At 37.6% G+C, this 60,948-nt stretch overlaps 2 protein-coding genes and 2 long non-coding RNA genes across 5 annotated transcripts; 1 reads left to right on the forward strand and 3 right to left on the reverse strand.

Moving 5' to 3' along the window:
• The first annotated feature begins 9,656 nt into the window (after positions 1-9,656).
• Positions 9,657-11,118, forward strand: LOC121244408 (probable aquaporin TIP3-2). Its single transcript, XM_041142473.1, has 3 exons — positions 9,657-10,010; positions 10,124-10,374; positions 10,496-11,118. The coding sequence occupies exons 1-3, from the start codon at positions 9,881-9,883 to the stop codon at positions 10,880-10,882; spliced, it is 768 nt and encodes a 255-aa protein (XP_040998407.1). The 5' UTR covers positions 9,657-9,880; the 3' UTR covers positions 10,883-11,118.
• Positions 11,119-12,961: 1,843 nt separating this feature from the next.
• LOC121244409 lies at positions 12,962-27,679 on the reverse strand. Its single transcript, XR_005936416.1, has 3 exons — positions 27,268-27,679; positions 14,927-14,932; positions 12,962-12,972 (listed from the first exon to the last, which is right to left on the reverse strand). It is a non-coding gene; the product is annotated as an uncharacterized LOC121244409 (long non-coding RNA).
• Positions 27,680-43,148: 15,469 nt separating this feature from the next.
• LOC121244410 (acyl-carrier-protein phosphodiesterase PptH-like) lies at positions 43,149-56,664 on the reverse strand. Of its 2 annotated transcripts, XM_041142474.1 has the most exons (7): positions 56,497-56,664; positions 55,382-55,820; positions 54,497-54,616; positions 54,319-54,372; positions 52,804-52,967; positions 43,643-43,819; positions 43,149-43,498 (listed from the first exon to the last, which is right to left on the reverse strand). In XM_041142474.1, the coding sequence occupies exons 2-7, from the start codon at positions 55,778-55,780 to the stop codon at positions 43,288-43,290; spliced, it is 1,125 nt and encodes a 374-aa protein (XP_040998408.1). In that variant the 5' UTR covers positions 55,781-55,820; positions 56,497-56,664; the 3' UTR covers positions 43,149-43,287. The 2 variants fall into 2 exon arrangements, with proteins under 2 accessions (XP_040998408.1, XP_040998409.1); XM_041142475.1 differs by lacking the exon at positions 56,497-56,664 and having other exon boundaries at positions 54,497-54,572; positions 55,382-55,597.
• Positions 44,096-46,976, reverse strand: LOC121244411. The gene is made up of 2 exons (XR_005936417.1): positions 44,683-46,976; positions 44,096-44,619 (listed from the first exon to the last, which is right to left on the reverse strand). It is a non-coding gene; the product is annotated as an uncharacterized LOC121244411 (long non-coding RNA).
• Positions 56,665-60,948: the final 4,284 nt, after the last annotated feature.

Below are 60,948 nucleotides of genomic sequence, written 5' to 3' on the forward strand. Positions count from 1 at the left end.
TTAATATGTAAATATGCGTGTTTAATAGAAGGACAAAAATTACAAATCACATATTAGTATGTGTTTACTTATCATCCTCTTACACCACACACTAATATGTAATTTGTCATTTTTGTTATTTTATTTAAACACGTATATTAATGTGTAAATGTGTGTGTTTAAATAGTATACAAAAATACAAATCACATGTTAGTGTATGGTGTAAGAATGATAAATAGTGTTTTACTTTTCAAAAAGATGCATCATCAAAGTAGACTTGTTGCAAAAGCAAGTTACATATTAACGTGATACTACCATTAGTTTAGGAAGAATAAAACTAAAAAAAATTAAAAAATTAAAATAAGTGCGATGTGTTATGTGTTAGGATGATAAGTAGCAAAACTATTATCTAATAGTGTACTAGTTATTTAAATGCACACGTAATGAGCTTCGTCTCAATTCGAGCAAGCCTGGTAATACTGAGCTATATAAAATTTCAAGATTTGAGTTTACAAGCATTTTTTATACGAGCATTGTAGCTACACATAGTGATTACTGAGAAGTTTCCCCTTGGTTTCCTAACATACAACAGATCCGAGCGATATGGTCTGTTTCAGTGCAACTTCCGAAAAAGGTCGTTACTACCAAGCAAATCAAGAAGGTTGGAATCACAGGAAAAAACCTTCTCACAATCATCAAGGAGGAAAGAAAATAAGCTCTTGCTCGAGATTACTGAGTAACGCCAATTCTTAACTCGCGATCAACAAGTAGGAAAGAAAATAAGCCATTGTTTGGGACCATCAAGCTAGGCTAATTCCTAGCTCTTGATCAACAAGCAAGAAAGAATATACATCATTGCTTGGGCCAATTCCTAGCTCATGATCAACGAGCAGGAAAAATTAAGCCCTTTCTTGAAACCAAAGAGCAAGGCATATCTCCACCAGCCTCCTTGATTACGTAGGAGGAAAGGAAATAAGCTCTTGCTTGGGACGTTCAAGTAAGGCCACTTCCTAACTCACGATCAACAAATAGGAAAAATTAAGTCCTTGCTCTATACCTGAGCAAGGTCAGTTCCTAGCTTGCAATCAACGAACAAGAAAAATCAAGCCCTTGCATAGGACTATTGAGTAAGGCCGATCTCTACAAGCCTTCTCGCTATTACCGAGGAGGAAGGAAAAATTAAGTCTTTGCTTGGGATCATCGAGCAAGGCCAATTCCTAGCTCATGATCAATGAGCAGGAAAAATTAAGCCCTTTCTTGAAACCAAAGAGCAAGGCATATCTCCACAAGCCTCCTTGATTACGTAGGAGGAAAGAAAATAAGCTCTTGCTTGGGACCTTCAGGTAAGGCCACTTCCTAACTCATGGTCAACAAATAGGAAAAATTAAGTCCTTGCTCTATACCTGAGCAAGGTCAGTTCCTAAGTTGCGATCAACGAACAAGAAAAATCAAGCCCTTGCATAGGACTATTGAGTAAGGCCGATCTCTACAAGCCTTCTTGCTATTACCGAGGAGGAAGGAAAAATTAAGTCTTTGCTTGGGATCACCGAGCAAGGCCAATTCCTAGCTCATGATCAACGAGCATGAAAGAAAATAAGTCATTGCTAGGGACCATCGAGCAAGACCAATTCCTAGTTCGTGAGTACCAAGCAGGAAATAAAATAAGCTCTTACTCAGGATCATCAAGCAAGGATAATTTCTAGCTTACAATTACCAAGTATGAAGAAAATAGCTCATGCCCAGAGTCATCGATTAAGGCCAATCTCTTCAATCAACGAGCATAAATAAAACAAGTCAATGCTTAGGACCATCGAGCAAGGCCCATCTCTACATACTACTACTTGGTGTCATAGAGCAAGGCAATTTCTACAAGATGCTAAATGTGAAAGCATGAATGAAAACGGCGCTTGCTCATAATCATTGATTAAGGCCGATCTCTACAAGAAAAAAATAACCTACACTAGAGCACCAAAAAAGATCTCAACGAAGGCAACAAAAATACCTCCTCAAAGGCATCATATAAGACCTCATTTGGGTTGGTAATGAAAAGAAAGTCGCAATGGAATGAGTAAAGGTGATTAGTCGGAGACTAATCTAGTAGTACTAGAGAAGTGCACAAATGCACCTTCATTAATAATAATAATATCTGTATGTCACTATTCCTTCATCCCAAACATAATTACATACCATCATAAGTTCGTCACTCACATCAAAATACAAAGAGCCATATATTGCTCGTCACCTAACTACAATAAATATCTTAAAACTTATAGAAATATTAAAGCTAAATGGAGATAGGCCCTTGTGAGTATTCCTCAGGCTGGGTTACTCTTTCTTCCTCGAGATAGTTTTCCTAGTCTATATCTACATCAAAGTTTACAGTACCGAGGAGTGAAACTATAATTGGCCTTAGGGCTGTGCAAAATTCTGAAATTTTCGACTCCGCCCGACATCTGCTCTGACTCCGACTTCAACGGAGTCGGAGGAGTCAGAATTCGGAGTAGCTCCGAATAGATAATCGGAGTCGGAGTCGGAATCGGAGCTCCTTGGAGCTCTGATTTTCTACAGCACGTCTCTTATGAATTGGTATTTTGTTGTGATTCTTGTGAATTGGTTTTGTAAATTTGTAGTAAGGAAATTTGTTTGATGAATTGTATTTTGTATTTGTAAGTTGTGTTGTATACATGCAGTGTGTTTGATAAAATGTGCAAGTGTTGTGTATGTTGTGTTGGCATATTTTTGTGAAAACTTGTGTAAAATTGAGTTGTAACAAGTGTTGAAGCGATGTAACATGAAAAAGATTGAAGTGTGCTTAACATGGCTCAACTAGCGCTCGACTGGCGCTCGAGCGAAACCTTCAAAAGAGGTTCGCTCGATGTGCGCTCGATGTGGCGCTCGAGCGGAACCTTCCAGAGAGGTTCGCTCGACTTGCGCTCGACGTGGCACTCGAACGGAACCCATACAGAGAAGTTCGCTCGATGTGCGCTTGACATGGCTCTCGAGCAGAACTCTTGCAGACTTCCAGAGATGTTTGCTAGATGTGCGCTCGACGTAGCGCTCGAGCAGAACCCATACAGAGAGATTCGCTCTACTTGCACTCGACACTTCGCTCGAGTCAATGTTCAAGACAAAGTGTGCTCGACTTGCGCTCGACACTTTGCTCGAGCCAATGTTCAAGACAACTTAAAATTCAGGATTTTGAGCGCCGTGATTTGTTAGGGCTATAAGTTCATCATGAGTATTACTTTATTGTTCTAAAAGGAATAACTTTATCTTTAGATAACTCATAGGAAAATATAGCAAAATTCACTGCTTTTATTATTTTGCCACATATGCTTAAATTAGTAATGTTTTGGAATACTTTATGATACAATAATACATGTCCTATATCTTTGCATTGATTTAAAATTTTAATATAGCCTAGTTTATTTTTAAACTAATTTTTTGCTTCTAATTTATTTTTTCAGCTTCATTGATTGTGATATGGATCCTAGACGTAGTGGAGATGATCATCCACAAGGGGATGTGGTGGATGCCAATGCTACAACTCTTACACCGGTGGGTACTTCCACCCCTAGACCCACATTTAGGCCAGCTACATTTAGAGCAACTACATCTTGTGCGAGTAGTCGACTCCCACTCCCAGTTGATATAGAAGATGATGATATGTTCAACGAAGAGGAGGAGATGTCCATTGAACAAGATCAACCATCACGACCTTCTAAAAAGAGGTCGTGGACATGAGAGCATTTCACCAATATTCCTGGTGATATTGCGAACCCGGTAGCAAGATGCCATTATTGTGGATCACTTTGTGGATGCCATTCGAAGAAGCAAGGTACCAGTGTGTTAATAGCACATCTAAATGGTTGCCAACGATATAAGATAGCGAAGGGATTGCAAGCCACTGATCACATCAACCTCAGTTACCAAACTTCTACAGCCACTGATGGTACACAGACTAAGAAATTGGTCATACCTCAATACAGTGAGAAGATGTTGAGAGACAGGCTTGCAGAGATGATAATTACTGATGAGATGCTCTTTACCACAGTCGAGAAAAGAGGCTTTCAAAAGTTTCTAAATTTTGTTGAGCCACGATTTCTCATTCCATCACGGTATACGGTGATGCGAGATTGTATGAAGAGGCATGCGAAAGACAAGGCGGAGATGAGGAATATGTTTATTACTAGTGGCCAGAGAGTGTCGTTTACGACTGACGCATGGACTTCCATACAGAATGTCTGTTACATGTGTATCACAACACACTACATTGACAGTGAGTGGATTTTGCAGAAAAAAATTATTGATTTTAAAGATATTGTGGATCATAAAGGTGCATCCATTGGGGCGAAGATGGACGATTGTTTAAAGGACTGGGGAATTCGAAAAGTGCTGTGTATTATAGTTGACAATGCCAGTGCCAATGAAACAGCAATTGATTGATTTAAGCGGAACACGACGGTGAGAGATGATGTCATTCGGGCCCACGAGTTTATTTACGTTCGATGCTGTACTCATATCATCAACCTCATAGTTGTTGAGGGGTTAAAAGAGGTTGATGATTCCATTACCCGAGTTCGCAGCATTGTACTATATGTGAGGGGTTCCCCTCAAAGGTCTGCCAAATTTAAGGCAATAGCAGAAGATCTTAAGATTGAATGTTCTAGTATATTGTGCCTGGACGTTCCGACTCGATGGAACTCTACATTCATGATGTTGGATGTGGCACAAAAATACCAAAAAGCATTCGAGCGGATGGAGGTCGAGGATGGGGGCTTAAGGTATACTTTGTTGGAGCCAGCAGGACAGAGGCTCGGTGCGCCGGACGCACATGATTGGACCAGTGTGAGCTATTTTGTTGAATTTTTAAGAATTTTTTATGACATAACCATGCGGCTATCTGGATCCAAATATATGACTGCGAACTCATTCTTCAACGAGCTCTCAGAGCTTCACTTCCACTTAAAAAATAGTTGTACTGACTCTGATGGATTGTTATCTACTATGGCTACGAGGATGAAGACCAAATATGATAAATATTGGGGGGATATTGAAAAGATAAATAGATTGCTATTTATGGCTGTGATCCTTGACCCCCGATATAAGCTGGCCGTTCTAGAATTTTGGGTAAATTCCGTTCTCGGGACAGTGAAGGCTGCGGAGTTTATTAGAGTGCTAAAAAGTGATATTGATGACCTATATAATCACTACAACAATAGTGATCAGCCTTCATCAGCAGCTGGTAGCTCATCACATTCGAGGCCGACGGGGTCGATAGCTTCCTCAGGTGCTTCTGACCCATCTGTAGGGGTCAGAAGCAATCGTATTATCCAGCAGTATCATCAACTCATGTCAACAAGGAATATTATGCATTGTACATCTGAGGTTGAACGATATTTTATGGAAGCTGTCGAGGCACCTGAGGATGTATTTCAGCTATTAACTTGGTGGAAAGTTAATTCCACCAAGTATCCAGTCCTTTCCCATATAGCTCGAGATGTACTAGCCATTCATGTCACTACGGTTGCCTCAGAGTCGACATTTAGTACTAGAGGTCGCGTGTTGGATGCTTATCGGAGTTCATTGTCACCGTCAACCGTGGAGGCCCTCGTTTGCACACAAAATTGGATAAGTGAAATGCCTATTGGACTATATATCGTTGGTGTTGATGCCGAGAGCTATAGGCTTGAATCGGGTAAGTTTTTATGCTTTTAAATGATTATTTAATTATTTTTAATGTTTCTAACTTCTACTTTTTATAATTTTATAGATATAATTATAAACCCTAACATAATTGCTGATGACTGAGAATCTGAGATGGACGCCCTTTGAGAGTTGGGATGGAGTTGAGAGAACTCCATTTCTTTGTAAGAATGTAATTCTACTTTTACCGTTTTCAGTTATTTTTGTCAATTTTTTTTCATTTATTGATTGTAACTTTCTATCTTCATTTCAGGTATGATCAAATTATCAATGAACCATTGAGATTTGAGTGACATGAGCATTTAATATTTATGTCAATGTTGTTATTACGTTATAAATGTGACTGTTATAACTTATGGTTACATCATACATATTATTTAGTTTTTAAATTATTGTATTTAAGCTTTTTTTTCGCTGCTTTTTTTTTTTTTTTTTTTTTTTTTTTTTTTTTTATCTTTTCAGTATTTTTTTTTTATAGGTTTGGACTTGGTTAAATTATTAGTCTTAATGTCTTATATTTATTTTTAGATTAAGTCATAGACACACCTACCTCTGTTAATAGTGCTATGTCATGTAATGGATTAAATTTCTTTTTGCATATAATTTATTTAACAAAAGAAATTGACCAAGTACTATTATTTTTTTTTAGTCCAATAGACGATCGGAGCTCCGATAGGATATCGGAGTCGGAGCTCCGACTTCCGATCGGAGTCGGAGTCAGAGCAAAAAAGCCACTCCGAATCCTATCGGAGTTGGAGCTCGGAAACGGCTACTCCGACTCCGTCGGAGTCGGAGCTCAGCCTTAGTTGGCCTACTGGTGAGATGTCAATGAAATCTCATTAAGTTAAAACTTCTAACAATACTAAAAATGAAAGACAATAGCAATGAAAATGCATGCAACAAGTTTATGTAAGTAAAGTCCAAGATAGATATATCTTGAGCATGATGAGGAATCAACCTCTGATAAAATCATATCTATATATATATACACACACATATATATATATATATATATATATTCATAAATATGGCAATGAATCACTCTCTGCTTAAATCAAATACATTCAGGAAAGCATCATGATTTCTCACCAAGTATGAAGAATCACTCTACCCATCTGACACAGGAAATCTCTCTACTTGATCAACATGTAGAATAGCTCCACCAAAACAACATGGGGAATCACTCCACCCGCTCAGCATGAGAAATTTCTACCTAACCAATAGGTGGGACACATCCACCAAAACATCACAAAGAACGCTCCATCTGATCAACATGGGAAGTCTCTCTACCCGAGTTATCATGTGAAGCCATACGGAAATGCTCCACCACGATTATCATGGAGAGTTCCTTTATTGTATGAAACTTGTGGTGACCTGCCGCCCAAGAATGGTATGAGGAATCCTTAATCTGATCCCATAAGTACAGAGCACATTGATTGCACATCACTTAAAATTACATCGTCTTGAAATTACATTGTCAAAGTAAATATGGTGAGAAAAGTATGCACTTTCATGAGAGAAAGAGATGAGAAGCAGAATATGCAATACTTGAACATAGTCATAAACATTTACTCTACATTTCTAGTATCGTTGTAGGAGTGAACCTACCTGGACAACAACTAAATGATAATGATTGTGCTCGAAATCATCGGTCTCCTCATTGATGAAAACTCTAAGCTCCTGGCCTTCTCGAAGTCTTCAAATACTAGAAAGAAATAGTTTTCCAGTAAGATTTTGTCTTTTGTCCAAAGTCTTATATATGGTAGGACGGTCAATTAAGGTCTTGACGTTTTCTGACCTCTGTTTTACTTGAATGAGAGACCTTTAATCTTGATCGTCCATGTGTCCTCTAGACTTGAAGAATGGTAGAGACCTAATGATTGATAGGATAAGGCATGCACGTCTCTGTAGCTTGCATTGGGACCAAACCCATAGTGTTTCTCTTTATGAGAGTCTCCCATGTGGCGTTAGGCCTTACTTCTGAGTTGAGATGATATGCCCTTCAGGTTCATATTCCTCCTTTCTTATGGTACTTCTGTTGTGACATATCTGATGGAGTAAGGGCCTTAGGTGATACACATGCTGCCCTATAAGCTCCTTCGTGTTACCTCGAAGTGCTCCTAGTTTTGCACCAGGCTTGTTCTCATCCGTTGCTTGCCTTTCATATGGTCAACACGTCCTTTGCTCGCCTTTCATACAGTCAGCATGTCCTACGTTGTCTCACATCTGCCAAACTCTCTATAATGTGTTGCTTGCCGTTTTTCACCATGACTGCACGTTGCTCACCTGATTGCCTCCTTATCATCAGCGTTTTGCCTGCGTGGGGGGATTCCTTCCCTAGATTCGGCGTAGTCCTCACAATGATAACCGTATAAATCCACTTCATAGATAATGGCAATGGGTCCTATTCTTAGGAATAACCACCCACTCCCAACTATCTAACCAATCCAAAGTTCACACATGGTAAGTATTCGTAGGCTCATTACAAGAAAACTGCTTATTTGCGACCAGTTAATTCCAGCGAAATGACTATTTGCAATTAAAATTGGTTGCGAATAGTCTTTTAGTCGCAATAAATTAGTCACAAAAGTCTATTTTTCTTGTAGTGTCTCTGAAAATTCTATAAAAGGCTAAGATGAAAAGTGATGAGTAAAAAAAAATGAAAGAAAATACTCTCACTCTCTCTATTGAATATCTCCAGATAGGACAAAAAGACTAATTTAATCAATGGAGTGTCCCTGTTCCTTGAGGGATTAATTGGCGAAGTCCGGCGAAAATCTTCTTTTTTTACAAGAGTTCAAATTACTACGAGAAAGGAGAGGGTCATCAACCATCCAACAAAATATATTGTTTAACATGTTTCTATGAGCATGCATGATTATATGTCTCATGTTTTTTGCTGCAATGGGTTACATGTAACATCATATTTAGTAGAACTCAATAAATGTAGTAAAATATTTTAGAACAACACGTTTTTGTAGGAATCATTAATAGCAAATGATATCATGAACTCAAGTTTTTGTACAACGCATTGCCTACACTTTTGGGTTACCAAGTCATGTATTCCTCGTATTTAGTCGATGGCTTTTGGTCAAGATATTGCTCCCAGACACCTGGCCACTAGGTTTGTTAAACATATCATGTCCCCATGTATGTATTGTGTTTTTGTCAAGTGTTTGTACTCACTTAACTACTTGATTTGCTAATATTGCATCATCTTTGCTTAATTGAGGATTATTATTGTTGATACATTTTTCTAACTGGATCGGAGCTCAACACTACAATTGAATGGCCAATGATGATAGCTTGGATGTTGATACGGTACTCGGATGTTCTGGTTCATTTATGAAAATAAATAGTAAATAAAGTGTCAAAAATGTAAATGAGAGGATGATCATTTACGCGTTTTGACATAAAAACCTATACTCACGGGTTCTTTGAGAGCAAAATCCACTACTTGTGGTCATTTTTATGTAAGTCCTTATTTTAAAACATTAAATGGCCATATATTTAGAAAATGATATTACTTTTATAATTTATTTTACAAAAATACCTCATTTAAAATATATTTACAATTATAAAAAGGTTATGTATCTGTAATTTTCCTTTCGAGACTTCAATCTTCACAATAATTAGGTCTAAAGTACATACAACACACCATGACCCAGAACCCAACAAGAGACATAACTCGAATCCCTATTCAGTCAAGAATGAAGTGAACCCTGTATCAAAACGTACTATTTCTGACGATAAGTCGAGTTTTTGCGAATACTTTCGAGTGAAGAAATACATAAGAGACTGTTCCATTTCGAATTTGGGAAATCAAAGTGAAAACGCATATGCACACGTACGTGTCAGCCATCTTGCGCTATAAATCCAAGTGTCCGTACACTATCAACCCCTATTTGGCTGATTTAAGCAAAAAACTCCACCTTTCAGCCATGCAAAGACCCTCATCCACCTACCAGCTTCCTCATATTGATCTACTCTTTCGCCCATCCTTTACCATTTTCATTTGGTAAACATGCTCGCTCGCTGACAAAGGATAGAAGTTAGAACAGATTACATCAGCAGGAAATAAAAGAGATTATTGCAGCAGAAAGTGGGATTGCTCGCGGGCTGATATCAGTAACTGAAGAAACAAGATTTCTAAAACTGCAAAAGATTAAGAAACAGAGTATAATTCCTTGCTACCATGCCTCGAAGATATGCGTTTAGGAGGGCAGAAGAGGCCACTCACCCGGACTCCATCAGAGCAACTTTGGCAGAATTCATTTCCACTTTCATCTTTGTCTTTGCTGCCGAAGGCTCTTTACTAGCTCTTGGTATCTGTCTGGGACCAAGAGAACAACCACCACCGTCATCATCTAATCTTCAATTTCCTTTTCATGGTATCTATCTATGTGCAAGTTTGGAATAATGCCTTCTGTTTTGGCAGGCAAAATCTACAAGGAATCAGGCACAACTGCGTCCGAGCTGGTGGCCATCGCACTTGCGCATGCACTCTCCTTCTTTGCAGCCGTGTCAGCCAGTATAAACATATCCGGCGGCCATGTGAATCCTGCGGTCACCTTCGGCACACTCCTTGGTGGGAGGATCTCAGTTCTCCTTGCTGTCTACTACTGGGTCGCCCAGCTCCTGGGTGCAGTTGTGGCAACTCTCTTGCTAAGGCTTGCAACCAATAACATGGTAAACCATTTCCTTCAAATCCCATTAACAAAATACATTCTCTTGATCTTTTTTTATCACTTTCATGATGTGTGTGTATGCATATATATATATATATATATATATACTGTTATCATGTCAGAGACCAGTGGGGTTGTACGTAGCATCAGGGGTTGGGGAGTGGAATGGGCTGATATTGGAGATCGTGATGACATTCAGCCTGGTTTACACAGTTTATGCGACTGCCATTGATCCCAAACGTGGTAGCTTGGGGACGATTGCGCCTCTGGCAATTGGGTTCATCCTTGGGGCTAACATCCTGGTGGGGGCGCCGTTTGATGGAGCATGCATGAACCCTGCAAGAGCATTTGGACCAGCTTTGGTTGGATGGAGATGGAGGATTCATTGGATCTATTGGGTTGGTCCATTTTTAGGTGGGGGTCTGGCTGGACTTGTGTATGAGTACATGGTTATACCCACAGAGATTCCTCATCACACCCACCAGCCCTTGGCTCCTGAGGATTACTAGTTATAAATATTGCTTGCTGCTTGTAATAAGGAATTGCATGATGTTTGGTCCTTTTGCTTTTGTTTCTCAATCTTACACACGCACATCTATCTGCTTTGCCTTTTCAGATGTGTTTTTTCTCCTAATTTTTCTTTTTTGTTTTTGGGTTGGACACCACCTCATGAGTTTGTCTATATATTAATGTCAGCAATTGTTGTACTTAAGTCAGTTGTTAATAAGAATGCCAACCTTGTTCCCAGACACTTCATTTGTTTCAGATTGTGCAGGCTAGCTGCTCCTTTTGATGGAACAACCTATGTATTGTTACATTTTACATGAGTTTAAGTATATATACAAAGCAATGCAGCAGGAGTGAGCTTAGATATATTTATAGAAAGTTTGAAAAGTATTATAAGTTTTACGTGTAAAAAAGTGTTGAGTTGAAAAATATTGTAGGTCTCATATCATGTAAAGATATTTTGAATTGAGTGATGTCTAGTGATTTGAGAATTAAGTGTTTAGATGTTAAACTTAACTAAAAATTATATTGAACTGACTACTGAATTGATCTCAGTACGTTCTAACGAGTGATCTATTAGACGATCTTCTCCAAGTGAAGGAAGGAGAAAAAATGGAGAGGACGTTCAAGCCAGCTGGCTAATTTTAGATTTTGAAAACTTGAGTTTTTTATGTCATTTATTATTACTATTATATAATATCATCGTTATCTTTTTTCCAATCCCAGACTGATTATCGTGATCTTGATATGACCATGCGAGTAAGAGGACCATTGTAACTTGTCTCCCTAAGAAATATATCCAGATCAGAATGCTGAGCATGGAATAAAATTCTTTGTTAGAATTTTGGTTTCAAAGCAAAAAAGATAGAAGGGGGCGACAAGACTTTTTGATCTGGACCGGATCATAGAAGTACTTTAATTACTCGCACTACAAGAGATTTGATCTTGAAATTTTTTAGGGACAAATTAAATTTCATCCCTAAAAGTATTTATTTGGAATGAGTTTGGATGTGGTTTTTTATGCATTCGTATTTGTTTGAACTAGACTTTCTGTGACAAAATATATCGTCTCAAAAACAGAAAATAGTTCGAACATAAACAGAACTATTCAAACAGAATTTTAATTGCCATTTGAATGGTTACATAACTGTTTGAATAATATTCGTGACGGAAAAGTATATACAATTGTGCAGGAGAAAGTTTGAAACCATTCGAACGTGATATTTAATCATTCGACTTGAAGTTTTGGTGAGAAGTTATAAATAAATCTTGCGGGAATGTTGCTATAATGTTCGAATGCTCCAGTACAAGTTGAAATTGTATTTTAGAACTGGCTGGAATGTTGATATAACTGTTCGAATAATAGTCATGGCAGGGACATATATTTTAGAACTCGTTCAAACGCCACATTTATTCATTTAAACTAATTTTTTGGTGGGAAGTTATAAATAAATCTGGCAGGGATGGTTACAATACAGTTCAACGGTACTTTTATTTTTGAATGAATATATTAAACATTCGAATGCTCATAATAGTCGTTCGAACGATACCATTTAATTATAAAAATTTATTATAGAAATTTATTGAAAGACATTCAAATATTTTAAAAATAAATATTATTTGAGTTTATTAGTTATCATTTTCAAAAGATAAAAAATCTAGCTATATGAATTTATTATTATTTATGGTAAATTAAAATATTTTATATTCCTAAGAACTTTATATAAATAATTTAAAAAAATAATTAATTAGTTTTATTATGGTAAATAAGAATTTGCAATTAAAAAAAATTACCTTTTAGGGAGTGTCATTTTTTATATTATTATGAATGGTAAGTAAAATAAAGAAAATGATTTTTGACAATAAACAAGCTAGCTATATATAACAATTAAAAACGATACAGTAATTAAATCAACAACGTTTGATACAATACAAAAAGTCAAATAAAAAAATAAAACTACTGGGTAAGATTATCCAGGTCCTCCTACATGACAGAAATGCGTCCCTCAATCTCTTGCAGTTGAACCATAATGGATGCAGTGATCCTCTCCACCATCCTCTCCATCTCCTGGATCAAAAGTATGTGATGGTCCTCGAGCAGGGATCGTATTTATGTGATAGTAGCCCCTGCAGCCTGTCTATCAACAACGACATCAGTAGAACCTGGATCACGCTCCGTGCCTCTATCTTGTGCCGCTGGAACATTAATTTGAGCCTTCGCAAGTGGCCCTTGCTTTTGCTGAAGGTGATCTTGTTAAGGAGCCCAATCTGTGGTTGCCTTCGCTCGTTTATCAGCACATTAACCCCCAGTTGCACTAGGAGGTTAGAGATCATCAATGCAAATGGTAGACTGCTTCCACTCGAATACTGTGAATCAGATTGGATGTGGAGGAGGAAATATAAAGGCAGATCAATTGGCTCTCCTCGTGCTATCCGTAACATAAATCGAGCTCATTCGATGCTAAAGTCAGTCTTGTGTTTCCTTGGATCAATATTATGGGAAACAATTAAATTTAATATTCGAAAAAATGCAATACAATCTACTTGTTTGATCACCTTGTTGCTATCATATGGAGGAGCTGAATCGTGATGCATCAACTGACGAATCTCATCGTGTGTGGGACCATCATCTGCTAGAGCCTCATCCTCGATGGCATCTCCACCATTTGTCTCTGCAACAGGTTGTTGTGCAGGGTATGCACCAATCTCGCAGGGGATCCCAAAAAAATAGCAATACTGTCTGTTAAGATAGTGATACTCACTCCCCGAATGGTAAACATGAAGGACTCCTCATTAGCCTCCATCTGACCCACGGCCCAGTAAAACTCACTGATCATGTTTGGATAGGCCACACCCATTTGCTGACAAATCGAGGCCCATCCTCTATCACTGATAATAAAAAAGAGGCTCCGTCCATCTCACACAAAATCGCGGAATCCATCTATAATGATCTCCCGCTCTACTAGTATCAGGCTCCTCATCTCACTAGCTTCATCGCTAGCTTGGCCCTCTCTCCCATGTTTTCTTCCCATGTTTTCCATTAGTTCACTGTTCATAAAACCACAACGAATATATACTATTATGTTCAAATAAAAACAACCTCATTCGAATAGGAACTAATTTGTTTGAACGAACAAGCATTTAATCCGAATGTAAATAATATTGTTCGAATAGTAGCTCTAAGTGTTCGGATGGTTTATAACCATTCGAACAAAAACTTAACCTGTTTGAACACCAACTAACCGTTCAAACGAAAAAATATGTTGTTCGAACAATATAAATAAAATGACCTTCGAACATAATAAATGTTAAGTTTGAACAAAGAGCCAACATTTTTGAACGTATCGGCATCTCAATTTTTAAAGTTTGAATGGGGTTCTTTCACGTTCGAACACTAAAATGGATGTTTGGCGAATAAGCGTCCAAACATTTTTTAATCCATTCGAACACTAGCTTGCCAAACAAACCATGGTTTCGTCGACTCCAAATTAAGATGGACTTCACCCCATCATTCCTATGGCCAAACGCCGTGTGTGACGGTCGAAAAACACCAAAAAGGGTCACATTGGATGATATTTGACCCTTTAACAAAGAGCGCCCACTTCATACCCATCAAGAGTACCGATTCCTTGGAGAGATTGGCAAGGATTTATGTGTCAGAGATTGTCAAACTATACGGAGTACCAAGGACGATTGTATCAGACAGAGACATTCATTTCATGTCTTGATTTTGGCAAAGTTTGCAGAGTTTCATGGGCAACAGTCTAAATTTCAGTGGTATCTATCATCCTTAGACAGAAGGATAGACCGAGAGGACGATTCACACTTTGGAAGACATGGTTAAGGCCTTTTTCCTGGAGCATCAAGGTAATTGGGAGAAGCAGCTACCTTTGGTAGATTTTGCTTACAACAAGAGTTTCCAAGCCACCATTTAGATGACACCCTATGAAGCTTTGTATGGCAAAAAGTGTAGATCCCTGTCATATTGTGACAAAGTTGGGAACAATAAGGTGATTGGACCGGAAGTCCTGTAGGAGATAAAGGACCAAAACCTAGTGATCAGAGAAAGAATGAAGATGGAGCAGAGTCAATAGAAGAGCTACGTCGACAACAAAAAAATGAATCTAGATTTTGAAGTCGGAGATTGGGTTTATGTGAAAGTATCTCCTGAGTCCTGAGAGGAGTGACCTAGTTTGGTGTTAAGGAAAAGTTGACTTTGAGATACGTGGGACCTTACGAGATCGTGGGAAAAGTGAGAGCAGTTGCGTATCGTTTGGGTTTACCAATTGAGTTCCATGGAATCCATAATATATTCCTCGTGTCCTCGCTGAAAAAGAGTTTTAGGGATCAGAAACCAATAGTCATAGACCCCGAGAGTATACCTCTACAACCAAACCTAACCTATTAGGAAAAACCAGTGCAGATTGTTGAATGGAAAGAGAAGAAATTGCGCAAACGCAAGATTCCACTAGTCAAAGTACTTTGGCAGAATCATAATGTTCAGGAAGCAATTTGAGAGAAATAAGTTGATATGAAAGCCATCTGTTTGGATCAATAGTATAGTTTTGTTTTATCTGTGATCAGGACTCAATTGATTTTTGTATTCACTTTTATACGAGGTTGCGTTGGATTAGTCAATCCTTGTACTTTATTTGTTTGGATATCAAATAAAGTATATGCTTTGTCTCAAATCTATTATAGACCCATGTTGGGTTGTGCTGTGAGTTTTGTTTTATGTCATTGACTTTATCTTTTTTAGTTTCTAAGGCATGCGAATGAAAGACTGCAAGGAAGTTGACACTTTCCTTACATCAAGTGCGGGAGATGAGAGAAGAATGTCGTAGGAGGCGACTCATCAAGCTTGATAGATAGACCACTGTCTCAGTTGCATATTTAGAATTTTACGGTATATTGTTATATTTTCCATGTCTTGAGTGAATAGTATCCGAAAGTGCCTTTTTATTTAATTGAGGCACTTAGGAGTTGAATTTTGAAAAACGAATTGCACCACTAGACTCATATGATTATTTAAGATTTTATAATGCAATAATAATTTTCACAATTTTTTGGATAAATAGTAACACACGTGATAGCGCCATAGAGCACTTGGTTCAAACAATTGTCAAATCGATATGTGAAATGTCCAAATCTTCCTAATCTACTTAGAATTACTTGAATTATTTCATGGATAGACACTTGGCACATTTCTAGCCACTCATTGGAATAGTAATAGGACACTTAGCACTTAGTGAGTTAAGTGCGATGGAATGGAGGCAATTCAAACCATGTGATCGTGCCACCTATGCAAACACTATTCCGACCACTCGAAATATGTTTTGATGAACTAAAGAGGATTTCAACCTTAGTGATACCCCAAATAATTGGATTTCCTTGAAACCCTAAAACCCTCATGAAGGCTGAAACCCTAAAATTTCAACCTTATGTGGCCTGTTTTTTTTATTAGTGTTTAATAGGGCTGTGCAAATGACCCGTAAACCCGATCGAGCCACTTAAAGTGGCTTGAAATGACCAAGATTTGGCGAGTTATTATATGATCGAGTCTGCGACTCAACTAGTTAACAGGTTTATATGTTGATTTCAACCCGTCCGTACATAAAACCATTCTTATCTTTAGCTCTTGAACCCTAGCCGCCCAAAGTTTAAAACATAGATATAAGCTCTTTATGTGTCTTTCTCTCTCTCTAAGGCCCAGTTTGTATTCGCAAGTCATCTCAACTCATCTCAACTCATCTCACTACTATTCATTATTATTCATCAACTTTAACTCACAAATCTCACTACTATTCATAACTCATCTCACTACTATTCACAACCCATCTCAACTCATTTTCGAATCCAAACGATACCTAACTCTCTCCTCAATTAATGAAGGAGAAGGCAACGAGGAAAGAAGCGGCGGCCCAGAGGAAGGCAACGAGGGCAACGACGTGGGCACGGTTGTGGTGGGTTACCAAGTAGGCAACGACTGGGTAGTAAGCAGACTGTACGATGGACCTGAAAAGAGTGAGGGAGCTGAGACTCGTGGGATCAGTGTGCAAAGCCACACCCACCTCTCTATGCACACCTGATAGCAAAGACTCATTGGCCCTCTCCATGATCCCCGCCAGATTCACAAGAATCAGAGTCCACGTCTCCGCCTTAATCTCTTCCTCTCTTCTAGGTTAGCACTTACAACAACATGTTTGTTTCCTTCCACTATTCCTATATCGAGTTTATGTTGTACTAGGATGTCTTCTACGGGTTTTTACGAGACAACTATGAGGAAGGAGTCAAGGTTGGGGCACTTAGACAAGTGGCTTGGATTCAAAGGGGATGGGCCTTTCTAAGCAAGCAAGGTCGCGCTTGGTACGTGTTTGATGGGTGGGGGTGTGCCGTGTGGATGGCGTAATGTGGTGGGCTTGACTTTGAATCGAAACTTCCAACATTTTGTTTACATCAATGGTTGTAGCTGCTGTGATTGAATATATGGGTACAAGGGTAGTGAAATCATCTAGATCCACATGTAGAGACAACCAAAGAGAGAAGAGAGAGTGAGAGTGAGAGTTTGTAACACAATTGCCGAGAACCACCTTGAAAGTAAGAGGAGCAGCGGGAGGGAAGGAGCATCTCGAAGGGTCGGCTGGAAGAAGAATAAAACCTAAGTCAAATGTTTTGTTTAAAGTGGGGAGCCGATTTTGAAGAAGGAAGCTTCGGTCAATCCACGTGTAGGGATCCGAATTGGGCTTGGGCCTTGTTACGTGTTGATGAAGGCCAGCAAAGGGCAACAACTTTAGGTCATTTGGTCTTGGATTCATCTCCAGACGCTTCCATTAAGTCCCCCTCTTCCATCATTTGGCTCTTCCATCATTTGGCTCCTATTCCATGATGCAAAACTTGGTCGGGTCATACGGATCCGACCCAATTTTATTTTGATCAGGTCGGATTGGGTTGGCTCCTTACATGGAAGTGTTTCAGGTCAGGCCAAGTATAAACCCGACTGCTCCAGGTTGGATTGTAGGCCTAGTGTTTAATCTCCTAAACATGTTTTGATGAACTAAAAAGAGTTTCAACGTTAGTGAAACCCCAAATATTGGATTTCACTTGAAACCCTAAAACCCTTATGAAGGTCGAAACCTTAAATCATGATTTCAACCATATGTGGCATGCTTTTTATTAGTGTTTAATCACTTGGATTAATTACTTCTACATATTATTAATCACTCAAATTTTCATTTATACACCCTTAATTATGGGTGAATTCGGTTCAATCTGGTCGGTTCGTAGGAGGTTTTGCAGACCGGACCGGACCTATTTGGTCCAGGATTTTTTTAGCTTTGACCAGACCGAATAGACATTGGGACTAGTCTAGTCCGGTCCTGTCCAGTCTCGGTCATTCCATTCAGTCCCCCCCAGTACCAAATGGGCCAATAGCCCAATTCAAAATCCTATAATTTTCAGCTTAACAATCATTTAAACTTTTCAGCCCACTAACATTTTATCCAATTTTAAGTCAAAAATACCAAAAAAAGAACTTGAAAGGAAAATAAAAATAATTATAAAAAGAAAATTGCCGATATACAATAAATTTGAATAAAAGAATTTACTACAAAAGAATATAAATTTTCTATATCCATTTAAACAATTGAAACAAGATTATCAATCATAGTAATAAAATTAAAAAAATAGAGGTAAAGAAATTTAAAATAATCCCTAATCAGTAAAATCCATAATAAGTAATAACTAATAAGTAATCATCCAATTTATCCAAATTTCAAACTCCGAATAAAAAAAAAAGAAAAAAAGTAAAGGCATATTTACATGATTACATCAATATACAGTTCTCACTATCTCAACCTCTCATATTTACATCAATACAAAACACAAATATATATAAACCGAAAAGTCATATTAGTACAAATATAAAAAACATTAGTTAAACATTACTACATTAGTGATATTAAAGAAACAATGCACTACAGTCTGCAGCCCTACTCCATCACTGTAAGAGCACAATTGCACAATTCCAACCTACTCCAAGTCTCCATCACTTAAGTCTTCAACAATTACGGTTTACCAACAAAAAAAACAAGAGGCTAAAGCTGTTATGAACTTATGCATGTAAAAACTGGGCTATTATGAACATATGGAAAAAATACAGCCTTTTATTAATTATGGTTCTATACAAAATAAAAAAGTAAAAAGCCAACTTTTGTAATCTTCCGAAGTAAGGATGGGCCAATGCTTCCTCAATTGTCTAGAGGCAACATATTAATATCAGACAAAATTGCATCTAAGGGAAATTTGATATTAAACTACATGTCTTCTGCACTTCAATTTAATTCCACATGACAACATAAGGACCAAAGACAACCAAAGAGCCCTCTGCCTATAGAGGATTACTTGATAAATGGTATGTGCTTTAAATTGTGTCAAACATTAATTGTGTCAAGCACTAAATTCTCCTAGATCCAAAGATGAAAGCATGACTTAGAAAGACAATGCAAGCCATTAATTGCTATACAATGGTATGGATTCAAACAAGTCTAACTGAAAAATCTGCTTAAACAATCACAATTTCCTAATCAAGTTTCAGACCAACCTTTATTTTTCTACTAGTCAACAATTAATCATGATTAAAAAACTATAACCAACAATATTCTCATATCTTTAGTCTTTAATCAGCATTGAATGTAAGGCCGATAGGTATTAAATTTGATGCATCCATAGAATCAACAAAGTCCCCAACAAGTTTTATCCATAAAAATTTAAAACAAAATAAGTTAAATAAATTTACATAACATAGAAGATAAAACAAATAAACCACAAAAGATATCAAAAGTAAATTTATTACATCCCCATATCTAGCTGCTTCTCAAATTCCTCCACTTCATCCATTAAAGTCCTAAGACTTATTGGAGTACAAGAAGAATGAAGCCAGTTTTGTGCACATATGAGACCCATAACACTCATCGAGTTTAAACTAGTTCGGAAAGGGGTCAAGGACATGACCCGCAATGCTAAATGTAGATTCAGAGGCCATAGTAGATATCGGTATTGCAAGTACATCGTGTGCACCCTTTGAATGTACGCAATATTTAACTGAATTCACTTCCCACCAATTTAGAAGGTTAAAACTATCATCTTGATCCTTACATATTTTAGCTAGGTATCTATCAACCTTTGACTTGCTTTCTAAATTGTCTTCTGGCTGCAACTGTTGTTTAAATTGGGCCATCAAATATGTCTTTCTACTCGCAATCTTGTTAGTTGAATAACTTACATCTTCATGTGGGGAACTTGCGCATTGAGGAGAACTTCTTTCTTCATTTTCCGTGTATGCCTCATACATGCAGATAAATGCATTTTTTACCTTCCAATGAAATCAATTTTTTTTGTATGATCAAGTGCATACATTTGCCTTAACCCAAACTCAAGATATCGTATCTTGTAGCGAGGATTAAGAAGAATCCCAATATACAACAACATATTTTGATTATCCAAGTTCTCCCAATATTTTTCAATTTTCTCTTCATATTTGTGGTCATTAATCTCACCATGAGACTTCGTTCTTCACACTCTATGTTAATGGCATCTTTAATAGTAACCAACTCCGGAAAAAAAAAATATTGCAAATTATATTTTTACCACCCGAGAAGTGTAAAGTTGCATCATAAAATAATTGAAGAAACCTTGCAAATAACTTTACCTTCTCCCAATCTGATGCATTGGGAGGCCCTAATTTATTTGACTTTCTCCTATTCACCACATCTTCATCATCGTCATCTCCAATACTACCAAGAAAGCCCGGATATTCTTCCTCCAACTAATCAAAGGCCCTTCTAAATTTTAAAGCCCTCTCCAACATAAGATAGGTTGAGTTCCACCTAGTCGGTACATCTAGGCAAACATGGCTTTTGGATTGAATCTCTTCCAACTCCACACATTTTTTAAATGTACTCCACCATTAAGGAGAGAATTTAACATACTTCACAACACCCCTTACCTTCGCTATAGATTCATCATATTCTTTCGACCCCTCATGGATGATTAAGTTCAAAATATGGGCACAACATTGAACATGCAAGAATCATGTTCCAAGACCGTGTCCCTCCTATACTTGATTTTTTTTTCAAATAAGAAACGACGCTATTATTAGGACTTGCATTATTAAGAGTGAGTGCAAGTATTTTCGGTTGCCCCCAATCATGTAAACACATCTCTATGCCCTTACCAAGTGTATCACCCTTGTGATTTTCAGCCAAAGAAAAGGAAAGAATCCTCTTATGTAACTTCTAGTCATCATTAATAAATTGTGTTGTAAGACACATATAGTTTAGGTCTTGTACGGATGTCCATGTATCCGTGGTGAGGAAAACTTGTCGCCCTCGAAGAGCATTTCTCAAGTTCTTTTTTTTCCCTCATAAACAAACTAAAGCAATTCTTGGCAACTGTCATACGGGATGAAATCCCTACCCACTTAGGGTAAACAACAAGCATAAACTTCCTGAAACCTTCCCCTTCAACATGTCTAAAGGGCAAATCATAAAAAATAATCATCTCTATTAAGGCTTGTTGGCAAGCCTCAACACTAAATGCAATGGGTACAAGTCCCCCACTACCACTTCCTCCCTCCACCTTCCAACCTAGAGTCGTCTGGGACTTATTTGTCTTCTTAAACGGACATTTCTTACATTGCTTCTCAATGTGATACCTCATGGACTTCGTACCGTTAGTTTTCGTATTAATGCATACGAAGCAACACAATAATTACAAGTAGTCCTAGGTTTAGTGGGATCACCTTTTGGTATTTTTGTAAAGTGATCCCAAACCATTGACCTAACTCTACCACTTTGTGACCCATCAACCAATTTATTACTTACATTGGATGGGGGTGTGGGTGGAGGCATATCTTGTGTTGACTATTGCACATCATTTGTTGAAGACTCTATCTTCTACTTGCAATTAAAAGAAATAATCAAATGCTTGCAATTAAAATAAATAATGCATACGAAGTAATGTACCGTTGATCTTCGTATCACATGCATACGAAGTAATACTATACTATCAATTACAGAAAATAGAATTATCCAATTAATTATAGAATATATAGTTGGTTTCAGCCACAACATTGGTAGACATGATATAAGTTGAGCAAGTTGAAACTCTTTAAAGTTGCACTCTTTTATTGTGGGATTGTGTATGGGGGATTATTATTATATTATATTAATTGGTTTTAGCCACAACATGAGTGAGGAAGATCATATCTCTTTCATGATAGACATGGTATAAGTTGAGCACTTGAAAGAGATATGATCAATTTCAGAACTGGCCATGGTCTTTTCTTCCCAGCTACCAACATAAGTGGTTTCAGCAATGAAGATGTCTCATTCATCACAATTAAAAGAGATTTCACAAATTCTAATGACTCCACCAAAAGCATAGTATCAATTATAACCTTGGGAGATCAGAAAATTGACCAAATTAGAAGTATCTACTAATTATAAATGTCGAAGTACTTAACTCTCAAGTCATAGAAAACCCGTCATGGATCTTTATGGGCACATGTAAAACATACATATTTAATCAAAAGTATTGATATTTTCTTTTAACATATTGCACTGTTAGTGATACATCCAAATCAATGTATAACAATTAAACCAAATCAGTGTTTAACAATTAAACCAAATGAGCAACTCAGAAATTTAAAATCACCCAAACAAAAACCAAACAAACGATTCAACAAACAACACCCAAACGGAATCACCCAAATGAGCAACTCAAAATCACCTAAATTTTAATTTTAATTGACCTAAACGGAGCAACTCAAAATCACCCAAACAAAACTAGAGCATCAACGGAGAACGATTCAACACCATCAAAACCAGAGAGAGAGAGAGAGAGAGAGAGAGAGAGAGAGAGTACCAATTGACAATTAGCTAAATAGAGACATGACGGAGGTGCTGCGAGCCTGCGACCTTGCGACAGAAGGGCTGGAGAGGGGGGATGAGCGACACTAGGGTTTCTTGCGAGAGGGGGCAATTGGGAAAATGGAAATGAGTGAACTAATTAGGGTGGGGGGGGGGGGGGGGGGGGGGGGAGGGATACAAAGTTTGGGGGTGGAACGAAACAGTGGTTTGGATTGAAATTGAATCCAAATGGCGCCGTTTTAGGGACGTTAAATTAAAAAAAAGTAACTGGGTTGCATGAAACGATGCCGTTTCACGCAACCTAGTTTTAGAATTCATCCACAGTGACCTAAACGATGTCATTTAGGTCCAATTTTGTACCAAACGAAGCCGTTTCTTTAATGACATAAAATGTTTGTTTTTCACTAGTGATTCTTTTATCTTTTTGGCATATAAATTAATTAAAATAACTATTTAAATTAGTAAAATTAAAATAAAGTAAATTATTTAATGTGGATTATTTAATTAACTTGTTAAAAAAATAATTAATGATAATTATATTTATGATGTTAAATGTTAATTACTAATTTGTTACTAACTTAGAGTATGTCAATGTATTATAATTTATGGTTCTATGAATCTATGATTATTGTCAATATATTAAACTTTTAAGTTTTTACATTTTGTATATGATTAATAAATCATTGTATTAGGTATATATAGTTATAGTGATATTAATACTATACTATTATACATATATTATGCTATAAGCCTATAACTCTTATAATATATTAATTTATAATAATACTATATATTATACTATTATAGTGTTACTACTACATATAGTGTGTATATATATATATATATATATTATACTGATATATCATATAGTGATACTAATACTATACATTATATAATAATACATTGATACTAAATTATTACTAATACTATATACTATACTAATAGTGATATTAATACTATATAATAATATATGGTCATAGTCTCATAGAATAATAGTGAAATGGTCATTAGTCATAGACTCATAGTGATATTAATACTATATATAGACAGTAGACTTATAGTGAGTTAGTTATAAAATATAATTATAGTTATAGTGATTTAGTTTAGTTATAATTATATTGATGATATTAATTATTACTTTGTTACTAACTTAGAGTATGTCAATGTATTATGATAGCTCCAAGTTAATGCATAATGAGCCATATACAACTTTTTACATTTTGTATATGAAGCAATAAGTATAAATAATTTAATTATCTATACATATTACATCCATAATTGAGAAAGAAACATACTTAACATACTATTATAAATAAGCATAAATTATTTAATTATCCATACTATTATAAATTTATAAATTATACATATGTTATAATTTATACTATAACTCTTAATATCATATAATATGTTAATATATTAATATATACTAGTAGTCTAGTACTATATATTATAGTTATACATTAAAGAATATAATAATACATTGATACTAAATTTATATATAGTAATAGACTTACAGTGATTTAGTTATTATGATTAGTATAACTATATAATAATATTAGTATTAGACTATTAGTAATATAGTATAGCTATATATTAGTAATATTAGTTATAGTGATTTAGTATAACTAGGGTCTATATTAGACTATTAGTATTTTTTTTATACCATATTGGAGTCTAGACTATTAGTGTTAGTATAAATATTAGTATTAGTATAAAATTATAAATATTAGCATTAGTTAATAATTACATAATGGTGAGTTAGTGATAGGATTACGTTAGATGAAAATTATATAATTAATTATATACAATTATTATATAATTAATTATTAATAACCCCTGGACCGGGTATCGGACCAAAAACGTTCGGTCCTATGAAATTTGGACCGAGACCAATCGGACCCAGTCCCGGGTTGGTCCGATCCGAAAAGGCTGGTCTGGTTGATTTTTCCAGTTTAGACTAGTCGAATCTCACCCATACCCTTAACCACTCTATTACATCTTGGTAATCACATTGGGCCATTAAAAATTGAATTTGAGCTTGATCCCAATCGAAATCACTTGTATAAAGTATGTGACGAAAAATATTTTTCAAGTTAGTAGTCTTTTATTTTTATCACGATACCAAGTGTTAGGATGTGGTGTTATCCTAGTGAAACTCCATTGTCCACACTGGAGGGTTTAAACTGGTGTAAAATTCTCTAGGTTGACAAAATACCATAAACAAACAAAATTCTCTGGGTTAAACATGAGTAACTGGTTATCGAAGGGAAATCAGGCACCCAATGCCAGTGGTGTCAACAACATGTTTATCAGCTTTATTTCAGTTATATTGGCATACTCACAAATGGTGCAGATGCCTGTGATGTGATGCGGTACCGGCAGGGGCACATGGTTCAAGGGGGCCTGTTTTGCATCCTTATGTTCATTTTAGTCAGCCATATATATGTTGAACAAGTTTTCAAGTTCATGTCACGTTCATGTCAAGTTCAATTCATGTTAAGTTTAGTTCATGTCATTTTCAGTTCAAGTCTAGCCACGTCATGTCCAAGTTTCAGTCAAGTTATTTTTAGTCCAACACATATCATGCTATTTTATAAGTCATGTCACACATATTCATATTTATGTCACGATGCATTCATGTCATCATACTGTCATGCATGCATACGTATATTGTTAGTAGCTTGATAGTTTAATTGCTCAAAGTTGTAACAAATCTCACTTGGTGGTCCCAATTACCATTTCCCCCGTAATGGTAGACTATGTGTCAGGATATCAAGAACCCACGTGTAACCCCCTTCTTGTAGGCTAGGAGTGTCACGTACTTTTCATAAAAATAAAATCCGGCAAGAGATCTCAAATTTTCTAAATAAAATCAGCAATTTATTTTGTAGAAAAGGTCTAATAAAAAGTCTTCCAAAAACATTAAATGAAATAAACTGAACGAAACTCATGTCATAAAAATATGTTTTATTTGAGAAAGTCTGAACAAAAATTTAATGCTCCTTCTACTCCTGGCCTGCCTGCTCGTATTCATCATCATCGCCTGGGTGGTTTAAAACATGAAAATAAACAAAAAAGAGTCGAAAACTCAGCAAGGAATCCATCACAATGTAAACATACTAAATATAAGGTTTTCATAAAAACTTTCATGCTGAGAGTTTAAAATCATGACTATTCATACTGATGCTTGTGCTATGCATGATTGTTTAACTAAATTAACTGACTGATCTGACTGATTAATCCGACTGATCTGATTTATCTGACTGGCCAATACACTTAACCTTGTGTGCTAGGTTGTGCACTGGCCCTACATCCCGCGGCAGCAAGGGGAGCCGCTGATAGTATTCTGGTATACTATGGTGGACCACGACTGAGTTCGTGGCTTGCACATCCACCCTGAAACTGAACTGCATTGGTACCATGCATCTGAATGGCCATCTTATTAACTGATCTGATCTTATCTTTCACTTGAATTTAAGATGGCTTACGTGTCTTATACACATGAGATGCATGACATATTACATACATAATCATAATTTCTGAATTTAAACATGATGCGAAATGACAAAATAGTATGCTATGTTGGATGACACGTTTGCATATGACATGAGTGGTGCATAAATAATTGGTTGGAAATGAACTGGCTTGAATACTAATTATCTATAAACTGAACTATGATGATCTTAAACTTGTGATCAAATTACTTACCTCGCCGCGTGTCTTCTTGAATAACACTTCGTAACTTGAAACCTATATGAAATAATAACTATCACTAAATTAGTTTGGAATCACATAAGTAATAATATCCTACTTAATTAAATCTACAATCTAAAAGATAGTGTTAAACAATTCAATAAATCCTGATATCTAAATTACTTAAAATACTTATTTATAATTTAGATGAATACTCAACTATTTTAAAATAATTCATAAAACTTAAATTCTTAAACTAAGTTTCAGTTCTTAACATAATTATTAAATCTTATAAGAAACCTAATAAACTTTATTAAATATTCTTAACATCGTAATTTTATTAAATTCTTAACATAATAATTTTATTAAATTCTACTACATAGACAAATGAATGTTAACAAAATACTCGCAAAACATCTTTATAAAATAACCTTTGACTACTATATTTATTTAAGAAAAACTGACTTTTAAAAATGTAAAGCCCAATAAAATTAATAAAATGCTAATAGAATAAAATCAAATACAGATTAAAATACAAGTTCATTTAAAGTAATTAGGATAGTTTCTATAAAAACAACCTGGCCCTATAACATATTATTATTACTTCCAGAGCCCAACAAAACAAACTCGAACACACGCGCATAAGGGCCTAAGGCCCAAGGGCCCATCAAAAGAACCCACGGGTTCAACAAGAACCGAAACACACGGCTTAATCACAAGGAAACAGAGAGGGAGAGAGAGGGAGAGAGGTTCTGGGAAAGAAAGACTCACCGAGAGAGGGCTGAGTGTGACGGCGGCTCTGGGTGGCTGGGAGTGACCGGCGACGCGACTGGGAGTTCCTATGGTGGTGCGGCACCGCGTGAGGGAGAGAGAAAGAGAGTTTAGAGAGAGAAACTGTAGGATCGAAACAAAAGAGAGGGAAAAAGAGGAGGCTGGCGGCGGTCGGCTTATCGAAAAGGAGTGGCTGAGCTGGGGCTGGGCTGGTCGGCACCTTCTGTGACGCTAGAGAGGGGGTTCGGCACCTCTGAGCAGTGTGGAGTTGCTGTGAAAAGAAGTGGGTGGCTCACGGTTTACTCTTCTCGTACGAGGTAAGCGATATTTATAATGGTAGACGATAGAGAACAAAATAAAATAAAAGGAAAACTTGAGTAGTGACGTGCATGTGACTGAGAGTGTAGACGTGCGTAGTTGAAATCGTTACTCACTAACAGAGTCGATTTCTACTAGAATTTGAATTTACCAAGCTAGGGATGAGGCTGAAAATAAGGTTAGAATTTCAAATTCGACAGAAAGTGGGATGAAACTTACGGATTTGTGGTTTAAAGTGTGCAAAAATAGAGGCTAAAAACAAGAGATAAGGTTCAGTGGAGGTAGAGAAAAATATAAATTTTAAATTTCAAACCAACTCTAGTGAACGTAGTTTGATACAATTTAGTAATCATTATTAAAAAAAACTCTAAAAATTTTCAAATAAAATTATAATAGTAATTCTTAAAATAAAATAAATATAAATTCTGATAAAACTATAATAAAATAAAAATTTCCCAGAAAATTTACTGATGTACCCTAAAACCAAAACTAGTATGTTACACCACGCCTGGAGGATTGGATGAGGCTGACTAGTCCATAGAGAGATGATGAAGAACTGATAACTACGGTTATCTATTTCCTAGACCCGATTTTGGAGATAATAGCTAAGATGCATGAGCACCTCAACAATTTAGTATAATAGATTTCATTTTTAGACTATATTTATGGAGCATTGTCTCCAGAACTTATGTTGTCACAAACCTATTGTATAAGTTCAGTAACTTTTGGATATCTGTTTTCATATGAATTATGAAGTAGGCCTACATAGGCTTCGACTCTGACCATTTTTCCAATATGAACTTCGACTATTTGACTCTATCAGAGTTAGAATCGGAGCAGGTGGTAGGCCAAAGTCGGAGTTACAAAGGAATTGCAAAGCCCTAGGCAATAACGCTCTCGGGGTCGAAGTCGTTGCCTCTTTGTTGGTGGTGGCTATAGCACGTTGTGGAGAAGGACGGGTGTGCGAAGCCAAGCATTGCTTGTAACAAAGTTATATGCATAGTCGTTACGTACGATATGACGAACGGAGCTAGGGTGTGGGCTTGGCCATTATAGGGGAGGCTGTGGTGAATACGTTAAAAATGAGGTAAGTTTTAAGATGATTTTGGTTAATGGAGGTGCTTGGGGTCCTTCAGATGTTGGATTATGGAAAGACCTAGGGTCTCCAGATGAATTTGGGTAATGGAGGGCTTGGGGTTCTCAGATTGATCTTGTGTTAATTGAGAACCTGGAATTTTCAGACTCATGAGCTTTGGATTTGATGTTTGAGCATTGGGTGCTCAAAAAAGTTTACTACATTGAATAAATTTTATTTATGTTGCCCGAGGAGAGTTTCCAATTGTTTAAAGGATTTAAGATCGTGTATATCTATTGCTTGGCTACTTTTTCTATTTTAAATCTCAGTGCATATACATCGTTTAAATAGTGTTGCTCGATGGCGCTGCATACCCCCAGAAGCCAAATATCATTTGCTTGAGTTATGTTATCTCTATAAGTATGCACTATTGTTTGTATTCCTTATGTTTCTCTTTTGCATTTTTCACTATCATTACATATATTATATACTTTGTCATGGTTTTAACTTAACATTTCTCAAAATCTTACTGTAGTAGTCCTACTATTGGTTCACTCCTCAAAACCATAGACATTGATAAAAATTTAGGCAATGAGGGCAAGTATGAGAAGGAAGACCCATCGCAACCTAAGGAGTGACACGGAGGCTTGCCCCCATAGGGATACTTTTCCATTAATGATTAATTTGCTATGTTTTAAGTGATTTGATGAATAGAAGTATGAATTGTAATAACTTTAGCTAATTTAGAGTTTGCGACATGGTGACTTATGGATGTTTACGATACCTGGTTTGGTGCTTTTAATGTTATCTCCATTACTAAAATTTATATTTTCATTACATGACCTAAATATTTTTCCATTGTGAGTCTTTTGACATGCATGAGCGAGCACACAACTTTTCACACAACGTGAGGGAGTGCCATGTTTGGTGCACATCTCAACTCCACGACATCCTTGCCAAAACACAAGTGGGGTCTGGGGGTGTCATAGCCTTTGGTGGTATTAGAACTTATGGCTCTGGATAAATTTATAAGTCACGCAGGAAAATTTTAGAGATTAGGCATTAATCTTAATATGGTAGGCTTAAATTTTTGGAAGTCTCAAGGCAAGCAAAAGTGGTTTAATTGAGTCGTATGGCAAGAGCGTCATCTTGGTGCGACCTAGCCTACCCCGAAGTTAGCAACCCAAGGAGACGTATGAAATGGAATATCCATGCAGAGATGGGAGTGACGTCATTAATTAGGCCATCAGTTGCATGAACAATATGCTGCAATGGCAACAAGAACTCTTCCAGCAACAACGGGCACACACGAAACAATGGCAGCAAGCCCAACATCAACGTGCTAAGTAGAGGAGCTGTCCCTACGAATTGTTCCTAGCCTACCGATACCCTAGGTTTAGCTGGAACGAAGGACCCATGAAGTCTGGGAGGTTGATCATTAATCTTGATTGGAGTTTTGAGATTTATGGACATACTGAGGAACAGAAGGTGCAGTATGCTGGACTCTAAGTGACAATTGCTTATTATGGAGCTGGGTTCGTTGGAGGCCATGAATTGACAGTGAACTCTAAGAGTGATATGATGGTCGAATAGTACGCTGCCAAGTACATGGAGCTATGGAGGTTTGTTCCACATCTCATTTCCATAGAAAAGATGCGAGCCAAACGCTTCCAAGATGGGTTGCTGCCATAAATAGGATTTCAAGTTTCCTGCCTACAGATATTGAGTTTCTAGAGGCTAGTGGAAGTAGCCTTTATCACGGATCGTGAACAATGCAATCTGGCAGCCCTGGCAACTAGACAAAAGAGAACTTATATTGTGAAAGGGAGTAGTTCATGATCCCCCTAGAAGTTTGTGTCCAGATTAAGGGCGTGTGCCCACAAGCAACTTTGTAAGGCTGGACCCTTGTGTGCCATTGGTACAATAGGTCTCACGAGGGAGAATGCTGATAGGGCATGACCAAGAGCTTCAAGTGAGGGCAAACCGGATAATTGGCCAAGGAATTCCCTATGATAGTCCAAGGAAGCAAGTATGGTGCAGCTAAAGGAAGATCGGGTCAGAGACAAGTAGTGTAGGCATAAGTCTACGCTTTGACGTCTAGAGAAGTGGACGAGGAGGCCACGAAAACTCGAGAGGCCGTTAGCATTATAGGTATGAGCTTTCTTGGTTAAGTTACTTGCATTTTGGATAATAAATTTAGACACTATGAGCAATAGTGTTTGATTGAGTATATCAAGAAGAATCAAACTGTTTGGGTACTATACATTTACCTTGTTCGACTCGGGTGTATCCCAATTTACGGATGGAGTCAATGCAACAAATTGTGGTAGTGGCTCTACCAACAGACAAAGTGGTAGTATGCACATGAGTGGTGTTACGTTGCCCTTTAGAATTAGAAGGAAGAGTGCTAAAAGCTGATCTTATAGTGTTTAACCTACTTGGGTTTGGCAGTATATTGAGAATGTGTTGATTGTTCCAACACTACACTAGAATCAATTGCCAAAGTCGGGTTTTTAGTTTCTAAGAACTAGGAGGAGAAGAAGAGGAATTCGCTGGCAACAAAGTAAGGACGATGCGAAGGGTGATTTCGGCCTTACAAGCTAAGAGGGACTTGGCCAACAGAGCAAAGCATACCTTGTACAAGTATTGCTTAAAGCAAAGGAACTAAAGACATTAAAGGGAATACCTATCGTCGAAGAGTTTTCGAAAGTGTTTGCCGATGATCTCCCTGGATTACCCCTAGTTTGGGAGGTGGAGTTTACTATTGACTTAGAGCTATGGAAAACTTTTGTGCACAATGCATCTTACTGTGTGGCATCGTTGGAGTTAAAAGAATTGAAGACCCAGTTGCAGGAGCTACTGGACAAGGGATTCATCAGACCCAATTCATCACCATATACCTTGTTCGACTCGGGTGCATCCCAGTCATTCATGACTACCACATTCTCTAGAATGTGCAGTTTATGAATTGAGTCAATGCAACAAAGTGTGGCAGTAACTCTGCCGGCTGGGGAAGTGGTAGTATGCATGCAAGTTGCATTGAGTTGCCTCTTAGAACTCAAATGGTGAGTGTTGGAAGCAAATCTTGTAGTATTTAATCTGCTCGGGTTTGAAATTATATTGGGGATCGACTGATTGTTCCAGGCTCAGCACTGTGCTACTATTAATTGCCGAACTTTGGTTGTTAGTTTTCAATCCTCTAGTGGAGAAGAGATGGAGTTCGTAGGTAGTAGACTAAGCACAATGCCAAGAGATATCTTGGCATTGCAAGAAGAGACATTTGGCCAATGGAAACCGAAGGAACACATATCGGTAAGGGGAATTCCTATTGTTGAGGAGTTTTCAAAAGTGTTTGTAGATGATATCCCAAGACTACCCCAAATCTGAGAGATTGAATTTACAATCGAATTGGAGTTGGGAATAAGCCCTATGCATAAGGCACCTTACCATATGATGCCATCGAAGTTAAGGGAGTTAAAGGCACAGCTGCAGGAGTTACCAGACAACGGGTTCATTAGACCCAATTTGTCACCATTGGGAGCACTGGTATTATTTGTTAAGAAGAAGGATGTAATGCTCAGAATATGCATAGACTACTAGGATTTGAATAAGATGACAATAAAGTATGATAACTGTCTAAATCTCATTTATATCATTTCATATTGGGCATTATTGCATCACTTTTGAATGTAAATTCACTTATATGTAGAATTGTATGTCACTCTCTTCACTATTGCATAGGATACAAGTTTTAATAATGAAGTAGTGTGTGCCATGAGGTTCAAATGCAAATATTTTTAGAGATATTGATGCAGTTATTTTCTTGTGTAGAAATTTGATGAAAAATATAATCAATAACCCTAGCAATTAAAGATATTCAAAGGCCAAGATTGAAGGGGGGAAAAAGAAAAAGCTAACTTGAAGGTCCAAATTTCAGGTGAATAGGCCAGACATAGAAAATCTTCAATTGAGACAAATTTGGAAAGACCCGTAGTCTAGAAGGAAACTGACAGTAGATTGGTATTTCGGTCATAACTTTCTCATATGATCTCCGATTGATACTATTTTGGTTTGTTCGAAACTTCACTTCAAGATCGAAAAAGTTCTGTCTAATGGAATTTTCCAAATGGGGAAGTTTAGAGGGTCAAATGGAGGTTTGAAGTTAGGGCAACAGGAGGGACACGGTCCAGTTTTTCGGTTAAGCCTTCTCTCCACCTTTGCTCTCTTTTGAAGGTTGTGTTCTTTTGTTGGGTTTTGTGCTTTATTTTAGTTTTCTTATGGAGAATATTTTCTCGAATTCCATGGCTATTGTGATGAAGTTGGTTGGCTAAATTTTCGAACTAAGGTTAAAGGTGAAGTCTAATGATTTAGATATTGTTTCGGATCAACAATAGAGTTTATATTGTGAGTTTGATTGATTGAATGGTTTTATTATTGGATTCTTTGATTATCTGCATATTTATCTTGATTCATTGTGATTTTCAAATACATTGGATGCTTGAAAAATCCTTGTGATATTTAAATGAGTTTGTGAATGTTTTAATCATCAATTTTTCATACTTAATCTTTAGTGATTGGTTTTCTTGGCCTTAACTGCTAAATTTTCCAGTTGGACAGAATCATTATTCTAGTTTAACTGAGGTAAATTGATTGGAGACAATATTCTAAATTATTAGACAAATCCTTGAAACCTTAGTCGTTCTCCATATTGATTTATTTTATCATTTTAGTTATATTCTGTTACTTTAAAAATCTTCATCTCAGTAATTCCCTCATCTATTTGATTGCATGTTCCTTTTAATAATTTTTTTTTCATTGTTTAAGTTTATTTTCTTTGTCATATAAGTCAATTTTTGTGGATTCGACCCTGTTAGGTATTACAACACCTGCATACTTGCAGGTAAAATTGCTTTGAATTTTTGGTTCACTACTTTGAGTCAAAGTTTAGGCGTAACAAAGTACAAGTACCTCTTGCCTAGGATTGACGATTTATTCGATCAACTACAAGGCGCGACTGTAGGCTCTAAGATTAACCTTAGATCGGGGTATCACCAGTTGAGGATTGAGAGTGATATACCCGAGACCATTTTGAGGACAAGGTAGGGGCACTACGAGTTCATGTTGATGCCATTTGGACTAGCCAATGCACCTACAACATTCATGGACATTATGAACCAAGTGTTAGGCCCTTTTTGGATGTCTTTGTAGTAGTTTTTATCGATAACATTTTGGTATACTCCAAGGACCTGGAATACCATATAAACCACCTACAATAGGTGCTTGGAAAGCCAAGTGAGCACCGTTTTTTTTTTTTTTTTTTTTTTTTTTTGCAAAGCTTTGTAGGTGTAGGTTTTGGCTAGAAGAATTCAAGTTCCTTGATCATGTGGTATCCAAGGATGGAGTTGTAGTGGACCTTAGCAAGATTGAAGTAGTAGTAGACTGGCAATAGCCCACGAAAATCCACAAGATCAGAAGTTTCTAAGAGATTCATGGAAGGTTTGTCCAGACACCTTACTATATAAGAACCAAACAGTGATCCCTGCGGATCTAGAGGTCAAGGAAAAGATCCTCGGTGAGGCCCATGCCACACCATACTCAGTACATCCTGGAAGCAAGAAGATGTACCAAAATCTAAAGAAAGGTTTTTGGTTGGAAGGAATGAAAAGGGACATAGCGATGTTTGTTGAAATGTTCTCCACTCAACAAATGAATGCAAAACACCAAAGACTCGTTGGGAACCCACAACTCCTGTCGATCCCTGAATGGAAATGGGACGACTCAACAATGGAATTTGTGATTGGATTGCTGAGGATGCCAAATGGGAAGAATTTGGTATGAGTGATAGTGGACAGATTGACCAAGAGTGCCTATTTTCTTTTGATTACTAACATGGAGACCTTGGGAAAGCTGACTTGAATATATGTCAAGGAAATAGTCAAGCTACATGGGGTGCCCAAGACCAAAGGTCCACTTCCAACTTCTAGAAGAGCTTACAAGTTGTAATGGGCATAAGATTGAGATTCAGTAGCACCTATCACCCTCAGATGAACCGTCAATGGAAACAGACCATATAAACCTTGGAGGACATGTTGAGGGTGTTTGCCCAATAAGTCAGGAAAAGTTGGGAGAATCATTTATCCCTCATCGAGTTCCCCTACAATAATAGTAACCAAGTGACCATCCAAATGGTGCCTTATGAGGCCCTTTACGGGAGGAAGTGTAGGTTAACCCTGTACTAGGATGAAATTGGGGAAAGCAAGCTCATTGGGCCAGAATTAATTCAAAAGATGAAGGCTCAAGTCAAGATTATAAGAGGTAAGAGATGGCGGCAATGCATAATCGACAAAAGAGTTATGCTGACACATGGAGAAAAGACTTGATCTTCAAGGAAGGCGATTGGGTGTACATCAAGGTGTCATTCATGAAGGGAGTAAGATGCTTTGGGAAGAAGGAAAAGTCAAGTCCGAGGTATGTCGAACCCTTAGAAGTGGTCGAAAGGATAGGCCCAGTGGCCTATAGGGTTGCGCTATTGGCTGATTTTGGAGATGTGCATGATGTACTCCTGTCTCCACCTTGGGGAAGCCCTGAATAGTCATCCTCATGACATTCAACTTCAGCCCAACCTAACGTATGAAGAAATACCAATCTAAATTGTGGCTGGAAGGAACAAAGGCTAAGGTTAAAGACAATATCCTTAGTATAAGGTATTGTGGCAAAATCCAAAAGCTTAAAAAATCAAATGGGAACAAGAAGAAAATTTGGGGGAGCAATACTCTTACTTGTTCGGGTTTTTGTGATTCAACAAATATACGTGTAACAAATATGGAACTCTATTGCAATTTTTTAATGTTTAGATGGATGAAACTAATTATGTTTTTTGGATCAACTGATTTTCCCTATGGTGCATGATTGAATATTTTGGTGCTAATGTCTTTTAATGACTTGCAATAATTGTAGCAAGAACAAGGTGAACCACGTGCAAGTCTGTTCTTCTGCCAGAGGTTGTCAACTGCATTATTCAAGAGAGATGCGAAGTGGCTAGGCAATTAAAAGAGCAGCAAGAAGCCGAGGAAGAGCACCAATGAGCTATGGCCATAATTGCAAGGCATCGGAATGAGATTCTGGACTACCACAGTGGAGTAATATTCACTAGACCAATCTAGTCCCACAAGGAGAGGCTCAGAACACATGAACGAGAGTTCCTAGATGAGAACAAGGCAAGATGCGTGGCTGAGTCCAGTAGCCTAGTTGAGGCCCATGGAAGACGGGCCAGATCTCAGCCTCATTTGCTAGAATCATGAACGACTTCAAGTCAAAGGGAGAACACTGGTGGAGGGCCTCCAAACCCACTGGTAGAGGTTGGATTTGATCCAAACGAGTTCGTCAACGCCTACTTCGACTTGGATGACGAGTAGTTCCACTACTACCTGTAGAGCAACATGTCTGAAGAGTCAAAACTTCCCCCATTGTCATCCTTTGAGCCAGTTACTAGCAATGAGGACAACAATTGAGGTAAATTTCTTAACCTCTCTTTGATTAATTGTGGTCGTACTAGCACTGCCCAATTTCGAGGACGAAATTCTCTTTTAAAGGGGGGGGGGAGGAGGATGTAAGAACCATACCCAACAACATATCTCGGGCATAAGGAATAGTCTTGCTAGGAAAACAAAGGCAGATGGGCAAAGCCTAGGATGAGCAAAGCCTTAAGCAAACGCAATGCTTGGCGAGTAAAATAAGTGTGCATAGCATTGGGCAAGCAATGAAAAAGGCGAGCAATAACAAAGGCAAGGAAAGGATACGTAGGCATGATAGTTTGCCTTAACTTTGTCCGTGTTAACAAACAATTTGAAATGCCTAGACTTTTTTAGAATATGTCTGAGTCAAATAGCAATGATTCGAAGGTACATGATTGGACCGTTGGAAAGCCAACCCGCCAACAATTGAGCTTAGTAAACCCTCACTATTCAAGGTACATGTCTTCCTTGATGATGCTTACAATGTGCGTTGATGGTCGTGGAACATGTGGTAGAAATTTAGTTCAAGTATAAAGCTTACGTATTGATTTGCTAGAAAAAATGTCATTATCTCATGCCTCATTATCGTGTTATTTTGCTTTGCATGCTGTTTTGCATTTTCAATACTTGTACTTATTCATCCGATTTCACGGCTCTACCCCATATTATATTTTGGGATGGTTTTTCTCCTATACATTGTAGGTGGATTTTGTACATTTGTATAGTATTATATTGCGGCTTTTAGATGATGATTTTAATGGAGTGTTGACTGTTTTAATGAAAAGGGGTGTGTGTCTCACAACCCGAAGTTGAGATGGGTATTATCTTGGTAGAACTCTTTTGGTCACTTAGGAGTGTGTAATAATAGAGTGACATCCCTTGAGTTGACGATGGGTTATCAATGGGCTCAGGTGATACGGTAATGCTCTCAGGTCGAAGTCATTGCCTCTATGTTGGTGAAAGCTAGAGGACCCTGTGGTAAAGGACGGGTGCGTGAAGCCAAGCATTGCTTGTAACAAAGTCATATGACTGGTCATTACCCATAGTGTGGTAAGGGGAGTCAATGTGTGTGAATGACCATTATGGGGGAGGCTGAGGTGCATACATTAAAAATGAGGTAAGGTTTAAGATGATTTTAGTTAATGGGAGGCCCTAGGTCCTCGGTTGAATTTGGTTAATGTAGAGCGTGGGATTCTCGGATTGATCTTGTGGTATATATATATATTGCTCGCTTGCTTTACTATTTTAAATGTAAGTGCATATACATCGTTTACATTGTGTTGCTTGGTGATGGTGTTGCATACCCTCAAAAACCAAATATCGTTTGCTCAGGTTATGTTATCTCTGTAAGTATGCATCATTGCTTGGGATTCTTTGTGTTTCTCTTTTGCATTTTTCACTGTCATCACATACATTATACGCTTTGTCATGATTTTTAATTTACTGAGATTTCTCAAAATCTCACATAGTAAACAATAGATTTGCTCATCAAAACTGTAAACATTGATGCAAATTTAGGCAATGAAGGCGTGTACGAGGAAGAAGACCCATGGCAGCCTGAGGAGTGAGACAAGGACATGTCCATTGGGCTACTTTTTGTTAATGATTAAGTTGCTATGTTTTAAGCAATTTGATGAACAAGATTATGAGTTGTAATAAATTTAGCTGATTTAGAGTTTGAGACATGGAATTTTACAACACCAAGTTTGGTGTTTCTAATGTTATCTTTGCAACTCAAATTTGTAGTTTCATTACATGACCTTAATATATTTCCATTGTGAATCTTTTTACACCTATGTGCTAAGCATGTGAGCACACAAAATTTCACGCAATGCGAGGGAGTGACCGTGTGATACACATCCCAACACCGTAGCTTCCCTGCCAAAACACAAGTGGGGGCTGAGTGTGTCACATTGAGGTCTCTCTCTAGTTGGCTGGAGGACAGCCATGTGCCGCCAAATGGTGGTGGTCTGTAAGTTCCTTTTAACTTTTGGAAGTTCAATTATAAGATGTTTTTGTCGATTCAACTTTTCTTTGACACACCAAAAATGTTTAATGTATATAGCAATTTGATCCATTCTTTTTTTTTTTGATAAGTAAACAAATTTTATTGATCAATGAATGGGCATAGCCCAGTACAGTACACAGGAGGAAAACAATTGTATGCCCTAACTAAGAAGACGAAATAGAGACAAGAAAATCATGTAGATCCATGCCATTGGAATCAATAACAATGGCCCAAGTACATAGAGTTCTATAAAATAAAGCTTTAAGCTCCTCCAACGATCTTTCCTTGTTTTCAAACGTCCACTTATTGCGCTCCTACCACAAATACCACATGATACATATAGAGATCATCTTCCAAACCGCTTTAATCTGTTGCATGCGTCTTATATTTGTCTAGCTGGCCAATGCTGCCACCACAGTCTTCGACATAACCCAATCCATCTTTAATCTATTAAACACCTCATTCCATAATACCATTGCTATCTCGCAATGTAGTAGAAGATGGTCCACCGACTTGCCCCCTCCTCTACACATGCAACACCAATCTGCTATGATTGTCCTTCATTTCCTCAAGTCGTCAGTTGTGAGGATCTTACCCAACGATGTTGTCCACATGAAAAATGAAGCTTTGGGGCGCCTTGTGTCTTCAAAGTTGTTTCCAAGGAAACTGACTATTGGGCTCTTGTGAGAGAGCCTTATAAAAAGAGCGAACCAAGAATACACCTTTCCCTCCAGGTATCTACCACAACCTATCTTCTTGCTGATTGCTTGGTCTTATGGAGTATAAAAGGTTGTAAAAATCAGCAAAGCTGCTCATTTCCCAATCTTGTGCCGTCCGACTAAAATTGATATTCCAATGGATTTGCCCACCCGAAATCCCCCACTGAAACATCTATGGCACTTACGATTTGGAATAGTGAAGGAAACAAATCTTGTAGAGTATTGTCACCACACAAAATATCTTTCCAGAATATAATCTGGGAACCCTCACCCCAAAAGAAGTCAAGTACGTCGAGTAAAGACCCACCATCCTCTTCTTATGTGTTTCCACAACTCCACTTCATAGGCTCCTCTAACTTTTTAGAACACCATCCCCCCATAAGTCTACATATTTTGCACTCAATCACCAACTTCCACAGAACTTCTGGTTCCTTATTGTATCTTTAGAACCATTTTCCAAGTAATACCCGATTAAAAGTCTTCATATTTCTAATACCCAAACCACCGTTAGAGATAGGATGGCATACCGTCTCCCACTTTACTAGATGAAATTTGAACTCCTCCCCCACTCTGGCCCACAAGAAGTCACATTGGAGTTTCCCAATTCAAAATGTCACACTTGCAGGTATAGGGAAGAGGGATAAAAAATATGTAGGTAGATTAGATAGTGTACTCTTAATCAAGGTAATCCTACAACCTTTCGACAAGTACATTCTCTTCCATTCCGCCAGTCTCTGCTTTATTTTCTCAATCACTGAATCCCATAAAGAGGACGTTCACATGGCTACCCCCAACGGAAGTCCTAGGTAAGTCAAACGAAGGGAGGTTATCTTGCACCCCAACGTGCTAGCCAGCTGTTGTATCTTAAGAACATCTCCAACTGGTACCATCTTTGATTTGTCGAAGTTCACTTTCAACCTAGATGCTGATTCAAAACAAAGAAGCAAGACCTTCGGTGCTTGAACCTGATTTTGATCGAACTTACAAAAAATAAGTATATCATCTGCAAATAACAAATGAGAAATATTAATGATTCCCCTATTCGGGATTCCAATCGAAAGTCCATCATTAATAACCAAGGCCAAGGTCATCCTGCTTAGCGCCTCCATAACAATAACAAACAACAATGGCGACAATGAATCTCCTTATCTTAGGTCTCGTGAGCTATGGAAGAAACCAACTGGGGCTACCATTTATCAACATAGAGAATTTTACCATTGATATGCACCAACAGATCCACAACTGTCACCTCTCTCCAAGACCTCACCTCTCAAGAAGGTAGAAAAGGAAGTCCCAGTTAACATGATCGTATGCCTTCTTTATGTCTAGCTTGCAAATGATCCATGCTATGCCAGCCATCAATCTACTGCCAAGACATTCATTAGCAATAAGAATCGTATCAAGAATTTGCCTATCTTTTACAAAAGCATTTTGGGGTTTTGTAATGATCTTCCCCACGACATCACTTAAACGGTTCGCAAGCACTTTGGATATTATCTTGTTTGCCCCATTCACTAAGCTAATGGGCTACGAAAAACCTCTAAGTTTGGTCCATACACACGCTTGAAAGAGCAAGCAACTGAGTACATCCTAATGAATTCCTCCATTTTCTCCACTACCCGTCTACACCATATCACCACTACCCCTCCTTACGCCCCATTAGAAGTCATATACACCCAATCCACATGTACACAACACCATAAATTTCGCACAATTCTCCTATTAATCAATTTCATTTTGGTCTCCTGTAAACAAACAATGTCCGCCTTCCACTCACGAAGCAAGTTTCTTATCTGAAGACATTTCTTGGCTTCATTGAACCCGTGAACATTCCACGACACTATTTTGGGTTTTATTGGGGGATGGCTAGCCCTTCCCTTTCGACCTGCCTCTGCTGGAACTGCCCTCAGAATTCATCGGCCACGTGAACCTTTTAAGCTCACATTATTTTTTAATCCAGCCTTTCTTTGTTATTGGTGCTCCACTTCAATGGCTGTAAGCAAAGCCATAATTTGTTCCTCGAAGCCTTCACACTACAACCCCACACATTTTTGCACTTCCTTGACCTTATTAAAAACCCAATCTAAAACCTCAGGATGAACAGGGAACATAAAATTCAGGGGGATAGGTTCACCCACTCTATAGTCTATCGATGAACCTTGTGTCTCCTCCACCAAAGAAATTTCATCCAAACCAATATGCTCACTTATAGCCTGGACAAGTCTCTGGGATTTGTCTTCATCAGAGGTCAACAATTCCTCACTATCAGAGTGCAAAAGATCCGCTAAACTCACCCCATCCTTCATATCCGGCTCAGAGTCCTCAAGGAACTGAACTGGAAGATTCGTCGGAGGCACACCTACACCCTTGCACCTCATCAGCACTGTCTGGCCACCATACGACGAAGAAACCCAACCTAGAGGTGTTGGAGAGCCTTTCATGTGTTCTACCATCGATTTCTGCGCACCTACCATGTACGGGTCATCATCGAAGAGCTCCACCGTCATCGTCAATGTTTTCTGCATGCCCGCAAGCAATTCCACCTCCATCCATGAGCATCGCGGTGTGGTCTTTGGTGGATGAGCACGAGAGCCGCCGCTGGAAAAAGCCCAAGGGCATTCTTTCCACTTATGTCGGGCCTTGGGTTGAAGCCCATCATCCTTGGGTTGCTTGCCAACATTCATTCCCATTTGACCCGTGGGCTGAGGCCCAACCAAACAACCCAAGTGATCTGCCTTCATTCCTTTTACCTTTCTCCATTGAAGCACATTCCCTTTGCTGAGCCCACCCTTTGATCCCTCACCCCTGAGCTTACGAAAATGCACAGGAAGGGCCGAAATGGTCCTTTGCTCTAAGCCCAGCCCCTTTCCTTTAAACTCCTTAACCCTGTCTTCTTCCTTTTTACGCCCAACGCAGCAGAGGATTTTTGCCACCTCCAACTGCAATTTTCGTAATTGGCCCTGCATCTCCACCAACACCTTGCACACGTCCCACTTAGCCTGCTCGACAGCCTCCCTACCAGAGCCCACGTTTCGTACACCAAGAGGGCTTGATGCATGTTTCTTTCAGTGCCCCAGCCACCACCGTCACCTCCACTCAGATCATGGTGGTCCATCGCCGGAATGAGGCCTCTTTATATGATATGACCGCACATACGACCTCTCCACCTCCTTCTGCGACCTTAACTGGGCTCCTCCGAGAGAACCTACCCTGTTTCTCCCTCCATCCCCTTCCTCCTCCCCTTCAGGTATGAAAATAAAGCTTATTTTTCCTCCTTCACAATATTCTACAACCACCATGTAACATCCACAACTATTCAAGCACCTCTATGCTATAAAAGCTACGACAGCCTTCTCTAGTGGTGCTATAAAACTCCCTATTCTCCCCTCTCAAGCATTCCTCCAGTGCTTTCCCAAGCCACAACACTGTGCTTGATTCCACCAATAGCATATGCTCTTTCTTCCACCCTCTCTCTATAATACGTATCAGACCTTCCTTCACAAGTATGAATAATTTTGAATTTTGAATCTATCACAAACTCTCTTGTGAAGCCCATCAGACTCAATGCAAACACTACTGCACCATCAAACTAGCAGAATCATCGTCGGGATCAACGTGATCAATTCTAAGCGAAGAGCAATTTGGTAAAGAGAATAATGAGTTTTTAATACAAAACACATGAACTAATTTAGTATTTTACTATTTAACCGTCAATAAATATAATAAAGCTGCATAAGCCATGAAAGTAAAGAAATATCCTAAATTTGTTCTTACGATGGTCCATTCTGGATAATTAATTCCCACTAGAAGATGCACAAACACTGAGTTAGAAATGAGAGCACTCCTAGAGGGATTAATGATATTTATATATAAGGGTTTTCTATGTTGAGGTAAAATCAGATTCTATGATTGTGGTACAATGTATGCAAGGGCAAGGTTGTTGTCCATTGTTTCATAGGGAGTTGTGGGATAAAATCAGAGGTTAAAAGAAATCTGACTATTTCATGCCACCATGTGTTCTGCGAGGTGAACCAAATTGTAGACCATTTGATCAAGTTGAGAGCTAAGGGAGACAGATTTATAGTTGTTGGTCAGATATCCCATGGAAAGCACAAGTGGTAATAAAACTAGACAAAATAGGCCTACCATATCTTCGTTGTAAATGATCAATTGGTAGGTAGTAAGTTTTTATATTTTTGATCAAGATGTAACCCTTAAGTGATATTTATTACCACGGTTTTCCTCCGTCACAAATTAGGTATTTTTATATATATTAAAAAAACAATTATGCTATCATTTTGCAGGTAGGTGTCAAAACATATTGAAGGTTTTAGAAAGTACTAACTAGGGTAAAGAAGAATAGATAATGGAAACAAATGGGGTCAAGTTTGTTTATAGAATCTGGCAACCCAAGGAGCAAGCTCAGTATTGTGAGGGGTTCTTGGGTTGGCAGAGTAATAATCAGACCAATAGCAGGGCGAGAGTTTATCAGCAAACTTGCCATCACTAAAGATGCAAAACGGCAGCCAGTTTTCCCCTCCATTCATTCTCCTCTTCCGTTCTCTTGGGTAAGCCAATGGTGCCTGTACATACCTGCATCAGCAAGCAAACAAATTAACTCATGAAATGGGTAAATGGCAAAATACGACATGCCGGATATGGATATGGAAGTGTGTATCCTATTAATGATTCCTCACCATTACCAATTTACCATTGTGAACCAGTGACAAAGAATACCTGATACCATCAAGCACAGCATCCCAGCAGAAATGGGTATGACCAAACACATGACAGGCAAATGCACTTCCCTGGCTTCTATGGATAGATCTTATGCGAACCTCGAGACAATCGGAGCCAATAATTTTTGGGAGATTGGGATAGAACAACATCCTCTTCTCTGGGCATAGCTCTTGCCTTGATTTTTGAAGATGGTAATGCAATTAGTTGTGATATCTATATGTACCAAAGTGGATAATAGAACTCTCTACTCACAATACATGAATGATTCAGGATGTCCAGTTTTTGTTTGGTAAACAGAGAATATATTTAAAAACCGAAACAAAACAATGATGGGCTGAATGGACAAGCAGAAACTTGCAAGAATCCTTGAACAACCATGATAGAAGTCAGAGTACAATTATAAGACCATAGACACCTGGATACTACTAGGTGCACCACCAAGGCTGTCCAATAGCCACTACCACCTTATAACAAACAAATTTAACACTTCAACTACCACTGGAACCACCACAAACCACTGTATCACATCATGATATCGATCATAATTACCAGTACTTTTTTTTTTTTTTTATAAGTAAGAAGTAATTTGATTAGAAACGAATGTATAGGCGAAGCCCATGTATACAAGAAGTATGCAAAAGAAAACACCTAAATACATTCTATGAAACAAAAAGTGACAACAGAAAATCATGAACAGAGGTTCCATTAATCACTAAAGCAGAAAACCAAAGAAGTAAAGAGTGCACAGAAAAGTTCCGGATTTGCTCCAAAGTATGCTCCTTGTCATTAAAACACCGCTCATTCATTTTCATCCAAATGCACCACATAAGACACAAAGGAACCATCTTCCAACCCACATCCACTTGAGCAAAACCATGAAGCCATTTCCACGTAAGAAGATCAACCACTCTCAAAGGCATCACACGAGCCAAACTAATTCTACAAAACATGCCATCTTACAAAGTCCTTGCCACCTCACAATGTTGTGATGCCAAACTAATTCTACAAAAAATGCCATCTTACAAAGTCCTTGCCACCTCACAATGCAAAAGTAAATGATCCACAGTTTTCCCATGGTTCTTACACATGAAACACCAATCCATAACTATAATACCCCGCTTCCTTTAACTGTCCAACTTCAAAATTTTCCCAAGAGAGGGAGGCAGTCCATATAAAAAAAGCAACTTTGGAAGGCACGCGAGACCTCCAAATACACTTCCAAGGAAAAGGGGACTATTCTGAAAAATCAACAGCTTATAATATGATCGAACAGTGAACTTTTTGCTCCCCTTGGACTTCCACAACATCCTATCCCATCATTACCACCAATCCTCAAAGAGTACAAAAAACTGAAGAAAGCTGAAACTTCATCAATCTCCCAATCCTGAACAGCTCTAGTGAAGCAAACATCCCAATGAAGCGATCCATTAGAATGAACAAGCAGATCAGAAACAGCAGCATACCCCATCTGAAGGCAACCGAAAATAGCCGGAAACTCCCTATTGAGTGCTCAATCACAACACTAATGGGAGGTGGCCTACATGCGAGGAATTTTAAATTAATATTAAATTGTTGAACTCACATCTTCCTATCAGCTTACACTTTTAGGACACTTGGTGATTTAACACAATATTCTTACAAGCAATACCAGTGCCAACATATAATGACCAAAACTTCTGCTGCTATCTATATTCGAACCAACTCTGTAACTTCTGCCATACATGTTCAACATTTCCAAAACCAATTTGTAGTTTGCCAAGCATACTAGTTTTTCAAGTATTGCCAACACAGCTGTCTGGTTTACAACGGTGTAACAGGAGGAAAATTTTGCAAGAGCAAAAGTCTACGAAGGCACTCAAATAAATAGAATCCATAAGATAATTGCTGCAGTTATTATCCTTTTGTTAGCAGAGTCTGAACAAGGAAAGCCAATGTAGAATAGTGCTTGCCAAAGATTTGTCAGGGTAAATCCTAGGATTTACAACACGCAATAGCAAAATGGCAGGCAGCTACATTAAACTTTCCAGTCTTCATCAAAGGATTATTATTATTATTATTTTTTCCGATGACAGGGAACCACCTCATGGCAGAGCCCTTAGCACTCACCCATGGACCCTAAACCTCCGGGGAGACTAGCACAGCAGCCCACCGTCATAGCCTACCACTTAAATCGCAGTTTGATCCCAAGGGGAATTGAACCTGTGACATGGGGCACATGCACACAAGTTCGCCCTTAACGCTATATTTTGTTCTAAATTATTCTGAAAACATATGATGGAATGATGTGGGGATATATATGACTAATTTTGAATTGAGATGCTTCTTCTTTTATGGTTTTTTTCTCTTCTGAGATCAAATGCAGCAAGTTTAGTTTCCTTCAGGTTTCTTTGATTTAAAGGAGTCGGGAATAATCTGAAACTGTAATGGACTGTTACTATGGCTAATGAGTCTTCTTTTGGGTTTAATCTTTCTGATATACTCTTTTTAATTACATTTGAGTTATCTGTAGCACCTATATTAATCAAAGTGACTAAACAGCTCTCCTTTTCTAGTCTATCAAGGAAAGGTGTAATGAGCAGGTAACATGTCAACTATATTATTCGTCAATTAGAGATTAATAGAGAGATCTCAGTAGGTTACAAAGCTCTGAGAAAGTGTGCTTGATAGGTTTATTCCGTTCATCTTCTCTCTCTCTCTCTCTCCCTCTCTCTCTCTTTCAACACACACACACACACCCCATTAATTTTCATTTAACCTTAAATATAACCACCATAAAACCCTGAAAGAGCTACACCCATATTCATTGTTTCCAATAATCCTGAGATTTCAATTCTTGGTCTCAAAAAATTAAAATGCCATCAAGATTGGATCCTTTTGAGAGGTCCTAATTTAGAACTTCAAAGACAATATTTTCCCCAAACATTACAGCCAATTAAACCTAGAAGCATCCTGCATAGCTGCCCAACATGAGTTGGTGCAGGCCCATTGGATACTCATGTCTGTCCAACAACAGATCATGAGAGCAAGAATTTTGATTCTTCATAAAACTTTGGGCAAGCAGGAAGAGGTTTTCAAGGTATAGAATAAACAAAACCACCAAAACTAGAATAAATAATAGCCATAATAGAATATAATAAAACAAACATACTGACATGCATACGGTTGATAAGTTCTGAACCTAACACAGCCTACTTCCACTCAACGTCTTTGGCTTAAAAAGTAATAAGTGGTCGTGGACAATGTAATCAACATGACTAATAAAATTGAGTAATCAACACCCCGAGATAAAAATTAGCAATAGTTGAATTTACATAAAAGGTGAAAGACTATGATATGGTGTTACGGGTTGCACTGATAGCAGTTGAATGAGATAGTAGATCGAGAATAACGTGATGAAGGACTGAGTTTTGCATAAACAAAGGTTGAAGTCTTATATTCATAAAGAGGGAATGATCAAAACGCAGTGTTTTGTTTAAGTGTTGGTTGTTTAACTGTCTGTAATGGTGTCGTTTAGTGCTAAGAAGGAATAAATAGAACGGTGTCGTGTTGTGGTTGTCGTTTGAGTCAAGCTGTGTAGTTTCCATAACCGTTTCATGTAACTGAATTTGTCATCTATAAATAGTAGTCGTAAGTTGGGAAGGAGGCCAACTTCGGCATTCAAGTGCAATTCATTCTCTTTCTCTATATTTCTTCTAATTCTTCTCTTACTCTCTTCTATTCCTAATTTCTTGTGAATTCTGGAGGCTGATGACCTCGAATTACATCAGATTCTGGTAAGTTGTGAACAAGGTTCATTACAATTGGTATCAGTTGTCAGTGATGGCGGAAGGAACGAGATCATATGCACAGATCCTTGATTCTGTGAATCAGTTGCGGCAACAGCAAGAAAGGCAACAGAAACAGATCGAGGATGCCATTGCGGTCCTGGCTCAGCAGCAAGAAGCAGCACGGCTGGAAAGGGAGACTCAGGATAAGAAATTTGCTGAGTTATTGCAGCATCTTTCGAAGCTTTCTTATAATCCAACGTTGGAAGGTAATGCTCAAACTACAAGGAATGGACAAGGTTTTCAACATCCGCGAGAAAGTGAAACAGATGATGGTACGAGAGAAGTCCATTGCACAAACATGGCTGACAGATCTAATATGAGGCAAATAAAGCTGGATTTTCCAAGGTTTGGTGGAAAGGATCCTGCAGCTTGGATTTATCGCGCCAATCAATATTTTCTGTATCATCAAGTACCTCCTGGTCAAAGGATCTTTATAGCTTCGTTCCACATGGACAATGATGCTTTAGTGTGGTTCCAGGATGCGAGTCTGGAGTTTTTCGTTCTTGGGAGGAATTCATCCAGGCAGTGCAGGTTCGATTTGGTTCATCTGCTTATGATGATCCTATGGAGGCATTGACACGCTTAAAACAGGTTCATTCAGTTACTGCTTATAAGACTGATTTTGAATTGCTTTCCAATCGTATTAAAGGCATTTCTGAAAGAAACAAATTAAGTTGTTTTTTGAGTGGCTTGAAAGATGAGATTAGATTGCCAATACGAATGTTGAACCCTTCTTCTTTGAATGATGCCTTTGGTTTAGCAAAAATTCAAGAACAATATGTTTGGAGTACAACGAGGTCATGGAGAGGTAGCTCTAGTGATTATCAACAATCGAATGTGGGAGCTTCTGTGTTGGGAAACCCTAAGGCAACTACTGTTAAGTTACCTTACCAAAAAATAAATGAGTCTCAGATGCAAGAGAGAAGAAAGAAAGGCTTATGTTATTTTTGTGATGAGAAATGGCAACCAGGCCATAAGTGTAGTAGGCCAAAAGTTTATGTGTTAGATGGCATGGAAATGGGTGAAAGTAGTGTTCATACGGGGGAGAAGGAATTAATTGTGGAAGAGATACATGAAGAGCCAGAATCTGCAGACATAGCTTCCATTTCATTACAAGCTATGGTTGGCTCTCCAAGTACTAAAACTATGAGAATGGTTGGGCATATTAATAAAAAGCAGATAGTGATATTAATTGACTCTGGCAGCACCCACAATTTTGTGGATACTGCACTGTTAGGCAAATGTGGCTTAGAAGTACAGCAGGGGCAGGCTTTGCAAGTCAAAGTAGCTAATGGTGAGATTTTGACTAGTGATGGCAAAGTTAGTGGGGTGGGTGTTCTAATACAAGGCACCAGATTTGTTGTTGATTTTTTCTCATTGTCTCTCGGGGGTGTGATGCAGTGTTGGGAGTTAGTTGGCTTTCATCACTTGGACCAATACTATCGGATTTCACAGACTTAAAAATGCAGTTTGATTATAATGGAAGAAAAGTTTGTTTTAAAGAACTCACTTCCTCTGCTAGTACTTTAGTAGATGATAAAGAAATTTCTATGATTTCTAAAGTGAGTTCCAAAGGAGTGTGGTTGCAACTTATGGCTGTGGAAGTCATGAAAACTCAGAATGATCCTTGTCCAGAAATACTGCAGTTATTACAAAAATTTGGAAAGGTTTTTGATGAACCTACTTCTTTACCTCCTCATAGAGCTCGAGATCATCAAATTAATCTCAAGAAAGATACTGTACCTGTGAGTGTGAGACCATACAGATATCCTTACTTTCAAAAAACAGAAATTGAGAAGATGGTATCAGAATTACTCAAGTCTGGTGTGATTAGACCAAGTCAGTCTCCATTTTCATCTCCTGTTTTGCTAGTGAGGAAATCTGATGGGTCTTGGAGGATGTGCATTGATTATAGGGTGCTAAATGAAGCTATTGTTCAGGATAAGTATCCAATACCAGTTGTTTATGAGTTATTGGATGAGTTATTTGGCTCAACAGTATTCTCTAAACTGGACTTAAGATCTGGTTATCACCAGATTCGAATGAGAGATGAAGATATACCAAAAACTGCCTTTAGGACTCATGAGGGTCACTATGAGTTCCTTGTTATGCCATTTGGCCTTACAAATGCTCCCTCAACATTTCAGGCATTGATGAATGAGGTTTTTAAACCTTTTCTTAGGCAGTTTGTCATAGCATTTTTTGATGACATTCTTGTCTATAGCAAGGACATGGCATCCCATTTAACTCATTTGACTACTGTTTTGAAGACATTGGAGGCTAATCAGTTGTTTGCAAAGAGGTCGAAATGTTACTTTGCTTGCTCAGAAATTGAATACCTTGGCCATTTAATTTCTAGAGATGGTGTAAGAGCTGATCCGAGGAAACTGGAATCAATGTTGTCCTGGCCAATTCCAAAAAATCTCAAAGCATTGAGGGGTTTCTTGGGATTAACAGGATATTACAGGAAATTTATTCATGGATATGGGCAGATTGCAGCACCTTTAACTCTGTTGTTAAAAAAGGATGCTTTTAAGTGGTCTGAGGCAGCAACTCATGCCTTTGAAGAATTGAAGAAGGCAGTCACAAGTCCTCTTGTTCTATGTTTACCTGATTTTAACAAACAGTTTGTAGTGGAATGTGATGCATGTGGAGTGGGAATAGGAGCTGTCTTGATGCAAGATAAGAGGCCATTGGCTTTTCTAAGTCAGGCCCTCAAGGGAAAAAATTTAATGCTTTCAACATATGAGAAGGAACTTTTGGCACTTGTCATGGCTGTTAAAAAATGGAGACCTTATTTGTTAGGGGCTGCTTTTGTTATTCGAACTGATCATCACAGTTTAAAGTTTCTTTTAGAACAGAAAGTGGGAACAGATGCTCAACAGAGGTGGATTTCTAAGCTTTTAGGCTATGAATTCACAATCGAGTACAAGAAGGGAGTTGAAAATAAAGCAGCAGATGCTTTGTCAAGGAAGGCAGTCTCAGATGACACGACTCTAATGTCTGCTACCTCATTTCCTACTCCAATCTGGTTGGAGGAGTTGAAACAAGCTTATGCTTCAGATCAGAAAGTACAGGACCACTTGGCAGCATTACAAGGGAGTTCTCCTCCTTCATCTTCTGCATTTTCTATTAAGCATGGCTTGTTATTCAAAAAAGGCAGAATTTATATACCTGATAATCATGAATTGAAACTAAAAATTCTGCATTTTATCCATGCTAGTCCATCTGCTGGACATTCTGGGTTCCATAAGTCATTGCATCGAGCTAGACAAGATTTTTATTGGCCTGGCCTTAAACGTGAAATGAAACAGTATATAAGGAATGTGATTTGTGTCAGAGGAATAAGGTGGAACATCTATATCCTGCAGGTCTTTTACAGCCTCTTCCTGTACCTGCAAATATATGGACAGATTTATCCATGGATTTCATTGAAGGCTTGCCAATTTCTAAAGGGTTTTCTGTCATCATGGTTGTTGTTGATAGATTATCCAAATATGCACACTTTATGGCCTTGAAGCACCCATTTACAGCATCTAACGTGGCAACATTATTTTTTGATAATGTGTTTAAGCTGCATGGCATGCCTCAGAATATTGTTTCTGATAGAGGAGCTACCTTTACCAGTTCCTTTTGGAAGGAACTCTTTAAACTCCAAGGAGTGACACTTTCTTATTCATCTGCCTACCATCCTCAGAGTGATGGCCAAACTGAGGCAGTCAATAAATGTGTTGAACATTTTTTGAGGAGTTTTTCTGAGGATAGGCCAAGGTTGTGGTTTGATTGGTTAACATTGGCTGAATGGTGGTATAACTCCACTCCTCATACTTCCACCAAGTTAACTCCTTTCGAGGTAGTGTATGGTAGACCTCCAACAAAGTTGCAAGCTTATATACAGGGTTTGACTGCTAATCAAGCAGTTGATGAGGTTTTGAGAACTAGAGATCAGATTCTTTCTACTCTTAAGAGTAATTTAGCTGCTGCTCAGGAAATGATGAAGTGTCAAGCTGACAAGAGGAGAACTGAACGAGAGTTTGATGTTGGGGATTGGGTTTATTTGAGATTACAGCCTTATAGGCAACAATCTTTGGTTGCTAGAAGGAATCTCAAGCTTTCTCCTCGTTTCTTTGGACCTTTTCAGATTGTCCAACGAGTGGGAAAGGTTGCTTACAAGCTGGAATTGCCTTCAACTAGCTCTATTCATCCAGTTTTTCATATTTCTTGCCTTAAGAAAAGACTGGGTCAACACCATTCTCCTCTATCTTCCTTACCTCCAGTAGATTTGCAAGGTGAACTAACTCATGAACCTGAGGCTATTTTGCAGCGTCGAATGAGGCAGGTTCATAACAGGGCAGTAGTTGAGGTCTTAGTTCAGTGGAAAGGAGCTAGTGTGGATGATGCAACGTGGGAGCCATATTGGTCATTGCGTGACAGGTTTCCTCACCTTGTGGGCAAGGTGCTTTGATGGGGAGAGTATGTTACGGGTTGCAATGATAGCAGTTGAATGAGCTAGTAGATCGAGAATAACGTGATGAAGGACTGAGTTTTGCATAAACAAAGGTTGAAGTCTTATATTCATAAAGAGGGAATGATCAAAACGCAGTGTTTTGTTTAAGTGTTGGTTGTTTAACTGTCTGTAATGGTGTCGTTTAGTGCTAAGAAGGAATAAATAGAACGGTGTCGTGTTGTGGTTGTCGTTTGAGTCAAGCTGTGTAGTTTCCATAACCGTTTCATGTAACTGAATTTGTCATCTATAAATAGTAGCCGTAAGTTGGGAAGGAGGCCAACTTCGGCATTCAAGTGCAATTCGTTCTCTTTCTCTATATTTCTTCTAATTCTTCTCTTACTCTCTTCTATTCTTAATTTCTTGTGAATTCTGGAGGCTGATGACCTCGAATTACATCAGATTCTGGTAAGTTGTGAACAAGGTTCATTACATATGGAGGCCTATAAAAGTAATTCCGTAATAGAAGCAGAAATGATCATCCAATTATAACAATATATTATCTTGGTAGGTCTCAAAACATGCATATTGAATTTCCGTAGAAGTAAAAGACTATATATGAAGGCCTATCTAAGTAACTACATAATATAAGCAAAAAAGATCATCCAATTATAACAATATATTATCTTGCCTCAAGCCCCTGGTATCTTATTTGATTAGAGAATCACACGTCAGGTTACAAGTAAAGATGTTTAACTCAAATAAATTCTATATGAGATTCTTAGGACCTGGTCATAAGTACAATTATGAAATCATCCAACCACCCAAATAAATAAGAAGGAATCTAACCAAAGAAAATTTGATATTCAGAAGAGTGATTTACTGACCTGGGAACAAAGTGAGAAAATGTAATTATTTGGCTTGTAGCCCTCTGGATTTCCTTTATCACATTCATATTTTTTTTGTTAATTGCATCGAAGTACAAAGCAAGGGAGGTATCCCGATTTGAAAGTTCCACAGGCCACTTGCATGCATGAAAGTCCTTGCATGCCTACACAGCGAAACAAAATTACCAGCACAAACCAATTTCATGGTTAGAGAACCCACAGAATTATAACGCAGTAAAATGAAAACTTTAATGATGTATTAGACAAATATAGGAAGCAAGTGAATGCAGCCCAATAGAATAGCATTCAAATGATGTTATCTATATGATGTAATTGTGAATAACAATATGCATTGGTTTGTCAAAATGGACACAATGGTCATTTTTTGACAAAAAGATGAGTACTGGACGCAGCAGGTCCAAGATTTCTCCATGGGAAGTTGCATATATGCTTTCCATCTCGAGTTAATGATCTAAAATTTACAGAACTGTACGTTTGAGTGCTGGTATTCCGAAGAACCATAAACCACTAAGAAAGTGCTAATTGTAAAATTATCACTTATCCGAAAAGGTTAAGTTGATAAAAACATGCGAATTTCAATATTTGATTTATAATCTAGCACTCCAGCTTAGGCGAAGCCAGACTCACCTTTACTATATGAGCTCAACAGGTGAAATATTCAACTGAAATAGAGGGTGAAGGGTGAAATCAGGATTTAAACTCAAGACCCCTGCACTGATCATGTTAAATCACTATTTATCCCCAAAAGCTAAGCTGATAGAATTAACTGAATTGAATCATTTTATTTATATTCAAAGACTAAAGACATACAGCTTCATCAATAGAAATGCATAACAACCCTATGGTTCTATAAAATTTGGTTAATGATGGTCAACTCCAAACAAGGGTTGACATAGGTGTCAAGTTCTCAAGTATTCAGTGCCCAAACTTCAAATTGGATAAGTGTCATATAAATCACAACCCATATGACAATTAATCACCAAAGAATCAGAAACAAATAAGAAGACTACCTGTAACAGACCACTTAGGATGATGACGTTCAAAACAAATAAAAACTGTTATTTACTTGTAGTATGCGAACTAAACAAATTATTCTGATGTCCAAATCCTCTTTCATTAACAAAATTGAGTAGAAGGGTGTGAAGGTAGCATTTCTTTTCCTGTTAACTAATCAACACTAGAACTATTTTTTCATTTCTTCGTAAGTCACTGTAGCATTTTCTCTGAGAACCTAGACAATTTAGGAATGGAACCCTTGTTTAAAACACTAGTTGGGAATCATGAAGTTCTGCAGCACATTGCCTGTTCCCTTTAGATATTATGTCATAGTTGACTATTAAGCCTACTGTTTGCCCAATTAAAATGTTTTCTGGTTCAAACATTAAAACATTCTGCACTGCATATCGAATAAAAGTAAAAAGAACCTATATCAATCGTTCCTGCTTGATAGGAGTAACATGAAAACCCTTACTAGTAAGAAAGAAAGTGAATCACCATCTCCAAAGACGGGATACGGAGGCCAGCTACATCCTTCTCTCGATCAAAGCTCTGCAAGAAAAGAGTGCATCCATTCATAAATGCATAATTGAGCACCACATGGAACAAGTAAACAATGATATAGGAGTTAGAAACTGCCAAAAGGATGTAAAATGCACACTAATAAACCATTCACCTCGTGGTACCAGGAGAATATAGGAATGATTCCCAAGCCATCTATCACCATAGGATTGGTCTCAACTTCAAGTTCTCTACACGCATCAAGCAACCTATTTAGCTTTTCAAGAGAATCTTCCTGAAATTACGATGATATCAGGAGCAAAGACAGCTAATTTCACAAGTAGATATTGAGCATTGAAATGTCATAAACAGAAAGTGAAGAATGAGCCTCAAAATGGAATCACATTATGAAGCAGGTGAAATTAATGTCATCATCAGATAGCAATTTTCAATTTCTACCTGAGAACAGAAACGCAGGTCAGACAAAGCTATATTGTTGAAGTCAAATGTATGAGTGTTAATGACAAAACTGATAACAAGAGGGAAAGGGGTGAAGGTGGGAGGTATAAATTAAGACTTTTAAACAACACAAGCATCTAGAGAGAGTAATTCGAAAGTTGAGAGGAGCTAAGATTTTTAAAAAAAAGTTGGGAATTAAGGAGGTGTAAGCTTGTTTTGTAAGGTGATAATCCCAACATTTGGACTATAATTCATTTATACCTCCCATCTATACACAGGATTAAAATAAAAAAGTCTTAATTTATACACAGTACTATAAAAGTCTTAAAAAAAAAGCTAGGGTACCCCCGACATTTCACCCACCTAGCTCCTCTCAATACGTCATTCGAAACAGTAATGTTGATAAAAAAAAATTTATCATTTAAAATTGTTAGTAAATATTATATATTCTATCACAACTACAAGTCTGTGTGTGTGTATAGACAAATACAAACAAACAGAGATGCACAAACTTAGTACATTCTTAGCTATGAAATACTTGTAATGGATCTGGTAAAATAGAAAGGACGCAAAGTTATAGGGAAGGAATTGTGTCTCTTACATAATCTTCTCCATCCCGACGACACCAAAGATCATGGTTTCCTGGTATGAAGAAGACATGCTCAAATCCATCCTTCAAGAGACGCATAGTCAAAACAAAGTTGTCGTATGTTTCTGCTACGTCACCCGCAACGAGAAGAACATCTTTTTTATGTCTCGCAGTAGAAATGGACTTCACCCATTCCATATTCTCTGCATAGTCTGTATGCAAGTCAGAGAGGACAAAGACACGCAAGCCACCAGCATCTCCAGAAGTAGATGGTGGTATCTGAAGTCGTTTGGTGCACAAAGTTCTTATTTTTCTTTTGTAATTGTGTAATGCAATGTGGTCGGAAAGATAGTTCAAATTGGTGGGTTTTTGAGATAGACTCATGCAAGCAGGGATAAACCTCACGAACATCTGTAGAGTATGAGAACCAAGAACTGACCGAACCTTTCACCTACAATATGCAATTGTACATCAATCAATTTAAAGGCATCAACGGACAAGCAAAATGCTAATCAGTAGCTTTTCACACAATATGCATGACTATGATTACAGATTACGTTTCTCTTAAAAAAAAAAAAGAAGCTTGAATAGAAAAAATAAAAATAAAAACTTGGAAAAAAAATTAAAGAAAATACAAGTAACCACCGTTAATCTTTCTGAACTAGCTTAGTTTTACACCAATATCATTTGATCCTACCATTCATACATACATCCTACGAATGTATTTATATCCAAACCTGCTCACGTTTGTCTTAGTTTTTTTAATGGGGACGTAACTGTGGGGGCTTTCGTCATCAATCGCATGATTTATCCACGCCAAACATGTTCATAGAAAATTCAGAAATTGCTAATTTGATACTACCTCTGTTTTCCGTACATTATGTTCTTTTCCAGAATTTATTTCCTTTTCGGAAGTTAAAGTGCCGACCATCCCCAACTACGGATGTGAAGCTTGAGGCCAAGCTGTGCAACCTGGGTCAACTTAATTCTACCCATTTTGTTTTCAAAACAAACGGGACTGAAACCCGAAGAAAAGCTACAAAGCAAGATCAAACATAAACCCCACAAACACTTCATATGCAATCGGAAATTAAAACGATTAAAGGTGAAGATAGAAAAATGAGTACCTTTTTATAGTCACTTTTTTACCCACTCAACAGGAAGAGAGCTTTCTTCCTTTTTCTGTAGGCTACTTTTGCATAAATCATCGATTGTATCGATATAGATTTGTTTCTGTTATTTCTTTGGGCCTTGGTATGGACATGTATATTGAGGTTGGAGACGGCAAAATGGAGTGCAAGTTCCGGTGCGGGTTCGGGATGGAGACTCCAAACCAGCTTTGGTGAGTGAACCCGGATGCATTAGCAAATTACAGATTCATACTTGACCCGATTGAGCTCAAATTCACCCATTGGCCATTTCTACGCCTGTAAAAAAGAAAAATAGGCGAATCGGACTGAATCGGTGAGTCAGTCTAATTTTAAACCGGTTCAATCCGATACTAATTTCTATTTAATAAAATCTGTTGAAAATTAGTATGGTTTGATTTTAGTTTTTAGAATACCAGTTCAAACTAAACCGGCCGATATAGATATTATTTTTTATTTTTTATGTTAATTATTTTTTATATATTACATATTAAATTGTTAATTAATAAAATATGAAGTTTTAAAATCTTATTATTCATATATAACATTTGATATAATATAAAATTGATCTTATAACTAAGGTTGTAGCTGAGCCGGTCTTTGGCTTGCCAAGTTAGGTTCGACTCAAAATACTCAAGCTCGTGCTCGAGCTCAGACTTGAGATTTTTTTATTTATTCTTTGTTCAAACTTGACTCGATAAGCTAAATTCTCAACTCGAATTCGAGCTTGAGCTTGTCCCGCAAACGAGTTTGACTCGAGCTAAGCTCGAGCTTGAATTGTTCATTTGTTTATTTTTTGAATAATATTTAATAATTAATAAAATAAATAAATAAATAAATAAAATAAAAGATCTAATATTGAATTTATACAACTAACAAGTAGAACCTCTATTGAATTATAAAATTTTATAAAAATTTATAAATAATTAATATCTAACTAGTTTATATTTATTCAAAATAACAATATATTATATGTCTGCATATATTATTAATACATACACTTAATATGATAGCATATATCTATTTCATATATGATTCCCACATACTAGTGTATGAAATTATTAAATTTTATCGACTAATAATTATACAAATTATAAAATATACCTATGAAGTATATTCATTATATCGACATAAGTAATTAGATTACATATTATATATTTAATTATAAAAGTGGTATGTTAATATTATTAGCTAATACATATATATGTGTATATTTATAGGTGTATGTATATATTTATCAATATATGAATGAGTTTTAATCGAGTCAAGATAAAAGTCGACTCGAGCGTAAACGAGCAGGCTTGAACAAGCCTTAGCCAAATGAAGTCGAGTTTTGTTGGGTATGTGTCATTTACAAATCGAGTGGGTATTTGCTTTCACGAACGAGTTTTTTTTTCACGAATTGAGTTCGATTCGAGTTTAACCGAGTGAGTACTGAGTGGGCTATCAAACAAACTAGTTCATTTACAACCCTATTTATAACTCTTAATATAACATTTGAATTTTGATATAACATATAAATTTAAATTTTATAACATAAAATTAATATAACATTAATTTATTTGAATATGATTTTGTTTATTGGTAAAATCGAAAAAACGGACCGAACTGAAATTAGAAAAATCGGAAGTTTCGATTTTGATAATGAATCAGTTTGATATTGATTCTTAAATTTTTTAAATCGATATATATCGCTTAAATTCTTAAAAATGTCCAAAACATGACTAAACAAGATCGGTTATGCCACTACCCATTTCATCGTAGACTATTAGTGTAGGGGTCAAATCAACAACCTATAATTTAGTTTCGAGATAAGATCAAAAATCAAGCTAAGAGATAAAGTCAAGAAGAGATAGGATAAGTTGACTCAGACTCCTAAAAGGAAAGAGACTCAAACTTCTAAAAGAAAAAATATTTTACAAGGTAAGTTGAACTCAATCACCCCAAGAAAGACATCTATATAAGGAGGAGATCCCCACAAATTTGACGAAATCTAGAAAAGCTCTCTACACACAAGATCTCTCCACAAGAGCTCCCTACGCAAAACTCCACTACAACTCCAAAGGATCTCCCCCAAATTTCTCCCTTGTATTGAGTGATATGTGAGACCATGAGAGATTATAAAATCATCAATCATAGTGGATTTCACTCCCAAACAACCCATGGACCTAAGCATTATGCCGAACCACGTAAATCACTGTGTCTTTCTTTATTTACTTATTTATTATTTATATTTTGGATGAAGGCGAAGAACATCGTATTGAATCCCAAATCACCGTCATGAGATGGGAATGATTCTTTCCTACCTTTTGGTCTGTTGTGCAAATTAAGGCAAAAACTCGCAAAGCAACCAATGGGAGCGTAAGCCAAGAGACCCCACGACCCCTTACTTAGCCACCGAAGTTGAGTCCAAAGACTCGTAATACAGCCAATGGGCGTGGAGGTAAAGAGACCCCACGACCCATTTACTTAGCCACCAAAATCGAGTTCGAAGACTCGCAGTGCAGCCAATGGGTGTGGAGGTCAAGAGACCCCACAACCCCCCTTACTTAGCCACCAAATTCGAGTCCAAAGACTCATGGTGCAACCAATAGGTGGGAAAGGTCAAGGATTGTCCGACCTCCTAGGCGCCTAACAGGTGGACAACTCTCTGGACTGCCCGACCTCTCTCATATGGATAGCAATATAAACACAACATCTTCTCCAGCAAATGCCGAGTGTTTATGCTTGGGCCACAACCGCCGCCAGTGGGTTACCTTCGAGAACAAGCCATCAAACTCCACAACTGCATCCCACGGGTTTCCTTTGGGAACGAGTTGATGGGCTCGGCAACCACCTAATGTGGACCCAGGGAGTCAGCGGGCTTCCTGACCACTTGAGTGCTGGTTACTACCAACAAACAACAAAACGAGAACACCAACAACAATTTACACCAAAGGGCAGAAAACCCACTACTACCAACAAAAGAAAAAATGATTACAAAAATACACACAAAAAATCAATCATAGAAATATGCATTCTTCACTGACGATAAATTGTTGTAAATTGTAAAAAATGAGAGATTGTTTATCAAAGGTAACCCACTTATCTCGAAGGTAAAAAATGAGAGATTTTCGACCTTATCTTGCAAGCATTTGTAGGGGTCAAATCAATAACCTATAATTTAGCCCTGAGATAAGGTCAAAAATCAAGCTAAGAGATAAAGCCAAGAAGAAATAAGACAAGTTGACTCGAACAAGTTAAAAGGAAAGAGACTTAGACTTCTAAAAGGAAAAATATTTCACAAGGCAAGTTGGACTCAATCACCCTAAGGAAATAGACCTCTATATAATGAGAAGATCCCCACAAACTTGACGAACTCTGAACAAGTGCTCTACACACAAAATCTCTCCATAGAAGCTCCCTACGAAAAACTCTATTACAATTCCAAAGGATCTCCCCCAAATTCCTCCATTGTATTGAGTGATATGTGAGGTCATGAGAGATTATAAAATCATCAATCATAGTGGATTTCGCTCCCAAACAACCCGTAGATGCATACATTATGCCAAACCACATAAATTCTTGTGCCTCTCTTTATTTATTTTTATTCGTTTATTTATTATTTATGTCATGGATGAATGCAAAGAATACTGTATCGAAGCTTAACTCATTGTCGTGAGCTGATGATGATTCTTTATTCCCTTCCGGTCTGTTGTGCAAATTAAGACATTAACAACTAGTTTAAACCAAGTGGATCAAATATTTATTGGTTGGTATTACTAATTCGGGTTGATGATAAGGTGGGTTAACACTTGAAACCGAATTACCATTCATCGAACCAATTAGGTCGCGAATGGATACTTCTCTCCTTATTCCGTTGATCGGGTGAGTAAATAATGTGTAACCCTATCCTACCCGGATTGGATTGCAACTAATAAATAATATTATTCATTTATATAACAAAAGTATATTAAAATAATTTCTCTAATTTCTTTCTTCTTTTTCACTTCAATAGTGGGCAGGGTTCTTTTGTCCACCCAAGAGCAAAGAATTATTATTAGACACCTTTTCTTAAAAGAGTAAGATTTTAAGCAAGGTCCAAGTCACATTTGGATCTATAATTTAAGAAAATTAGTCAATAATATCATTGGAACTCCATTTTCAAACAATATGAGATTTTATATACCACATACTCTTATCACAAATAATGCTAGATACAATCATAAGTTGTGCGAGCATCGCACACTCATTTTGAGAAAGAGTATGATCTATTATTAACAAATTAATTTTTTTATGTAAATTCCATATTGACTGACTTTTTTTTAAAAGAGTACAATGCAGTTACGCACTCTATAATTACAAATATTATTTCTTCTCTTATCACTTATCAATCAATATGGGATATCACATAAATACTTGACCAAATTGCCACTGCTGTCACTAAGAATA

The sequence above is a fragment of the Juglans microcarpa x Juglans regia genome, chromosome 8S, assembly GCF_004785595.1.
Source record: "Juglans microcarpa x Juglans regia isolate MS1-56 chromosome 8S, Jm3101_v1.0, whole genome shotgun sequence".
In the NCBI taxonomy this organism is placed as follows: Eukaryota; Viridiplantae; Streptophyta; class Magnoliopsida; order Fagales; family Juglandaceae; genus Juglans; species Juglans microcarpa x Juglans regia.

Coding starts and splice junctions, on each gene's coding strand:
- LOC121244408 (XM_041142473.1), top strand. CDS start 9,881: ATGCCTCGAAGATATGCGTTTAGGAGGGCAGAAGAGGCCACTCACCCG. Junction 10,011..10,123: donor AGGCTCTTTACTAGCTCTTG/GTATCTGTCTGG, acceptor CTGTTTTGGCAG/GCAAAATCTACAAGGAATCA. Junction 10,375..10,495: donor GGCTTGCAACCAATAACATG/GTAAACCATTTC, acceptor TTATCATGTCAG/AGACCAGTGGGGTTGTACGT.
- LOC121244410 (XM_041142474.1), bottom strand. CDS start 55,780: ATGTTCGTGAGGTTTATCCCTGCTTGCATGAGTCTATCTCAAAAACCC. Junction 54,373..54,496: donor TATTCTCCTGGTACCACGAG/GTGAATGGTTTA, acceptor CTTTTCTTGCAG/AGCTTTGATCGAGAGAAGGA. Junction 43,499..43,642: donor GCTGTGCTTGATGGTATCAG/GTATTCTTTGTC, acceptor TTGCTGATGCAG/GTATGTACAGGCACCATTGG.